The 72089-nt window shown below is 36.9% G+C and overlaps 1 protein-coding gene across 41 annotated transcripts; it reads right to left on the bottom strand.

Moving 5' to 3' along the window:
- Positions 1 to 17371: 17371 nt before the first annotated feature.
- On the bottom strand, positions 17372 to 67219 carry LOC18424299 (inactive purple acid phosphatase-like protein). Of its 41 annotated transcripts, none has more exons than XR_016040005.1 (14): positions 65853 to 67219; positions 63536 to 63627; positions 63132 to 63325; positions 59796 to 59835; positions 39950 to 40031; positions 36319 to 36396; positions 36077 to 36202; positions 35152 to 35220; positions 28759 to 28880; positions 21019 to 21058; positions 19495 to 19569; positions 19250 to 19413; positions 18797 to 19049; positions 17372 to 17843 (listed from the first exon to the last, which is right to left on the bottom strand). XR_016040005.1 is itself a non-coding variant. In XM_088845791.1 (13 exons), the coding sequence occupies exons 4-12, from the start codon at positions 63174 to 63176 to the stop codon at positions 18801 to 18803; spliced, it is 984 nt and encodes a 327-aa protein (XP_088701917.1). In that variant the 5' UTR covers positions 63177 to 63325; positions 63536 to 63627; positions 64032 to 64120; positions 65853 to 65944; the 3' UTR covers positions 17372 to 17843; positions 18797 to 18800. The 41 variants fall into 41 exon arrangements, 16 of the variants coding, with proteins under 16 accessions (XP_088701917.1, XP_088701918.1, XP_088701907.1 ...); XR_016040006.1 differs by lacking the exon at positions 35152 to 35220 and adding an exon at positions 30409 to 30453 and having other exon boundaries at positions 18797 to 19052; XR_016040003.1 differs by lacking the exon at positions 35152 to 35220 and adding an exon at positions 30409 to 30453.
- Between the last annotated feature and the right edge of the window lie 4870 nt (positions 67220 to 72089).

Below are 72089 nucleotides of genomic sequence, written 5' to 3'. Positions count from 1 at the left end.
GCCATATAGAATAAATAGTAAATTTAGTTATGCAGGTTGCCATATAGAATAAATAGTAAATTTAGTTATGCAGCAGTCTAATCTTGATCTGATGATTGATAATACATGTTACTACTTGAATTCAATGTTTTTTATATAAATCAAATTCAGCTGAAATTTTGGAGTATCTATTTGACACCATCATGCACCAGAGAAAAATATGAAACAAATATTTCCAAAAACTTAAGACGTTCAAAATACTCTTGACATATACGAGAAGTATTTTAGTTATTTTATATTTTGGAGTATATTTGTATTATTGTTTTTGTATATCATAATATTAAGAACATACATGAAAAATTTTAGATTGATCTGATTTGTGGAAAACAAATTAAAATTCAAATAGTAACATAAACTCTCAACCATCCACTCAATATCTGAAGACTAGAAGTATAACTGAAACTACTTTCATTTTAAATGACAACCTGTTAGTAGCTTTTCCCACACTTACATACTCTACTTTTCGAGAAAATCCTTAATGTATTAAAGAGAACTAAGACCAAAAAGAAAAATACCAATGAGGTTAAATAAAAATAATTTACTTTATAAGGTAGTTTTGTCTTTTTAACTAATGATGCTTTCCATGAGATCCCTCTCCTAGTGGACATTTCAAATTAAAGAAACCCTCCTCTTTCTTCACGGTTACAACAAACTCTCTCTGTATAAAACATTTTCTCTCTTGAAATAAACTCTATCTTTACATCAACATGATCTTCTTTCTTCCCACACAAATGGCATCAACATCATCTTCGTTCTTCCCACACAATTGTATCAACATCATCTTCTTTCACATGTTGATTAAGGCCCTCTCTCTCTCGCCGCACAATTACATTAACATCATCTTCTTTCTTCCCACACAAATGGCATCAACATCATCTTCGTTCTTCCCACACAATTGTATCAACATCATCTTCTTTCACATGTTGATTAAGGCCTTAAAGAGAGAAGAAATCAATATTTTTTGTCTATATAGATAAAAAAGGCCACATAGACTTTCAAAATAAAAAATAAAAAATAAAAAATAAAAAATAAATATCCATTGAGAGAAAGAAGAAAATGTCTTAATGGCATTGTACAAACTTAATCCTTTTTTTTTTAATTTAGTGAGAATGAAAATTATAACAAAATAAAAGAAAAATAAGTACGAAAAAGGAAAAAAAAGAATTACAATAATAATAAAAAAGAAAGAAACATAAAAAACAAGGAACATAAAGGGAGGACAAGGTGAAGGGAGAGCAGAATGGTTAGCAATAATTACATCACATCACTTAATCTGGCCAAAGAATTTGCTACTCCATTTCTCTCACGGTTGATATGGTTAAAAATGACTTCCCAACCGTGAAGTATTAGTAAAATTCGATCCAAAATCTGAGTCCGCTGCCATGATATTATTTCTTGGGCTTTGCACTACTTGATGACATTTAAGGAGTCACCTTTACTTGTGTTAAGTCCTCTGTGAATCTCCTCACTCCATAGTGTAATGCCCATAATTCTGCTTCATTGGTTGTACAAGGATGCAAATTACCATTATAGATCTGTAGAACCGCCTCATCACTGTCCCTGAAAAGACCCCCATAACCCATCACCTGTCTATTATTCTTAACACTCCCATCAAAGTTGAGTTTCACCCATTCTCTTGTAGGGGGAATCCATTCACCGATCTTAACTATCCTCTTGTTCTTATAAGTGTACAATTCCTTGAGATATGTGTTAAAAAGCTCCCTTTGAATTGGCATATATGCTGGATGGAATTGAGCACAAGAGATGATGGTTTTAAAAATATAGTCCATAAAACAACAGCCACACAAATTTGCCGCAAACCATGGCCAATTTTTTAGTATGGGGGTGACCATCCTTGCTAAAAAATACCTCATATGTGTCATGGCATTACTTAGTACCAATTACACGTTAAAAGATATGTGAAGCCGACTTAGCCTTTTGCTTGCACAGAATGTAGATGCTAAATACACCCCTAGTATGCAGCTGGTCAGTAGTCAAGACTTGTTCCCAATTGAGAGGCCATGTGTAAGCTCTTACCCATTGCAGACCCTTACAACTCCAAACTCTAGTGGACCACTGATTGTGAGGGATATATCTATCCTCTATAATGTATACAAGGATTTAACAGAGAAGGCATCTCCTGCCTCCAATTCCCAAACCACCATATCCACTTTAGTTAGTGCATAACAGAAGTCGTAAAACATACTCATGAGGTTAGAGTATTGGAGTTCCACTACATAATCAACCCTTCTAACATTCAACATTAAATTCTACCGCACTTGACCTGTCTGATATCCCACTATATCCTTGACTTTGGAAGTCTTGCGGAGCATCTTCCAATCCATTTCGAATTCTAGAATGATGTTTTGATCTCATCCCCACACCATAATCCTATTATGTGCCAAAAATAAAGTCCGCACCGAGTTAATACCCATCCAAACTGAGGTAGCCAGACATCCCCTCGATGCTTTCCTTTGAGATCCATCCATACTTGGCAATGATAACCTGCAACCAAAACTTGGTAGGTGAAGAAGATGCCCTCCACCACTATTTAGCAAGAAGTGCGTCATTAACTTCTCTTAGCTTCCTGATTCCTACTTCCCCTTCCTTTTTAGGAAGACATATAACATGCCAACCAACCTAATGGAATTTTCATTTCTCTTGCGACGACTCACTCCACAAAAAATCCCTCATCATGCGCTCAAAAATATTGATAACATATTGTGGTGCCTTGAACAAGGAAAAGTAATAAATAGGTAGATTGAACATAGTGGCTTTAGTCATGGTTATCCGTTCCTAAAAAGAGAGGTACATACACTTCCAACCATCCAACTTATTCTGAAATCTTTGAATGATTGGGTCCCAAGTAGCTCAAGGTAGAGGACCATCTGTGAGAGGGATTCCTAGGTATTTTGTAGGAAAACTATCAACCTAGCATTACAATTAATGAGCTCATTCCATGACTTCCTCTTATGCACAGTTAATACTTAGCAATGTTGTCTTATGCATATTAACTCTCGCCCCTGACACCACCTTGTAACATTTAAGAAACAACTAAAGGTGATGGATGTGCATGTCCCCTTCTATTACAAACAATACCAGCATATTGCAAATGGGTTATAAGTGGGCCATCAATACTAACGGGTAGACTTTTAAAGAGATTGTTCTTTTCCACCAAAAAAAAAACCGAGGTTTTTTACTTACAATTCAATCAACTTCTAAGATGGAAAAACTCCAGGGTTTTCATGGATCTACAAAGATTAGAATGGCCAAAACCCTGCATTTATTTAAAAGCTTCTATCTCTAAAAATGGGAAAATGATATATATATATATATATATATATGCATCCATAGAAACATAAAACCCAATGATCAGTGGCTTCTCACAAGGGATCGCTAGCTTGTGTTTTCATAAAAAAAAGACTATAGGTTATTTCTAACAAACCATAGTTTTTTAGTAGTTATTTTTTGTCTTATTCTAGAGAGAGTGTAATAGATTTTAATCTCTCACTAAAGAATTACAATGAGAGAGCCAAGCATATATAAATAAACCTATGTATCCTTGTATTAATGGAACACATGATACAAAAGGTAGATATTGGATATGGTGATATCCAAAATCACCTAAAATAAAAAAATCTCATATTATGTGGGATTGTGATTGATATTGAAATTGATATGTTTTCTAAAGGAAATAGAATTCTAAAAAGATTAGGATTCTTGGATATATCTATTTGTTATATATATGTGTGTGAAGTTTCCTATTTAGAGTGGATTCCTACCTTATATATATGGGATGAGAGAGCAATAATAAATGTACCATATTTGAGTCAACATATGGGAAATGTAGCTTCCTTTAGACAGAGAGGTAAGGGCCTCATATGTATGGGAGGCAAGGCCCTCCTTAGAGAGAAGATAACTTTCTAAGGAGAGAAACGTTGTGATAGTACCTCATGTAGACTGAGATACTAATTCTTTTTAGAGAAGTAATTCCTATAGAGATTTTGAGTGATTTCCCCTTTTAGTGAGAAAAAGGCTTAGTTGCTTTCAAAGTTCTCTTCCTAGACAATAGTTTACCTGTGGAATAGTGATGGGTATCTTCTTGGACAACGATTTGGTTGTAAAATAGAGATAGGAGATTGGTGGGTGATGCCGGTTAGAAGTGTGGGCCTAAAAGGGTTAATCGATTGGGTTTTGTCGATGATTAGAGAGGTAACTTTGTATCTCAAAATCTATGATGCAACTTTTATTGGTATAATAGATTTTTTCTTGTGGCGTGCATGTTTTATGCTTCATTTCTCGTATCATGGCTCATAGTCTTGCCTATTTCTTTCTAGCTGGATAAGCACATGTTCCTAGTGGGATCTAACTTTTTGGGATTCCTGTTTCCACATCTAAGCGGGCTCTTAAATCCTAACAGATAGGTGCATAGGCACTTCAAGTGCATGCGATGCACGAGTGCAAGTACATAGAGTATTTGAGAGCCAATTGAAGTATCTGACATGTTCGTGTATGGTTACAAGGGTACTTGAGACACAATTTGCACTTTGATACGTCCGCATAAGTGCATATGAGCCATTAGGCCCATGCGCAGGGTTCGTACTTCGTTTAGCTTTTAACTGCAATCTATGTTTACAACTAATAGTACTTTTTTATTTTTATTTTTATTTTATTTTTTTCTGACAAAGTGCAAATTTATTTTATTAGGAATCAACCACAAAACAAATAGCTAAACATCAGTGAGCAATACACGAGAGACAAATAGTGAAGACAACATTAGTCTCGTTTTAGCTAATCCATCAGCCTCCCCATTTGCATCTCTATACATATGAGTACATGACACATTCAAAGAACTACAACAATTCAGATTTGTATCCAAACAGATCTTAAACTCCATGGCACATCTCACTATTTCTTACACCATTTTATAACATTAAGAGATTCCCCTTCTGACAATTATAGGACATTAAGCCCCTTTCTCTTGAGCAATTACCAAGCCATTCAACAGAGATTTGAGTTCCACTTGATCGCTGAAGTTAACTCACATGGAGCCACATGACAAAAAATCATGTATTGCCAAGAGAACTACCATCAAAGTTATGTTTGAAGCTTCCTTCAATGGGTGGAATTAATCGCCCTCTTGGCTTATTTGTTTAATATGTTGGTTGATCACATACCTAAAATTCATCTTGAATTCTATTAAAGATATCCCCAAATCCTCCTTAATTATAGAAAACCAATTACATGAAGAGTATATGATTCTAACTTTATTCCTCTCCTCATCCAAGAACACTCCCTCAAAAGTCCTATTCCTCTCCTTTTAAATTTCCCAAAGTATTGCTGCTTTGAGCATGCTTCATATCAACATCCTTGTCTTGGGTAGTCCCAGCAAGTTAAACTATTGTATGATATCCCTATTGTTTCTCGAGACCACAGGGCACCCTATTTTCCCCAAAGACAAGACACAAATCTTACAAGCAAAAGCACAATGTAGGAAGAGTGATCTCCGGTTTCCTCATCTTCCTTATACATTAAACAAATATAACCACAGTTGTATCCCTATGTTTCAGATTGTCTACAGTGAGATTACATGGCAATCCAAAGAAAAGCTTGGACTTTATGCGGTTAGAGTGCAACAAGCTATTTGTGTTAGTCATTTATTTCAAATAATATTGCTTGATTGCAGATAGTGTGAATGTGATGTTTGACTATGGGGATAAGGCTAAGTCACCATACTTAATGTCCTTACTGGATATGTAATTAAGGCGCATTACATTATGTTGGCCGCTGATAGGTTAGAGTGCAATGAGCTGTTTAGATAAACGACTTAGCTCGCATAACGTTGTTCGACCGCAAATGGTACAAATGCAATGTTTGGCCACTCAGATAAGATTGTTTCATTGTGCTCAGACTTAATGCCCTATTTTTTATTTGTAGTTATATGAAGCATATCGGTTTGCATGGTGCATTTATCATAGTTCAAGAGTCTCTGTTATCTAGAAAAAGAGCCCAGGCTTAATTGATTAGCACACGACGATTTGCAACGCTACGTTCTAGGGTCAACTCCTACCAAGGGTAGGGCCTCTCTCATTCACCCAAAAAAAAAAAAAAAAAAAAAAAAAGGCCTCTTCCACCAAAAGTGATGGCCAAAAAGAAAAGTGTTTGAGAAAGGGTAGTGTTGTAAATGAACCACCCATTCATTTATGAGATAGATGCTACAACGCATTTCAAAGTTAGGGTTGGTGATGGGGCTGACGCATGTTTGGGTGAGTGGTGTTGTTGGGGTGGGTGTGGGACCTCAAGACAAAGACCACTCCCTCTCCTTGCTTTGAATTTAAATTTCAAAGGAGAAGAATGAGGGACCAACGGATTTAGGGTTTAGGGTTCTTTTACCTATTGTGGGCGCGCGCTACGCCTCTCCAACTACTTTTTAAATCCATTTATACACGTAACTTCATCTACTGTTTATTAAGTACTTTGCCTTTTATATATGCATAAAACTTTTAGGGTGTCTGTCCTTCCTTTCACCCAAATGCTGCAAATAACAACAACGTCGAGAAGAGCCCAAAAACTAAAGGACAATGGTTTTACAGGGCTGCAGCTTTATCAAAATAAGTAAAGCCACATCTCATAATTTATCGAAAATTACAATTTAAGCATTGAAAATCTTTTACATCAATTATTCCAGCTGAAAACATATTAGTTGTGAAAAAACTTAAGATTTTTAAGCTCTAAAATCCGTATGTATTGTAATAAATATATAGATTGTCCATTCACCCTTAAAAAATAGTGTTCATAGACCCGCAAGATGTGTACCATTTTTTTAGTTTCAGAATTTATTGTCTGTGTTGAAAATTGATTCAGATACATGATAGAGATTTCTATTGCCGAAAGTGCATTTTAGATGAGGATTTGAGGTGAAGATTTATTTTATTTTCATAAAGCCTAAGACTTATAAAACCTTCGTCTAAAATTAAACAATCTCCAACACCTCTCTCTCCACTTTACCCATACCCATGAGACCCCACTTTTGCCCTCTTCCTTTAATAAAGTTACCATCATAGGATCCCATGTCACCCCTATGACTCAGATTTGCATTATTTGCTCATGGGATCTGTGTAAAGACCAAGAAGGAAGATAGAGAGAGAGAGAGAAGGAAACGAGACAGAGAGTATTGCAATGTGTGGTCAGACATGCGTTATCAAGGGGAGCTCCCATGGGTGGCCATTGGTGAGTACCATGACTGACCATCCCTGCCAAAAAGGACAGACAATAGTGAGCACCACCCCCATATTCAGACCACACAGAGTGTCCCTCATGGCTCCGTAGGCCAATTATGTTTTGCATATGTGGAAAACTTATCTACTCTCTTCTTTAATCCTTTCTTTTTAGAGAAACTTTTGTGATTGGGATGATTCAATAATTGGTTTGGGAGATGACAAGACTTAAAACAGGGAAGGCATACCAAAGGAAAACATATATTCAAATTTTAAAATAACTCATATTCGGAATAGGTGGATGGGCGATCCAGGCCCACAGAATCTCAGGAATTGCTCGAGTTCAAAATTTTTTATTTTCTTTTGTGTCATTGTATCGGTTCTACTTGAGAATCGCTTGACTCGGACATGGTGAACCTAGATTGTTCATCTGGTTCTGTTTGGTCATACTACAAATGTTGTTCTTGTTTTTTTAGGTAAATCAGTAGGGGGGGGGGGGGAGAGGAGGGGGGGGAATAAGCCCTCTACCCGTTTTTCATTATTTAAAAGTGGATCACATTTTTTGGGGGGGGGGGGGAATAAGCCCTCTACCCGTTTTTCATTATTTAAGCCCTCTACCCGTTTTTCATTATTTAAAAGTGGATCACATTTTAAAAGCACAAGTGTAGGGCAATTGTGTCAAATGTTGTTGTGATATGACAATTGTGCACTCTCCCCTTACCTGATGCGAATTCCATCCTTCAAAGACTTGACGATGGGACTACGCGACTTTTAATGACACAATGAAAAGATGGGGATCCATGTTCACTTATGGAAAATATGGTCCACAATGTAATAATAACCAAAATGACTAGAAATCATCGGTGACTCATAACATTTTTTACCCAACATAGAATTTGAATTATTGGCATTACCTATCCAGATTTGTCTGGTTAGGTTGGCTGATCCATATAATGGGAGAAAACCAAACGTGAAGGCATAGGATTTGATTTCCATTTAAGGGGAATATACGGTTTCTTAGGAAAACAGGTAGGTAAGAAAGCATTGATGGGACTTGAGTAAATGGTGGGTGAGAAAACGTTGAGGGTTTGATCCACTTTCTTCTGCAATTGTGTTGCATTCATTTCTATCTGATAAGTTTATGTTTTTTTGGGGGGAGAGAGAGAGTTTCTCTGTTGTAACGGCCAATTGGCTATCGTGATGATGTAATTCGTCAAAACATGACGTATGTAATCACAAAAAAAAAAGAAGAGAGAGAAAGAGAGTTAGCACATCGATTTGTTGATGATGGAGATCTTGAGGAATGATTACCAACTAATAATTGAATTCAGGAATTTGCCAAAGTTTTTACTGTGTATAAGGGAAAGAGTAGGACCAGAGGATGTATCCGATGCTAATAAGGTCCCACACACATGTAAGGTTGAATGAATCTCCAAAATAATTTCACATGTTCCTGTTTAGAGCCTTAGACAATATGGTACTATGAATCGAACAGAATATTATTGAAAATTCTATCGACCCCACCTTTACCCCACAAGCTGTCCTTCATCAAACTTTCGCCTTTTCTTATCCAAGGGAAAACCGGAAAATCATAGATCTACCCCCCAATGCGACTTCCTAAGCATCCCCCAACCCACCTCCCAAAAAAATTACTTGTCGTGACCGGAAAATATCATTAAAGAGGATTCAATTTTTTGCCCTTACATATGAGCAATGATCTAATGCAACGGCTGTATTATAGTATAATGCAACGACACTTTTAGAAAACTATGTTTGAGGTATTTGTATGACCCCAAATTTTGTATACACACTCTCTTCATCTCAATAATCAATCCCAATAATAATAATAATAATAATCAATTTGAACCTTAGATATGGTCAAAATGAGTCCCCTACAAAAATGAATCTATACCATTCATTTTGTGAATTCCAAGATCTTAGCCTTTATAAACTCAAAATTATTTTTTTCTTTTTTAACATTGTTCATTTAATGATAATAAATCCATCCAAAAAAATTGGAAATAAAAAAAACATTCTAAGGCTTAGATTTAGGCATCTCACCAAAATGAACGGCCTATGTTAATTGGGCTAAAAAAATACTTTCTAGGTTGTGTTCAAATTTTCTTCTTTTTTTTGTGATTGTTCATTAGAATGAAAAAAATGTATATTTCAAAATTTGGATCAAACAAATGGCCATAAGATGGTTTTTTAAGGTTGTTGTTTCATATTACTATACAACGAGTTGCATGAAATGATTGCCCTTTGCATAGAGCAATGATCTATTAAAGGGGTCAAATTATCTCTATTAACATTTGAGGATATATATTTTTATTTTATTTTAATTAAATACCTCTTTAAACAGATTAAAATACCAAATTACCCTTGCTTGGTATTTAGAATGAGGAACAATGATGGCCATTTTCGTAAGAATAAAGTTTATATAAAGCAGCAACCTCAACAGTCCATCGGAAAAAGGTTGTTTTAATATTGAAAACCCTTCTAATTGATCATCTCGACATCGAGATGTATGAATATGAAAAAATAAAAGATTTTGAATCTCAGAAATAGTATATCTTGCAACACATTATCTAGGCTGTCTATTCCATATTTTCATATGTTTGTAGATCTACTTGATTTTAACTATATTTGTAGTTTAAAATTTTATAATTAGACATGAAAATAGATTTTCAGATAATCCTTCAAAAATTTTACATAAAAATTATATGTTATGTTAAAATTTGGAGGTGCACCTTAATTGGATTGTTTAAGATTGCAACCTTATAGAAACCACACATTTTTTATAATTTGACTCTTAAGAGGTCTCAACCGAATGACTAAAATACCCATAATTTTTCCACATTACAAATAAGGAACACATTGTTCAATATTAACAATGCATAAAGTTGTCAAAAGGCCAAGCCGGCCCTAGCCTTGGCCCGGCCCTGACTGGGCCAAAGAGGCCCTGGCTCTGGCCTAGCCCTAGCCCTCTCAAGGCTAGGCTTGGTTGGGCTAAAAAAAATAATAATAAAAGAAAAATAAAGAAAAATAAGGGCTGGACTGGGCCGACCTGTCATGGCCTTGGATCGGCCCGGCCCTCAAGTCACATTTTGTGGCCCAAGCCCTATTTTCTTAGGGGACTGACTGGTAGGGCCAGGTCGGGCCACCAGGCCCATTACTGCCTCAATACTATTTGCACTTAAATATTTTGTATGTATTAAATTATAAAAATACCCCTAATTGTTTTACATTATTACTACTAGACATTGTCTCCCGTATTTGTAATGAAGAATAACTTGGGATATTTTCATCATGCAGATGTGTCCTTTTAGGGGGGCTAATTACTAAAATGCGCACCATTGTTCCTCAATCCAAGCACTAAACAATGGCAATTTGAATATCTTTTAAAGTTTTTTTTTATAAGGTATCTTAGTGAAATGAAAAAGAAAATATATGCCCTCAAATGTTAATAAGGATGATTTGATCCCTTAATGATTTTTTAAGAGGCTCTTTAGTGATATTTTTTTTATTTAAACTACACTATTAACTTCAAAACTATTTTTTATAACACGTAGCACCAAATAAGAAGTTAGTTTTTTTTACTAAAATAAACCCTTTTTAACCCATGTTTCTCTCTTATATAAAGACCCCACATACACAATTTTTTTATCTAACCACTTCTGCTCCCCAAGAAACTTCTAGCCCTGAAATAGCTGGTCCGGCACAAATTGTGCCACACTTGCTTAAACTCCCAAAGAAGTCAGCCCGACACGAAAACATGTCGGACCAGGTTAGCAATACAGATCAAAATTTGCTTGCTACAAATTAATTTATTATTTTTTGTTAATTTTATTTTTAGAGATTAGGGAGACTTTTTATTTATTTTATTAGGATCAATTTTTAGAAATAGGATTTATAGGGATTTTTGGGATTAGTTTGATATGCCATTATAAATCCGTTTTAGTAACAAGTAGTTTGTTTTTGGAGTTAAAATCATTTAGATATATCTTTTAGAGATGAAGAGAGAGTTTGCTTTAATTGATAGATTTGTCTTATATTTGTTTTAATTAGTTACCATTTTGGTTATTTAGTAGGGGGATATTTTAGGAGGTTTAGAATGAGAGTCCACAAATTGAAGGAAGCTTATCCCCTATCATAGGGGTGAGAGAGGCTAGGAAATTGTATGGCAAAGTACTTATTTTTTCGTTATAGAAAGGAAATGCCTAATTTGTGAAGGGTAACGCGTGTAGGAGTTGAATTAGGTGGGAATAGGTAATAGTTTTTTTAGTTATCTTCTTTTATTAGTTATATTAAGTTTTGTAGAAGCAAAACTCTTTTAAAAGGAGCACATAAGTTGTAATGGAGGAGAGGGAATTTTGATTAATAAAGAAAGTGTTTTTTTGGAGAAAAATATACCGAGTGTTGTTTATTCTCTTGTGTTTTATGGGCCCGTGCTGGAATGCTCATATCCGTGTATTTTGTTTTTTGTTTTTGTGATTTCCTTCATGATTTTTATTTCTCTCTCTTAAACGCAGTGATTTTTATCAAGTGTAAGTCTCCGATAATTTTATATTGCGTTAGGTGGTATTAGAGCATAGCTGATTCTTTTGGATTGTGGTGTTTATCGATTAGCATCATGGCTCATAGACATGGTATATGGCCGGGCATTGCGACTCAATCCATCCAGCGAGAACGAAACCTTCGAGTTCTTCGAGAGATGGAAAACAAAAGGTTAAAAAGGCAAGTAGAACAGCTGACCTTGAGCTTAACATAAAAACTAGCCTTGACACAATATGATGACAGTAGTAAGTCAGATGTTATTTTCGAGAACTCATTCTATGCCAACGCTCTATGTCGAGAGCCTCGTGGTCGGGAGAGTAATCTATTTCCCCATGTTCAGAAGATTGATCTACCTAAGTTTTATGACGAACCAGTTGAATATGAAGAACGTGTAATTTTGGATCTTCAATTGCAATCATCATTCTTGGATGTCACATGTTACCCCATTTTTCATGAAGTTCATGTTTTGATGAAGAACTATAGGAAAGGAAAAAAGTTATCCTTGAAGCAGCAATGATATCTAATTTTCTTATCGATGGAGAGGTGAAAACTCAAGATATTGACTTAAATACAGAGGTAATTGAGCCTTTGAAGATCCATAACGAAGAAACATAAGTATACGTGATGTTTTCTAACGTGAAGTTTGAGCAATTCAGCAAGTTGATGTGGCTGAAAAATCGACCTACAACGACCCTTTCCTCGAGGGTTCCACAATTTCAGTGTACCATCATTGTGTCTTGATCAATGCAGTAACCCACAGGTTACATGATCGTTTTTTCAATATTGAGGTTGAAGAAGACAGCGGGACTACTACAAATTTTATCTTAGTGTATTTTAAAACTCGAGGACGAGCTTACTCCAACCAGAGGAGAATGATGCATATCAAATTTTTGTGGCTACAAATTTAAATTTTATTTTTTATTAAATTTATTTTTAGAGATTGAGGAGACTTTTTATTTATTTTATTATGATCAACTTTTAGAAATAAGATTAATAGGGATTTTTGGGCTTAGTTTGATAAGTTTTTTCTATAAGTCTGTTTTTATGTATGAGTAATGATCCTATATGACCCTCCCCTACCCATGTGTGTAGGACCCTAAATTATCACCATTAAAGTTGATACGGATCTCTAGAAAAGTTATCACATGGTTGTGAGACTTGATTTTTCTAGATCCGTGCCAAATTTAATGATAATCCGTTGGGGTCCTACACACATGAGTGAGAAACGGTCCTATAGGATCATTTCTCTTCATGTATATATTGGATTTAGGTATGGTTGTCTTCTAGATAAGACCCATACTTTTAAGATCAACGTCAAAAAAAGGTTTTAGTAAGAAGTGTTTTGTTTTTTGGAGGCAAAATCATTTAGATATTTCTTTTAGAGATGAAGAGAGAGTTTGCTTTAATAAATAGATTTGTCTTATATTTGTTTTAACTAGTTATCATTTTGGTTATTTAGTAAGGGATATTTTAGGATATTTTATGACAAAGTTGTTATTTTTTAGTTATAAAAAGGAAATGCCGCATTTGTGAAGGGTAACGTGGGTAGGAGTTGAATTAGGTGGGAATAGGTAATAGTTGTTTGTAGTTATCTTCTTTTATTAGGTATCTTTAGTTTTGTAGAATCAAAACTCCTTTAAAAAGAGAATGTAAGTTGTAATGGAGGAGAGGGAATTTTGATTGATAAAGAAAGTGTTTTTTTTTGGAGAGAGAGATACCTTTTGTGGGTGTTGTTTTTCTCTTGTGTTTTATGGGATCGTGATGTGATATCGTATCCGCCATTGCTGCTGAAAGGCCCGACGTCCGCCCTTTGCTGCTGAAAATCGACCTCACTATTATGCATGAGAAAGCCTCGGCCTCCGCCTCCGCCATTTGCTGTTGAAAATCAACGTTGCCATTGATGCTGAAAATGATTGACCTCGCCATTGCTGCTAAAAATCGGCCTCGCCATTGCTGCCGAAAATCATTGACCTCGCAATTGCTAATCAAAATCATTGACCTCGCCAATGCTGTTAAAAATCGACCTCCCCAATGCTCTCTTACCTCTTTCTCTCTAGAGCTTGTGCATGTGAGTGTATAGAAACCAATTCTCTTGATTTAGATTACAATGTAGGAATAAACAAGCCAATTCACCTTGAAAATTTTCAATATACTTTGAAAGTATAATATATAAAACAAATTACACCAAGGTCACTGTAACCATAGTGAGCTATTAACGTTCAAATATACTCATTTGAGAGGATACAACTCAATTGCGGTCCCTTGCATATAAACAAGATAAGTAAAAAAGGATACCATCAAACTAAACATGTATAATATAAATTTGAAAAATTACACTACTCAAACTTACAAAGCAAAATATATATCAATGAACTAATAAAAACTCATCACAACATGATCTCCATTATATTAATATACATATTCTTAAGTGTGCGAAGCAACATGACCAAGGGAAGCCAATCGGAGCTCTCGGGTGCTCGGTTTATGGCCTTGGGTCTTATCTATGTGCTATTTATTGGGCGACATGCGATGATATATCTCAAAATCGGATGAATTCATCATCTAATTAAGTGAGAAGCCAAACATCCACTGATACACACTTAGACATGAAAGGATTTGTAGAGATCTAGATATCAAATCGAGTGGAGAAATCATGGGAGAAAATCTGGATCTTAAAACACAAAACCGGTTCAATTGAGTTCACAATCTGGCATATAAAAATTCGGCATAGTCTCTCTTTGTAAAATCATCAATTCAAGGGATCAAGAAGAATGTTCAAGTGGCTGATATGTTCATAAAAATCTCAAAGAAATATCAATCGAAATATTCCAAAATCTAAGTAGGAAATTTCATAGAATACTATGTCAAAATGTGCATGGATGAAGCCTTTAACTCTATGGATAAAGAGGTATCAATAATCAATCAAGGGATCAATAATCTAATAATCAAGAGATAAAGAAATGCTGCTGTAATTGAGAATTTACAACATGAACAAAGGAAATCAATGAAAATACAATTGATCTTTTACTTAATTGTTGAAGACTTGGAGACTAGATCATCCATAGCTTGAATTTTGAGCTTTGGATCACTATTAATAGAGTGGAATGAAACCTTCAATTGATTTCTTTTCTCACCACAAGATCTTATATCTGCTTGATTTGAACCAGTTTTGGGGTTTAGGATTTTATATTTAGAGCTGAAAATAGATTTTCAAGCCATCCTAAGAATTCTTTATATCAAAATTATATTTATAATAAAATTTGGAGGTGCATATTAATTTGATTGTTTAAAGGTCGCAATCTTATACAAAACACACTCTTCGTATAAAGAGGGATTTTGGGCACCGGGCATGGAACATTTATTTGGTCCCATTACAAGTTATTCCGAAAGAAATAATGTAAAGTTCGACTTTTTTTATTCTGGTGCAGCAGAATTTGGAAACATAATAAAGTTTGAGATGAACTCGTCATGGAAAGCTTAATGTATGCATTGATGAAAACCCCTTTTGCTGACCGTCTCTCTTGTCATCCATTTCATCCCTCATCTGTCCATCTCATTACCAAAGCGACCTTTTTCTTTTTCCTTAACATAAATATATAATTTCATTGATGAATCCAAAAAGATCCCTATACTTGATTGGGGTGCAAATCACAAGACAACAAATTTCGGTTTCAAAAAGTTTGCTGCATTTTACTAGAAAAGTTACCTCGACTTCATTTCACTAGCAAAGTTACTTCATTTCTACTTGGCTGAGTTACTCGTGCTCGGGCCCTTTCTGAGCCCGAGTTGTCTTGAGTTTGACGTCCAACTTGAGAATCTTAAAAAAAAGAATTACAAAAATTATCAAAAATCCAGAAAAACCAAGAAATATAATTTTAACATCTTTATATATGTTTTCTATCATTTTTGGCAAAGATTGGAACTATTTTAGTGATGAAGACTTATTTTTGCTTTCCCATTGAAAATTTTTAAAAAATACCCCTGGTCACAACTCATTTTTTAAAATCTATTTTTTTGCTACCTTTTAACGTCATTTTTTAAAATCTATTTTTTTGCTACTTTTTAACCATAATTATTTGTGTTATGTTAAATTTTATTTTCAATATATTTTTTCTATTTTTTGGAATTTTTTATATATATTTTTAATAATTTTCAGGTGCTACGGTGCTCGGCCCTATTCAGGTGGAGTTACTCGGACTCGGGTGACTACTCGACTGGGGGTATGGACAAAATAGTTGGCTGGGGGTGTTATTCCAATGACTTATCATGTTGAAACCAAAGTCTAATCATGCATGTGACTCCATGTAAGTGCCAAAGGCATGCAAAATAAGTAGGAAATTGTGTGATTATGACTTAAAAATGGTACAAGTTATTTTTAAAAATCTTTTTGGAATGGTGATTATGTTATTATTAGAAAATCTTTTTAGAATGGTGTGATGACGACTTTAATTCTGCATTTCAATAGAATTTTGTAACAAAAAAAAAAGAAATGATAGTTTATAAGCAAGTGCTGGTAAAATGTTGGTAATACATTTCCCATATTTCTTCTAGACATAGCCAACTAGTAGCAATGTATTTCCCAGATTGCATCTAAATACTACCCAAGCAGTAACAATTCATTTGCAGTTAATGTATTACACAGTAATGTATTACACCAGTAATATATTTTACTGGCAACATATTTTCAAGTACCCAAACAACCCTTTAAGGTAGTATTTAATCTAATGTTAAAAAAAAAATATTAATGTTCAAATAAAAGGGTAGTGTTGAATCTCGTCATACCCGAAATCAAAGCTCACCGGATTTTATGATTTCCAATGCACCAATCGATCACATTGGCAACACCACCCCTTATAATTACTGTGTTTTGGGAGGGAACCATTGCTGTCCTTGTTTGATGTTACTAAATATTAACTCAGCCTTGGGAAGGACAAGAGAGCGATCCCATGCTCGTCACAAATTAAACATCCGATACTCACATGGTTAGGATTGCCCCTAGAACTTCTATCAAAGTTTAACTAATACTCACATGGTTAGGATTACCTCTAGAACTTCTATCAAAGTTTAACTGTTCAAAACTGTGGGGAGAGCGAAGCTGGAGTAAAATCTTGGCACAAAGATGAGCTACATGTTTGACTTCTACAAGCCTTTTCCTTGGGTACTCCTTTAGAATGGGCGCCAAAAGTATAACACCTTCAAGTGCCTTACCATTCCTTTTCTTCCAGAGAGAGAGTCCTAGGGCTGTGGCTACTTTATCTTCTCTTAAATCAAATAGAATGGATGCTGTTTGGACAGCACCACCTGCTAATGCATACAAACTGAATTTTGATGGAAGCACTTTTGAAAACCCAGAGCAACTGGTTTTGGTGGACTAATAAGAGAACATATGAGGCATGCTATTTGATCATATTTTGGCCCTTGTGGTCTTAATACAGTTTATAAAGCTGAAGCTAGAGGCATTTTGGAAGGCATTAAGCTCTTGTCAAGATTTGCAAGAGTAGAGATTATGGAAGGGGATTCAGCAAACATTATAGCTTGAAGTATAGGCAAAGCTAATGTTCTATGGAGGCTGACTATAACATTTCATGAGATATGAAATATTCTTAAAACAATAATCGTTGAAATCCACCATTGCCACCGGGAGGCTAATGCCGAAGCAGATTGTCTTGCTAAAGAAGAAATACACCAATCTTCGTTGGTGATTATTTCCTTCCAATGAGTCTGTATCTTGTAACTTATTTTCTTTTAATGAAAATTCTTTGGTAATGTTCAAAGAGAGAGAGAGAGAGAGAGAGAGATCCCGTGCCCCGCTGTTCCTTACCATCTCGAGCTGGAATGGGAGTAACAAGTCGATGTCGAAAGGCCAACACAATAAATAATGGAAAGGGATGGGAAAAGACCAAGATTAACATCTGTTTCCTCTCTTGATTTTCTTCACACTGCTGAGTATCACGGTTCGTAAGTATTCATGCACTGTTGAGCAAAGATTGGGATTGTGCTATTTCCAAGAGTATCAGTTGAGGGTTCGCACTGATTCAAAAAAAATGATTATCAGATGAAGGCAAAATGGCCCTTCTAGAAAAATGGATTGAATAGATGTTTGACGATATTTAAGAATGGGAGAGAGATTATATAAGGTTGACACCTTAAAATCTACAATTAAGGTGCACCTAAAAAATCAATAAAAGCAGTGTCCAGTAAAGACTTTGAAACAAATGAATTCCTACAGCCACATCAACATATCGTCAGACTTCTCACTGAAGTTAAAATATGAGAAGTTGATTTTGGTATGCTTTTCAACTTAATTTTGTTCTTTCCTTGGAGACTACAAGATCATCATCCCAATTTCGATGTTTGCAATGTCCAGCAGTGGAGCAATCACAACATATTGCCAAACTCCATGACTAGTATGCGACCAAAACAAGAAAAAAAGGTCATGATTAGTAGTTCATCTAAACTCACCTTCTATTTTTAAGTTCTCAACTTGAGAGCTCTAGAGATTTTTTTTATATTTATTTTTTGGGCACATGTACTATGCTCTTGCAAAAGCAAATTTTATGTGTTCCCTCCAGGAAAAGACCTACGCAGACGGTTTTTGATGACATGAAATTTTAGGATCCCCGTTAAAATCATCAGATGAGTAATTATAAAAAAAAAAAGGTTCAACAACAAGATATGAGACCATCCAAAAAACATTATATGTGTTCAATCTTATGGTGTGATTCTTTTTAAGCACTTCTATAGTGTGCAATCTGCCTGTATTTGTTCCATATTGGTTGCTAGGTTGAATAGGTTGCAGCCTCAAAATTTAGGGTCCTAGAACTACTCCTAGCTAGGGTTTTGGCAGAGGATGCCTATGTACAATTTGCTCTTACAATAACATATAATCTATTCGCTAAATGAATACATCCCTTGTGCACAAAACATGCAACATGAAAATAAATGTTCAGATATCCATATGTTCAAAGTTTGGAAGGTATTACCTTCCTATCCTTGAACTCCCATGTCTAAATTCTCAATATATGTTCCTGTAGTACCAACATGTTTTTGCCGTGTCAATAAGTGTGCCGAGTCATCATGGTTCCTGTAGTTAACATGGCTACCAACATGTTTTTGGCGCGTCAACAAGTGTGCCCAAGTCATCATGGTGCCGATACATGCACAAAAAATGGGTTTGGCAATGCCCCGATAGTAACATACGTATCCGATGTGTTTTGGGTGTGTCGACAAGAATGTCTGCTACCAAAACAAAAAAATAAAATGTGTGTCCAAGTTACATAACCAATAACCACTGGGGAAGTGCACATAGAAAAAATGAATTAATTGAAAGAGTAACATGGTTCGCAGTTCACAACAAATTGAATTTTACCAGAACGAAGCTCATTGTCCAATAGAATAAATAAATGTTTTCAGATACTCAAAATGGAAAAAAGAACCATATCATGTAGGTGGATGAGGGTTTTCTGGTGGCTGCTGTTCTTGGGGAGTTGATCCAAAGTCCATAGTTGGGTAAACACCAGGGGGTCTTTCACGGGGCTGGATGGACAACAATTGGGTCGAATCACCCACAGCATCAGCCCATCCATAATGAGGCTCAGCCCTTGCATCACATATTCAGAAGATATATCAGTATGACATAAAAGTACGACAACTCAAATTTCACCAATTTCTTAAGGCTTACTCGTAGTGGGTTTCTTCATCAACAACGATATCCCAGCTTTCTCCTGTCGTGCTTCTCCCATACTTATGGACTTTCCTAAATAAAATATATTAAATAGTGGTAAGACAGGCATTGCAGCAAAGTAGAGAATTACAAATAAACTTTAGTCCAATAAGAAGAAAAAAGGAGCAGCCAGAAAAAAGAAGCAACAAGTAGGGATTCAAAAACATACTATCAAAGGTAAATAAAAGCTATCAAAAGTAAGGTCAGAGATAGCAGGTTCACAATAAAGTGATGCAGCTTAAGAAGCCATAGACATTTATAATAGGTTGGTTTGAAAGGAGGAAGAACCAGACCTCCAGCAGAGCATGATCTTACAAGGTAAATGTGATTAATTCCAGGGCGATATTAAGAGATGACTACAGAATTTGACAAGAATCAGTAATTTCTTAAAAAGTGGCCAGAGCATTGGAAGCATCACTAAGGTGCTTATTGAAAGCATCCATTTTTGGTCATGATATAGATTCAGCAAAAGACAATCAATATCTGCGTTGGAGCATGCACATTTAGTCGATGTTGTGAATAATGGACCTAAAGGAGAGAGAGAGAGAGAGAGAGAGAGAGAGAGAGAGAGAGAAGCAGCTTAGACAAGTGCTTACCAGGTGTGTACCCAAGTTTGTTGCACTGCAATACTAGACACAGCAAAAGAGCTGATTACCTATGTTGTTGGTTCACAACACTCTGCATCATCTAAGTTCTACTCAAAATGTTTGAGGCAGATATTGATTCAGCACTGTGATAGAGTGATAAGTTTACCAAATCCATCTGTATATTGATTCCTATTCCAATTTATTGTATTAAATTAAAGGGCTATGTTATGGTGCTCACACTATGGAATAATTTATCATTGTACTCGACAAAATTTGGATACATATATACCCTTGTTTTGTATACGGAGCTTAAGTAATGAAGTTTTGGTAATTAGGAGGGGTGTGACGTTATCTACATGGGGGTGACATCACCTATATGGAGCATTAAATGCTACTAGTGTGCTCTATGTGGGTGATGTCACACCCCATGTGGATGATGTCACACCCCTCCTAATGACCAAAAATGCCCTTATTAAAAAAATACGCTACATACAAAAACAAGGGTATAGAAGTATCCAAGATTGCCGAGTACAATGCTAAATTACTCCATAGTGAGAGCACCCTAACATAACCCTAAATTAAATTACTATTCTTAATAACGACTGACAATGTTCATTAACAAAATGGAATTACAGTCTTCAGAAAATGCAAATATTGAATAAATTAAAGTCATGTTCCCCAATATGGCTTGTAAACTAGATGAAAACATTCAAATAAGCTTAATAGTGTTACATAATTGATTTAATAATGCATTTTAAACACTGCCTCAAACAATAATATTCATATATACATAAGCCCAAAGAGAAGTACAGGGTAAGCTAAATTTGATATTTCAAACAAGCACCACATATTGATATTGACAAATAACAAGTGCAGCATAATCCCACTTACGTACCCATTTCCAAAATGTTCTTCACCCCAAGTCCTCGACCAACCTATCAAAGCGGAAAACAAGTTAACAAATAGAAAGACTCTTAGGTTATGTCTAATTTGTCGAGTCAAAATGCTATGTGTATGCTAATAGAAAAAATGAAGCCTTTTCCACTCCAAGCTTCTCTTAAGAAATCAACCGAAGAAAACACCATATATCATGAAGAAATATGCCAAAGTTTTACTTTTAAAGTGTTCACTTTTGCATTGCTAAAGAAAGAGAGGAGTGCAAAAAATGTGCCACCCGCCATGCTGGTGAATGTATATGAAAACCCACTACACGGTCACCCAAAAAATGCTCTACAAGCAAAATTACAAATAGGCATTTAGAGCTCAAAAAGTTGCTCGAGATGAGGCGCCTTCCTTAGCAAGGGCGTCGGCTGTGTTGTTGGCCTCCCTCCAAATATGCCGAAATACTATGGAGATAGCTCTGCAGAGGTGAGAGATTTCGTCAAAGATGGAATAAGTCTCCAGGGAGGTGAAGAAGATCCAGAAGCCTAGGCTAAGGCGTTATGGGAGTTGCCTCGATAATTAAAGAGTTGCTCCACAAAGGGTCAAATCTGCGGAGGCCCACAAGAAGGGAAAGAGCTTTTGCAACAGTAGAGTTGCTAAGGTGGGGATAAGAAGAAGAAGAGGATGGTATTGCCGTTGGAGTCTTTGAAGATTCCTCCAATGCCGATTAGGCCAGGGTTTTCGAGAGAGCAGTCATAGAAGTTGAGCTTCACTAGACCCAGCTCGGGTGGTCTCCATAAGGATGACTAAGAGACCCTTGCTGGTTTAAGAGTCAACAGAGCTTTCCAGTTAAGGTGGAAGTCCAAAGGGGAAAGGTGCCAAAAAAGCTTGTGGTTTTTTGCCTAAAAGATGACCAGGGATGTCGCCTTGTGAAACAGTGCCTAGACAGTAGAAGATTCACTTATGAAAATCCAGCTATTTCGCTCCAGCCAAATCACCCAGAGAGTTGCTACTACCAAGGCAGCCAAAGGTAGATGCTCTGCTTGGTCCAGGGAGGTATAGAGGAGATGCGGAATGGAAGAAGGGTTCACCCTCACCCATCCAAAAATTTGGAGCAACAAACCCCAGAGGGCATGTGCAACTCAGCAATGCAGGAAAAGATGTGAATTGGTTTCCTCCTCCTCCAAGCATAAGGAGCATCTACTGGGTAGTTGGTGGCCCCTTCTTTGTTGCTAGTCAACTGTGAGGGCTCGTTCCGAGAAGAATATCCAACAAAAAAATTGGATTTTAGGGGGGGATGAGAGGGAACCACATGCTGGATACAAGAGAAGTGTTGTGCAGAAGCGACGAAGGTGGTTGGAGGGTTTTGTAGAAGGAGGCTCCCGAAAAAACTGCCTGAGGCATCAGGAGACCATATGGGTAGCCCAAAACCTTGAGGAAAAAGGAAGAAAGAATGAAGCATAAAGGAGAGAGCAAAGAAATTGGGGATCTCGGGGATCCAAGAGAGGCCTCTTAAAACAGGGATTCCAAACACTTTTGTCACCCAAAAGTTGGAAACTATTAGCCAATGAGCCCATAAGCAATGAAGTCCCTCAAAAAAGGTGGGGAAATCTATCTTTGAGAGGGGTATGGCCTATCCATGGGTGGAATTAAAAAGGATCCGAAGGACAAGGCTGGGGTGAAAGCAAAGGTTAAGGAGAAAGCAGGAAGGCAGCTAAGCATAAAGCGCCAAGCCCCTGAAAGGTGAGGGCCAGCTCTCACAGTGGGGAACCAATCATTATCAGCAACACGATACTTGAGGTGCATGACTGCCAACCAGAGATACTTGTCTTGGGTAGCAAAGTGCCACCGCCACTTGCTTAGGAGGGTTTGGTTGTTGAGCTTCAAGTTGCGTATGCCCAAGCCTCAAAGGGATTTGGGGGTGAAAATTTTGGCCCAAGAAATGAGGTGGTATTTGTTGTCCCCTTCACTAGACCATAGAAACTTACGCATGAGTTGCTCAAGGTGGTGAGCGACTAAGGTTGGCATTTGGAATAAGGACATATGTATGCTAGGGATGGTGGCAAGAGATGTTTTAATAAGGGTGAGGTGGCCAGTTAGGGAGAGTTATCTACCCTTCCACCCTGCAAGGCGAGGATCAAATTTATCGAGGATGCGACTCAACTGAGCGGCTTTGGGTTTGCCTATACAAAGGGGTAGGCCATGGTAGGTAGAGGGCAAGGCTTCGATCTTACACCCTAGATATCTGCAAGGGCAAGAAGGGTCTAGGGTTGGTGAGCAATCCCCATAAGCTTGGTTTTGTCCAAGTTTGCCCCGAAGCCAGTGCCAAATTCAAAACATTTAAGAGCTTCAGGTTATGGATTTGAGAGGGGCCCGCGTCACAAAACAGTAGGGGTGTCAACTGCGTATTGGAGGTGGAAAACTACCGGTCCACCCCTCTCCACCTCAAAACCTTTAAGAAGGCCAACACTATATAAACCCGAGAACGACTGGCTGAAAACTTCTATGGTGATGGAAAAAAGGCAAGGCACCAAAGGAGAGCCATTAATAAAAACAGATAAGTGAATATTTGAAATGCACCTGAAGATCCACCTCCTCCACCATAGGCCAAAACCCATCCTTTACATGGCTTGGTCAAGGATGGGCCAATCGACATGATCATAGGTGTTTTCCTAGTCGATTTTAGTTATGATCCCCGAACCTTGGAAAGGTGATGCGAATGGATGCATTCGTGCGCCACAAGGGCTCCATCTAGTATTTGTCGGTCCTTCACAAAGGCCCCTTGGGATGTGGATATGACCCAATCAAAGGTGGCTCTCAGCCTAGTCGCCAGGACCTTAGATAACAGTTTATAGGAGCTGTTGATGAAGCTTATGGGGCAAAAGTCCTTGAGTTCTTCCATGCCTTCGATCTTGAGGATCAAGGCCATGAAAGTTGCATTCATGGCCCAACAATCCCCCTGTCATGGAATTCGTTGAACAAGTCAAGGCTGTCGAGACGAAAGATATCCAAGAAGTGTTTGAAAAAAATCGCCGAGTAGTTATCTGGGCCTAGCTCCAGGTCCTGGGCTAGGTCCTTAAGGGACGTGAGGATTTCGTCTTACGAAAAGGGTAGATCAAGCCAGGTGACCAGGTTGCAAAGGGGGTGGGTGGGTGGGTGGGGTGGGGTGGGGTGGTTTGAAGGGAAGAGAGGACATGGGGGGTCTAAGTCCTGCTGGGGAGGAGAAAAGGTTCTTGAAGAAACCAGTAATGGTATCCTCGATTTGGGAGCGTTGGTCAAGAATGAAGTTATCGACTTTAATTTGGGAGATGAAGTCATAACGCCTTCTGCAATTGGCAATAATATGAAAGAAAGCGGTGTTAGAGTCTCCCAACTTAAGCAATTTGATTCTAGATCTATGCTACTAGTACATTTCTTCCTTGCAAAGGATGCCTTGGTACTCGAGCTTAGCTTGGCTACTCTGAACTACTTCTGCAAAATTGAGGGGGCGAAGTTCTTCCTGAGAATCTAGGGAGTGAATGGTATGCAAGAAGGAAGCTTTTTGTGTCCTGAAGTTACCAAGGTTTTGGTGAGCCCAATCCTTGAGAAGGGGTTTGAAGAGTTGGAGCTTTCTTTGTAGGTGGAAACCCACTCAACCCTGGATTTGGAGAGGTTGCGACTGTTTATTTAGATAGGACAAAGGAGTTGAAAGATGATTCTTCCAACTAGACCATCTCGAACCTAAATGGCTTGGGCTGCTAGAGGGCGGCTAGGGTGTCAAGGAGGATGGGGCATTGACCTGAAATGGGTTTGGGAAGAGCAAGGGAATGAAACCCCAGGAAAGAAGTGCCTCAATCAGCCGAGATGAGAAAGCGGTCAAGTTTGGAAAGGGTTGGGGAGGCCAAGTGGTCAGAACAAGGGAGATTGACCCCATGAAGAGGTAGGTAGAGCAGATAATGACATTGAAGTCACTTTCGATGCACCAAGCAGGAGTAAGGAGAGAGGCCATGTGGTCTAGTTCAGACCAAAAGTTCTCTCGAAGAGGGGAAGTTGGGGCCATATACATCTGAGAATTTCCACAGGTGCCCATCTGAGACTCTAGAAAGGATATCGGTTACAGAGTATACTCCTATATGGAAGAGGGAGAGAGAGTAGACCGAAGGGTCCCACACTATCCAAATCCCACCCAAGGCTCTGTGCGCCTCGAGAGAGGCCCACTGTTAAGGCCAGCAACCCCAAACTTGCATGATCAAAGCGAGGTCTGGGGAGGGAAGTTTGGTTTCCATAAGTGCTAAAAGGGTGGGTGAGTGTTTCCTTGTAGAGGTCAAGGACTGAGGAGCATTTGAAACCCTCGACGAGTCCCCTAATGTTCTAGGCCATGAGCATCAGTTGGAATGAGTGGATGGGGGGTGGGTCCTTCTCGATGAATGTCGAGAGGACTCAGGAGCAACAGTGTCCCTGGTTGGGGGGGGGGGGGGGGGGGTAGTTCGGTCATAGTTGATAGATCTCAACAAGTTTTGAAGTGGTGACCTTTGGAACTTACTCTCATTTTAGTATCAGCATCGGCCTTCAAGAAGGCACGGAGAGCGCCATGAAATCAGTAGAAGTTGAACCCCATGACTTTGAGAACCTGGTGAAGATTTCCTTGTGCTCTATCAAAGACTTCCACAAAAGAAGAGTCCACCAAGGTAGGGATGGAGCTCGATTGGTCAAAGAGAAGGGAGAAAGGGGAGGAGAGATTGTTTATGGAGAGGGGAGTGGCTAGAAAGCCCAAGGGCTAGGAGACAGACCAGGGATATAGGACCCAAGGGGAGAACGAGGAAGAAGGGGGGAAAGGGGCCATGTCGAAAAAGAGGGGGATGGGAAAAGAGGGTCTGAGCTGTGCAGGGGCACAAAGGAAAGCGAGGAGGTAACAATATCTCCCGAGAGAGGCCATTGGGTAGCAGGTGGCCCAGTAGGGGAAAAGGTTTTTTTTGGGGGGGGGGGGGGTTGGATGGGGCAGGAGAGAGGGGTGGAAGGGGGTGAGAAGGAAATGAGAGGTAGAGGGCTAGTAGAGGCTATAGAAAAGGGTGAGAAAGTAATGAGGGGAGATAGAGGGGTAGCAAAGGAGGGGTCGCTTTGAGAGGAAGAAAGGAATTGAACGAGTGGAGAGAGAGGAGATGAGGTCAGGGAAGCTAGTGAGCAGGGGAAGGGGGAATTTGCCTAGGCAAATGGACGGTGAAACGAAGACATGGGGCCACATGGAGGGACAGTGGAGGAGAGATCGAGAAGTCAGAGGAGCGAGAGGAAGGGAAGAAAAGATGGAGAGGTCCACCAGAAGGACTTGCACGTCATTATGAGGGAGGGGGGAGATGCCAGGTGTCCAAAGAGGGGGGCCTGATCCATGTGAATGAGGGGGTGTGTTTTGGGTACGAGTTGAGGTATTGGGAACGGTTAGGGGGTTTGAATTTGGCATGCGAATGGGGGAGGCACATGTCAAGGAGGAGTCCTAAGGATGGGGCGTGTCTCGTTTCACATCATTGTCGAGGACATCGAATGGGTAGGAGGACCAAACCACAAGAAGAGGGTGGGCATGCAGATCACAAGGATGACAATGCGTCGGGACCAATGTGGTCGAGTGAGCCTCCATCGATGGCAAGAAACCCTGGTCTAGAGGTTTGCAGCTTGGGCAGAAGGAGACGGGGAGGAGGGTGAAGGATGCACCAAGGAAGGCGAGAAGAACCGAGTTGATGGAGGAGAAGCTGGGGTCCATGCCAATTTGACGAGGAAGAAAAGGTTGTTGGTATCTAGCCACAAGGACGAGGGGATGCGAAGGTGATTAATTGTCTCGATGAGTAGCCGGGTAAAACCCAGAGGAAGAGAGTAAGTGGAGAGCCAGTGGACAGAGATCAACCCCCACAGAAATTCCCCAGGAGCTTGAAGACTTCCATACGACAAGCATGTAAAGGGATGTTGAAGACTCTCAGCCCGACGCATTGTTTAGAGAAGGCCCCTAGGTCTCTGCTCCATTTGGACAAAGAGAGGGTGGCCCCTTTGAAGGAGTGTTGGGTATGAAGGAGGCTGAGGAAGCCGCTTGAGCCGAAGAGAAGAGAAAAGAAGGGAGCCATTAGATAACTTGCGTCAGCTGACGTTGGTGTTGTCCCATAGTTCTTGTCCCCATTTCTCTATACCCTTGAGGTCGTCCCGAGGAAGGGAAAAGGAATCTACCAAAGAGCACTCCAGCGAGGTTTGGCAAAGGGAGAGAACAGTGAGAGAGGTGGCTGAGGTGGGGCTCAAGAGAGGGTTCGGATTGGCTGGCCAAGGAGTATGGAAAATAGGAGGAGAGGAGGGAAGGGAGGAGGAAGGAAGGGAAGCGGAAGAGGGTGGGGTTGGGAAGGAGGGAGGCAGCACAGGTGAATGTAGTTCTGGTAGATAGGAGGTAGAGGGGGAACGCTGGGTTGAGGGCCTCTAGGCTGAGAGACTCTCATAGTCATAGGGAAGGATATGATATAGACCTCAAAAACCTTTTTATCCAAAGAAATATGCAAAAGTTCGAGATGTAGTTTGGCATTTAACGCTTCCATTATAAATTAAAACTACAATACTTGGTTTGGTCATAGCTAGTGATTGCAATAGTGTGTTTTTGCATGCGCACAACAATTCTAGAGATACAAGTAATGTCTTCAGCCTTGGGCCTAAGATCACAAGGATCATGATGCTAGGGACCGAGGATACAGTGCTTGTTTTACATAGAACCAAAAACAGGTATCAGTTTTAATACATGCAGGCATCAAGTACTTCAGGACCAAAACTCACTTTGGCTAGACATGTATGTACAGGTACTTTTTAGAAAATTAATAAACATATATTATATAAAAGTTCCAAAAGACGATGAAAAGAGAACAATGGAAAATGTAGCAAATAACAATGACAACAAAAGTTGTGCTAAATAAAACTAGTATGTAGTTATATTTTGTTCTTTTTTTTATTTTTAAAATAATGCTTTTTAAGAGACACCATTAACCAAAAAAAAATAAAAAATTCAACGATAGTTTAGAAATAACACTTTATATATAGTGGCAGACCCTTCACTCTGTCCGTGAGAAGTTGGGGAATTCAAATCCCACAAGGGATACTCTTTATTATATAAAAAAATATGTTACTATGCATTTAAATAGTCAACCCATCCGGAGATGTCTCAAAAGAACTCCAAAACAGTTAAGACACATAAACATCATGTGTCGGTACTGGCAACATAGTCCTCACTTCTAGAGTGTGGCACACAAAGTGTAATTGCAATATAGCAACTACGCAACAAACTTAGTTCAAATGAGCTGTGAGTTATCATATAATTTGAGCCCATATAAACTTCTGCACTGCTGCCAGTTTGTAGAAAGAAAAGGCTACTAGTCCGGAATTCATGTAAGAGTGCATGGGAGGATGATTATTTTAGACAACCTTTTGCGAATAACCTAGTCAGCATTTATTGGAAGTTAAAAGGAGAAAATAACATCAATTTTATACTAGTTTTCCTACTTTCATGTTAGGAATTTACCCATTTAGCCCCAACACTGTCCACCTATGAATGATTAATGAATTAGTGTAACCAATTTTGTTACTATAAACATTCCATATTTGGAAAAAACTAGGTATTCCACCAGTTAATGATAGAATCCACACCAATGGAGTGCAATATTATCAATCTTACATAATATAATATAAGCACCTTAGAAAAATGCGAGTATTAGTTAATTTAAAAACTCAAGGATCCGAATGATAAAAGAGATTAACTTACGATCGCCACTGGGAGATACATGCCATGTCTCCCCTTGTCGGGCACCAATTCCAGAGAAGAACTTCTCTTCCCACTTGTCACCCCACTTGGTCCCAAGTTCTGTTTCAGCCCATTTATCAGTCCTACAAAACAAATGAGCATCATAGAAACCTTCAAACTGAGTAAGAATAAGTAGAAAATCAACAGAGAACAAATGCAAAAAAAAAAAAAGGAAAAAAATGATCCACAAAGATTATTGCACGTGCATCATATTATGGACACATGAACACACTGAAACAGCATGAGAAAGGTACAAAGAATTTTGATGAATTTGAGATATTGGCTTCATTTGTTTATATATGGAAATGTATAAGATGCCAATGTACAAGTTGATCATATATCTTTTGGGCATTTTTTCATAATAGAAGATAATTTATTAATTCCCTATGAAAAAAAAAAATGCACATTACAATCATTCCAAAACATCAGAGATGACTCAATTACTTTTGAAAAATCAAGCCTTGATCATTTTTGTGATAGAGGCTATCTATTATGTCCAAAACTTCAACAGGATTGCAACGAATGTTCATGGAAGGGCTCCTAGAGATATAAAGAATTCCAGAGGGAACTACAGAAAATTATGTTCTGTGGTGATCCGGAGGTTGCAGAGGAACTTAAATCTCACCAAGAGGTTTCCAGATCCTAGTAGATTCTCCAAGTCACTAACAGGTCTTGGGAAGTCATGCAACTGAAACTCGCGTCATAGGTTGCAAGAATGCTAGTTCAATGTTTTCAATATTTTTATTTAAGCTTGTGGGATGTTATTGGAACTTCATAGGAATTGGCACTGCTTAATGTGTCAACTGCTGCTCAAAAGGTCTCACAATATCATCCAAGACCACTAGATAGTCTCTAGGTAATTACTGCAAAATACAACTATGTAGAAATAGCAGTGCCTAACGTTATAGGGGAGACTTACGACACTGGTCTTGTACTTCTTGCCCTTCAAAATCAAGTTGTCACTAATGTAGGCTTGTCCTGTATGTTATCTCACTTTTACTACAAAGAGGATCATGGTGAATCCATTGACAACCAACACCACTAAAAATTCCTTTTTTCACCAATCTAGTAAATCTGCCCCTCACTCATAAAAATGCTTACATCATTCTACCCTTGCTCCAGTAAAGCAGATACTATTCAACATTGGACAGCATTAAGACATCCTTGCTCTCATTACCTTATAAGAATTCTATAAGGAAAACATATCGAGAATTGCTTTGAGAGCCAAATTTTTGGCCTGGCCATCCATGAGACCACATGTTCCGATTGAGATTAAAAATGCTCAGGCTGACATATACTTTTTATCTTGTTTGTCACTGTTCGTGCAATTCTTTAGATCCAACATAGAAGCAGATCTTTATAATTTGATTAAAGAGGCGCACAACGACATGAAAAAGAATGATTAAAATGGATCTATGGATTCTTCTAACTGAAAAGACTGTTTACAACTCCATGAATATTACTGGAAGGTCAGGAGTTCTAACAAGACTCTTGGACAATAAGAATATAAGCAATAGAACAGGTATAGGCACATGCCACACGAATGAAATATTACATGCATGAAACCTCTCCCTAAAGCACATAAGCAGTTATCTAGAGTCAATGACTTGCCTAAAAAAAATTGTATCTCCTTTCCAATGGTCTTAGTCAAAATATCTGCAATAAAAAATTAAAATGAGAGGGTTTCATGGAAAATATCGCTTCATTTATTTCTTACTTAAGTTTACCAACTAAAACATGCATTCCTCTCATAGAAAACTTTATGCATTATGGGTGATCTGACATTATAGTTATCATTCTGGTACAATACTTGAGTTGTAGATTACACTCGTACAGGAGGGCTTGCAACGGAATTAGTTCAGTCAGCATGGCATCCATAGCAGATAATTAACTTTGGAGCTTCATATGATAATATGTTCTTTTCAATGAGATAGTTTTCCACTTATAACTGTTTGTGAGCCTTGACTTTGTTATGTGCATGTAGATCATCACAGTCACCCTTTAGCAAAATAGCTATTTAATAAATTCTAGGTGCCAGGCTTATTCACTAACAGGAATTCCATTCTCCAAGTTAGGGATTTAAACTTGTTAAAAAGGTATCCAAGATATCTAGTGTTATTCAAACTCATCATGAGGCTCCAGTTTTAAAAAACCGAGCATCATTCTAAAGGTTTGGGTGAAGCTCAGAATAATGAGCATCTTATTTCTGATAACATACATGGTAGAACCTTGTTACAAAACTTGCAAGTAATTACAAACTTAGATATAGAAAAAAGCAATAAGCATCAAGGATGGTTGGCCTGCCTAAAACTTGTACAGAGGCTCAATGTAATGAAAGCTTATAGGAAAGTGAATTTTGCAGATCCCCGTAAAAGTGCTTGTTGAAGATGGGGAAAAATTTTGAGGTGCACAATTAACTTGTTAATATGTTTGACATTTGGGAGGGGATCTTTTGTTACAATAGAACCAGAAGTGATGTGGATTATTCAAGAATCAAATTTTGGTCTAAAACTTCTATAGAGGCTCAATGTAATGAAAGCTTAGAGGAAAATGCATTTTGCAGATCCCCGTAAAAGTGCTAGTTCAAGATGGGAAAAAACTTTGAGGTGCACCATTAACTTGTTAATATGTTTGACATTTGGGAGATTCAGCAATGCACCACATTCATATTGCTGCAGTACATGATAAACACCTAAAATCACAAAGAAGGAATCAAACCCATAAAATAGTTGCAATGATATCATACGCATAATAACTAATGTTGTCACTGGGTCAAGTAATTCCATGGTGAACTGAGCAAGGGCATTCAATCTAAAATACATACAAAATCCAGCATAAACAATCAGACATTAAGAAGACCAGTAGACTCGGTATCGCAAAGAGATAGTAATAAGTACTGGATGTCAAACATAATAAAACCTATGAAAATATATTTGTCACAATTTAAAATTGGCAGGACAATACATGAAATGAGCACATTTTACTCGCAGTCAGATTCTCTCTATCGGTAGAAGTCAAATATTGTAGTTCACCAACTATTTGCTATATCAGTAGAATTGAATAGAAAACCTAGTGTCTTTCTAAGCAAAATACGTAAAATGATTGCTCTCTTTCCATTTATATTGGTAAAACCTGAATGCTTGCACTCTAACTTATGATATACGACAGCCAAAGAAAGGTTATCTTTTTGTAGGAACAGTCATATTTGATAGAGAAAGCAATTACAATACCAAGAAAGTCAATGGTAGGACCCTAATGGTGTTTCACAGTGCTTTTAATAAGGGATTTCACCTATGGATGCTCACTAGGAATTAAGGATCGCTAATTGTGAAGATCATATCCAAAAAATCTCAGGTCATGTTGAAATAGTAGCCATGTGGCTCAAGTATGAAGCTAAAAGAATCAAATAATGCTAGACACCAAATATAGCTTTAAAGGGGGTCAAAACACGCAAGCGGGACATATGGAGTCATGAATCGTTCTAGCTGCAGAGCCAGACTTGTTTAGCTTGATAACAATATTAAATTTTTGTTGACACTTTTTTAATGGGTATTCACAAATCACAAGCATGCCGACAATTCACATAACATGGTAGAGTAATGCAATCTTCATTAGATATTTTGTACGTGGATAACTATGAGCGGAGAGGTTTATAATTCCCTCTCAATAACAATAGTTTGGAGGACTCAAGTTCTCAACCCATGGAGATGGGGTCCATTCAAAAGTGGCTATGGCAGCACAAGGACCTGAAGGGAAATAAAAAACTTAGTGGTAGGATTACACCTAGCATTACGAAGAAGTTTCTTGAAGACCAAGCAAATCAAAGTCGAGGAATGTTTTCTAAGTAGGGTACAAATATGTTTCCTTCACCTCAGAAGAATAACTTTTCCCAAATATGTCACTTTTCACCTCAGGACTTTTCATTTGATGGATTCTAATTGTGTATCGAAGATCCTTCAATCATCTACAAAGGCTATCTCTAGCGATTTTTGACAATTCATCAAACATTGGTATAGTCATACAAATTCTGATGAACTTCAGGAGTAACTAGGGTTACTAGCATTATTGCTTACTCGGTTCTCAAGTTAAGGCTCAAGGTTTAGTTTGTCTATAAACATATCACTAATTGTGATTGAGGATAGAATTTTTCATTAAAATTAATAGATCCTTTGAGTTTTAGACTAATAAAGCCCCATTAATGATTGTTGCACTCTCCCCCTTTTGAGAATAATTTCTTTCCCTATCCGACACTCACTGCATCACTTCTATTGAGAGTGGGAGCACAAACATTAGCTTTTGGCATACAGAGGAAGAGACAGAAATTGTGCATGGTACAATGCTGCCTCCTAAAAGTCCCTTATATTATGCTATTGTGTGGGTTAAACCAACATGCAAAGCCAGGCAACTGTTCCCATCTTAGAACATGTAAAGAAACTTCTAAATAGAGGCAACGGCTAAATTTGGTATTAAAAAAACAGGAGATTTCTTTTTAACAATGATTCCTTTTAACGATGATAAAGAAGATTACACCAAGGCGCTCTAAACGAAACATACCACTAAGATGTGGATAGTAGAGAGAGAGAGAGAATGAGAGAGAGAGAGAGGGAGAGAGAGCGAGAGCGAGAGAGAGAGAGAGAGAGAGAGAGAGAGAGAGGGTGGGGATAGAGATAAGTGCGCCGGGAGCTCCAAGTGAGCAAGGGCAAGTAAGGTCTCTCTTTTGTTTCTAGTCCGGTAATTCATTTGCTGCTCTGTATATGTGCCTAAAACAGATGATCTCACTCATACTTCCCGGATCTTCCAAATAGGTAGCAATCACACTCCCATGCTCAAAGAAAGGGATCTCGATTTCAAAATTTTGGAATCTCGATCCCTACTTTTGGGGACCCCCATTCCCACTGCTAGGGATCTCGATCCCAACCTTAAAGACTAAGAAACCAACTAACATGATGATTATCTTTATTTATAGCCAATTAACAATACACCTATAATTTTAATATAGGTGGATTGCTTATTGGCTATAAAAAAGAGATGCCTACTTTAAAAAGTATATATAATCCTAGACCCCAAAAGGTTGAGATTAAGATCCCAAAAGATCCCTAACAAGCTAAGATCTTGATCCCTAACATTTGGGGATCTTCACCCTTAACATATGCATTGTACAGACAATGTTCCCAACCATAGTGATCTTCCAGCATTCATGATCCTAGCTCCCAATCTAGATTCGCTCCCAGTCCTGCTCTCAAACCCAACAACTATGGTTTCACCCTCATAAAGGTCATGAATATCTTCAAACACATCGACCGGCCTCAATGGGAGATGTCCCTCATGCCCTGCCCCATCAAATGATATTCTATGAGCCTCCTTCTACCATAACAAGATCCTAAACTATGAAAAGATTATGATCCTAAAAAGGGGGATTGAGAAAAACTAGGAGAAGATCATGATCCTAGTAAGAAGAGCATTTGCCTCCATAGTATTAGCATCATATATTGCAACATGTAAGAAGTTGGGCCAGTATATGCAACATGTATTGCATCTGAACAGTTTCTAATGTGACCAACACTCCAGAGGGGCCCAAATAGCCCCAAAAACACTTCCGATGGAACTTAGCTTAAGGCATCCTTCTGGAGGCTCTACACATGATATGTGGATGTTGCAAATTGTCATCGAACTAAGCAACATGACCTCGCACTATCAGGCAGGAGCAAATGATATGATGCTATAGGTAAGGAAGTCTAAGAAAGAAATTGAGAAGAACTTTGTTCAAGTAATCCCATTAGAAATTATGCTTTCTAACCCCTTCTTTTTTGTTTTTCTCAAAAAAAGAATGAGTTTTTTGGTCCTTTTAAATTCTTAAAAACTAACTTTTAAGGCTTTTATTTAAAAAAGATTAAGAGAGAGAAAGAGGGTATATTCGATTCCCCCCCCTCTCTCTCTCTCTCTCTCTCTCTCTCTCCTCCACCACTGAGTTTAGGACAAGATTTTCTGCCAGATTCCAACGAGATTCAGGTCAGGAGACAACACCAGCTCAATTTTTCTTTATTTACTTCAATGTTTATTATGGAGTAAAAATAAATAAATGAAAAGAGATTTGTTTTTGCCTTGTTAGTTTAAGAAATCAGGGTTACAATTTTTTATTGTTTTTCCCTTTTGGGATTTATTTTTGGGTTGTTTTGAAGTGCTTTTTTGGTTTATTTTATGATTTTCTTTGAATTGCAGTGTTTTGTAATTCAGTTCATTTACTAATAACTCAATATTGCACTATTTATTTTTTTTGGGTATTTTCGGATATTAAGATACATCATTATGAATTTTACGCGATAAAAACACATGAAGCATGTAGGCTAGTCTTACTTGCAATTACAGTGTCGTATGCCATAAAGAGAAACACATACAGACAAAGAGAGAAGCATGGCCATTAATCTGAGCACACAAACAGAAAACAAGTTAATCAAGAAAGAGTAAAACTAATTGCCCAACCAAAAATCAGAGCAAAACAAAAATGGAAAAACATATACCTGTACATGAAGAGTATCTACAATAGTTATTTGAGTTATTGTATTGTTAATGAATATTCAGTTATTGTTTGATGAGTTATTTGGTTTCTAAACTTAAAAAAAAAAAAAAAAAATCTTATTTTTTATATTTTCTCTCAATTTTCCTTATTTTAATATTTTCTTTAATTATTTAATTTCTCAAACCAGTCCAACTGGCAAGGTCCAGTTCCACCATTCCAACCGAACTGGTGCCCTCACTGCTTCAGTCACCGGTATAGTCCTAACAACATTGAAAATGATAAAACGTTTAAATCACAAACGATAGAGATAAGAAAGAAAAAATAAATGCAAAAGCCTTTAATTAGTGGGGCAAGTTTTTTCAGATTTTGAATGCCATAATTTTGGAGTCCAGCACTTCAACCAAAACAAAGAAACATGATATCTACCCTTCTAAAAACAAGAAAATGTCACTGTATATTGTCAGAGAGCCACACTCAAATGGAAAGCAAGGAACTCTTTGGAGTGATGAAAGTACTATGAAAATGATAAAATAAAGTTCAACATATACAATTTATAAAATAATGTTACATCATGGATCACTTTGAAAAGCATAAAAAAAAAGAAATATATCATTCATAATGTCAGTACCACATATAGGCTTGATTTATTCTCAAACAACTTTTGCTTCAATGAGAAAACTGGAGTACAACCAAGGAAATATACTGTCATAGAAGTAATTCATAAAAGAGATATTCGAGATATCAAGAGAAATAAGAGCAAACCATTTGAGGACAGAGCCACTCCCATCATATTGCTCTCCCCACTTCTCCCACCAAGATTGCTCATTTAATCTACCATACTTGTGAGCTCCTTTCTCTGTCCAACCTTTTGCATTATATTTCTCCCACCTGCCAAGAATGGCATCAGAGGAACAGAAAAATTATTAACGTAAAACGAATATGTTTACTTTTGTTCGCAAGTTATCAATGCATAGATACAAGTGCTATCAGAAAGAGTATTTTACCATTTTTCATACCATCCAGCATTTCCAGTGCCTGATTTGGCTTGCTTTTGAGCACTTCTCTCTATCCTTGCCAAGTTACTAAAACATATAATAAATGACATTTTTGTCATACACAAGGCCTTATTTAAGATGAAATATAGAATCTCAACCAAATTCTTACCTTTCCAAAAACAAATTAGTAATGAGAATAAAAATTGAATCAGCAACAGAAAATTACATAACAAAAAGCTGCATAATACGAAAATCATTGCAATATAATAAAATAAAATAAAAACAAAAAGAATGGGATATTAACAAAAAGCTTGAATGCCATACCAAAACCGACAATATATACTAGACTACAAATGCATCATAGAAAACTGGAAAGTTTGGATCAACCAATGGTCGAGCCATAAGACGAACTCAATATTCTATTCATAGATTTCAAGAATGGACTTTAGATATCAAGATCTTCACATGGGAGAGTTGTAACCGAGTATAAGGTTGCCCAAATTCTTGGTGAAAGAGTACAATAGATTCTGAACAATGTTAGAGATACTTATGTTGACTTCAATGCAAGATTGCCAACTTCTAATGGAGATCTAGATCCCATACCATAGAGATACTTAGTCAGTGGCCTACGTTACTGTACTATGACCAGACCAAATATTTCAAATGCAGCAGTTCATCATGTCGTCAGATATGTTTGTGCCACACCTTGGCAGTGTTGGGCTTTTGTGGCCATTTAAAGGCCTTATGTGAGCATGTAATGAATTTTATGATATTGCAATAATGAACTACAGTGAGGTCCAGAGGGGCCGAAGTTGACAATACCGATGTCAAGACTCAAACTAGGCTTGACAAGCAAGGCCAAGTTGAGTTCTAAAATTCTATGATACATGGGCATATACCACAACCGAGAAGGTTTGTAGGGTTACCCCTTGATGAGATCAGACAGATGCCTAGGGTAGTTGGCCAAGGGACTTTGTGACCCATGTGTGTGATTGGTAAGCTTAAAGAAACAACAGCCAAATCCTTATCATGACCATCATACGGCATATACATATGATAGTCGTACTGAGAAGTAGATACTATTGAGGGTGTTGCATATACATGTGCAAGAGATAGCCCCATGCTCCAATTGTGATGAATATGCACAAGTCTGTGTGACCTAGGCTCGTCCATATGGGGGAAACTGTAATCTATACACTGAGATTCTCTCATCACCTATTGGCTGGCTTTGGTAGTACAATAATGAACCACTGTGATTGACTGTGGGTCATGGGAACTATTGGGTCAGTTTGAGAAAGTGAGTATGGGACACAGTCACTAGTAGAGATGGAGTGCCTCAGTATTTTCGCGTTTTTTTTTAACAAACTTAAATTTGATTCCCATCAAATTAATTTAGAAATAATTGATTTTGTTTTAAATGATTTTTTAGAATATTAAAAAAAAATTAGAAGGCTATAGATATTCTATTTTAAATAAGCTAAAATAGAATTTTCATGTATTTAAATGTTCAGAGAGAAAAAAATATTAATGATTTTCTAAAAATCATTTTATAAGTTTTAAATTACTTAATAAATATGGGGGCCCATAATACATAATGATGGCCCACCATTTCAAGACCACCTTGATATAAGTATGGGGCCCACTATGCAACAATAGGTGGGAAGCCCCACATTTCTCACCTACCTTAATGTAATGGCTTGTGTAATAAGCCATGCAACTTGATTTGAAAGAGAAATAAGAAGATTTTGTAATCTCATAAGGATGGCCAAACCGTAAGAACCCTAAGCCTAGCCTCATTTCTATATAATATCTCAATTGGGGGTCATCTCAACCTACCTAAGACTTGAGCTCTCTCTCTCTCTTACTCAAAGTTGGCACGCTACCCTCTCTCTCCCTCTTCTCTCTCTCTCTCTCTCTCTCTCTCTCTCTCTCTCAAAGCACCCAAAGAAAAGAAAAGAAGGGCACACCCTTAGGGTTTGACACATAGAAGGGGGGCAAGGCCCACATAGAATGGGAAGAACAAAAATCCCATGTTTTGTGTGCATGCTCTCTGGTATTGAGTAAAGGGTTTGGCAATACTTCCCATTTGCTGAGATTCAAGAAACACCTAAATACCGTGCGTCATCGGTAGAGGAGACTTGGTGTGGGGTGTGCGGTGTGCGGTGTGTGGTGTGCAAAGTCCTTATAAGGTAATCTTTAGGGACATTGTCTTGTTCTTTGTTTTCTTATATTTTCTTGATCCCAATCTCATTTGTTGTAATCTTTAATTCTGTAATGAAGAGTTTTAAATGAGAATCCATAATTTGTTTTCTTGTCATTTGTTTGAGTTTTAATTGCAATATTTGGACATATATAAGTGTTCTAGCTAGTATCGCAAAAGAAAAATATTAAACTATATAGAGCGTGCTAGTTCACATCTTTCACTTTCAGGCAGAAGATTCGTTTTGTCGCCCATGAGCTTTTAGTTGGTGGCATATGCAGACTCCAAACTAGCTGCCAAGGGATTTGGCGCTCGACATCTGGATATTATATTTTCTTGCGATGCTCATTTCTTGGTGTAGAAAGAAAATTATTCTCAAAAGCCAGAAATAAATAGTACTATCTAAGCCCAGTGAATAATGTCCTTTGCCTCCTCTTAAGTTTTGTGGTTGTGTATGTTATTAGTTGACATCAAGGTGGACAACTCTTGACCGACAATTCTTTATAGTGACAACATCAGTACTATCAATATTGTAAAAATCCCAGAATTCAGGACAGATTCGTTGATGGCTTCTTTCTTTACCATCTATATCTACAAAGAAGTAGGTTGCAGAGTTGATTTAGGTTAGTTAACGAATTGCAACGTGACAATGTAGAACTCATCTGCCATAGTAAATGAGGGGGTGTTTATGTATGTATAAATAAAGAACCTCAGGTTTACTGTATATGAGAAAAACCCTTATATTGTATTTGATTCATTCAATTAAAGAACAGTTTCATTTTCTGATTTTCTGCTGCAACTCTCATGTAATGACATAATACCAAGATAAGAGTATTTCGCTAGAGGAAAAATTAGATCTCATTTGTGTCTAATTGTCTTCCAATAAGTTTCTCAGCACGTTAACAAGACCACTTGACGACTTCTATGTGCCCATTGGTCTGAGGATAGTAAACCTACTATAATGAGGTTGAGTTTCCAACCTTCTTCTGAATAGTGCATGTGATGTCATAAAATTTTTGTCTCAAACAAAAGTAAGTCCTATGAACCTTAACTGCACCTACAGCATGTATCACCAAAGATATATCAGTATTCAGTTATTTGGTTTTGTTTGTCTAAGCATTAGGTCTGGATCCCAAACCCCTTTAAAACGAAAAATCCTAGTCCTCTATCTACTCTACCCCTGTCCTCATCCTAAGGCGTGGTGCTCACAACCACATTCCTCCCCTTTCCACCCTTAGAATGACGCTTCCCACAATTCCTTACCCACTGTCAAACCTTGAAATGATTGGGATATATACTTTGCCAAATCTTGGACAAAGCATGGCAAAGTTAGCAGGATTCCTAATCCAAAAGTAACAGTGCTAAACGAAGGAAACTTTCGTAAAGATGGCTAGCAACACAATTTTCAAATATATAAAATACATTAGTCATACTTCTCACCTCCATTCGTCTTGGTGAAGAACTTCTTGCCACGTTTCCCACCATGAATCACCTTCAACATTTTTTCCCGATTTTTCAACACCTTTAAGGAGAAGAGAAATAGAATAGATTAATAAAAGAATGAAGCCAGAACAAAAAACAAATTGAAATGCTTGCATAAGAAACCTCTTGCAATATCCAATCAACATCAAATAATCTACATCAAGAAACAAGGCATGATAAAAACATGAATGAGACGTCTCTCTAGACTTTAAAGAGCAACACCACTATGAAATCTAAGGTAAGAATGTGCTCATGTGCATCACATAATTTCCTCACCTATAAACACAAAGGAATAATCAAAATCAATTTTTCCTTTATGTTCTAGTTTCAAAACTATTAGTAGCTTTAGTACTAGATGCACAAGTACCCCCAATCATGTTAAAAAATGCAAAAAGTACCAAAAAAATACAACCATAAGATCTTTTTCTCACCAGGTCCATATTTCCATGTCATGCGGAATCAGACATCGCATACATGTCTAACAACCATACAGTTAAACCCACACTTATGTCCAGACAACATAGATTTTTGAGGCATAGTTGTGAGCAAGAGAGGGAACAAGAGCAGGAAATCATTGCTTGCTAGAAGCTCCCCAATCCCTCGTCGGGACACTCGTAAAATAAATATTAAAAAAAAAAAATCTTGAAACTCAGAATTTATTTCATAGAGTTTATTAGCTGGTCATGTCGTTCCCAAGCTTGGATAAAGGAGGAGGGTTGTGTTAGGTAGGGGATCTAGTATAAAACTTTACAACATCTTTTCACAAATCGTGAACCCGAATGGTGGAACAGGATTCGTATAGCCAACTCCAACTAATTGGGATAAGGCTGGGATGATGATGATGACGACGATGTATTTTTTTAGGTTCTGAAACAAAAGGAGAGATTAGGCTCTCCCTTAACAACTTTAGTAAAAAGAGCTCCAAAGAAAATACGAAAGGCATTCCCTAAAGAATGGGAACAAGTTCGGGATCCTAAATCATGTAATTGTATTCCTTAGCTAGAGCGCCACCACCATATATATAAATTTGCTTTAACCGTGTTTTGAGGACCAAGATGATGGAGTAGCACTAAAGGTTCCACTGAGTCTTGCCTCAAGTTAAACCCATCAAACATCTCCAACACTTTCAACTTGACCAGCCCTAAATTTTCGTAGAATAAGGTGAGATAAAACGATCAAGTAGGGGTGTCTATTCCTATCAAATCACATATTTCTCATATATAAGGCAGTATGTTCAGACACCCAAGGCATTGAATATGGTGTGAAATGCTTATTGACTCAATATGTATAGTATATTGTTCACGTAATTTGCCTGCCCATCTTTTAGAACTAGACCAATTAGTTTGTTTGGAAACAGATTGGGCAAGCTGTCCAGACATATATGTTGAAAGTGTAGTAGTAAGTTACCAACATAAATGAAATATCTTGTTTTAATAGGAATATAGGATTATATGTGAGTTACTTACTTAAACGAGGGCATTCTTGCAATTTTTTCATATCAATACAATAAATATATGTGTTGTTTGATCACTTAGGGGCCACTTGGGTACCTGGAAATCTATTATGTGACAATAGATTACAAGGAAATATGGCATTTCCACTGTTTAGGTATACTTAGGAAATGGAAAGAGATTACGCGAGATTTCCCCAAAAATCAGGAAATCCATTACGCACGGTGATAGGTGAAAAATCTATTACGAGAGTGACGGGTAATTTTGGGAAATCTTTCACGTGCATTTTTGCCTACCCTATCCCTAATTAAAAAAATCTTCTAAGCCCTCTCTCTTCATCTCTTCATAATACCCTATCCCTAATTAAAAAAAATTTCTAAGCCCTCTCTCTTCATCTCTTCATAATAACTAGGTGATCCCTCCCTTTCTAAGCTTGTCCCCTTATTTGAAGGCATCCCTATCCCTAATTAAAAAAATCTTCTAAGCCCTCTCTCTTCATCTCTTCTCTTCTCTTCATAATAACTAGGTGATCCCTCCCTTTTTAAGCTTGTCCCCTTATCTGAAGGCATCAGTTGTCATATAAAAACAAAAATAATAAAAATAAAAATCAGTAATCAATGATAAATTACACAACACAATCATAATAAAAAAATTTACACAACATAATGTGATCCCTCCCTTTTTAAGCTCGTCCCCTCATTTGAGGGCATCAGCGTCATATAAAAACAAAAATAATAAAAATAAAAATCAATAATCAATAATCAATGATAAATTACACAACACAATCATAATAAAAATTTTCACACAACATAATCCTCATAAGAGACTACTAAAATCTCAATTGAAATAACATACCTCTTTAGTCTCCTCCAATACCTCAAAATTTTATACTGCAATTACCAAACCTTTTAGTTTACTAATCAAACTTCTTTCCATTTTTTAACTTGTACCCTACAGATTTTGAATTTAGTATCATAAATTTATTGTTTATTTGAAATTATATAGAGAGACATTTGAAAGACTTCTATAAAAAAATAAATAAAACTAAGCCTTATCATAATAAAATCATGTTATTCCAATCATATTGTTCCAATGACTTATCATGTTGAGACCAATGTCATGTTAGAAAGCATGTGATTGCATATAAGTGCCAAAGGCACTTAAAATAAGTAGGAAATAGCGTCATGGCTGTAAAATGGTACAAGTTATTATTAGAAAATCTTTTTGGAATGGTGATAATGTTATTATTAAAAATCTTTTTGGAATGGTGTGATGATGCTATTAATTCAGTATTTTAGTGGAATTTTGTGTCAAAAAAGAAAGAAATGATAATTCTGCATTTTAGTGGAATTTTGTGACGAAAAAGAAAGAAAGGATAGTTTATAGGCACATGCTGGTAAAATGTTAGTAATACATTTCCTATATTTCTTCCAGACATAGCCAAACAACAACAATGTATTTCCCAGGTGACATCTAAATACTACCCAAACAGTAACAATCCATTTACAAGTAATGTATTACGCCAGTAATATAATTCACATACAATATATTTCAAGGTATCCAAACAGCCCCTTAGGGGAATCAAACAACTATTTTCTCTTCTTTTCCTCTCATACACCTCTCCTCTCGTGCACCTTTGTCCTTCCTTTCTCTCTACATCTTCTTTCTCCTCTCTCATATACTCATCTCGTACTTGCTCACTGACATAAAAGGAAATTGAAATTTTCTAGGATTCACTCCATTTGATTTTTCAGGAAAGGTGCCATTTTTTTAGAGTTTGTCCCAAAACATAGGGTTCTTCTTGATCCATTGGTGGGTGATCTGATGATTGACCAGGTCACATAAATTTTCTCTTCTTATGAGAAATCTTAAACAGATCTATCAAGTCTTATTTTGTGCGGATTGATAACAACTATTTGATGTGTATCAGATGGTCAAACCTGGAGTCACTTTGTGCCTGATGTTTTTGCTAGTTGTTTGATGTGTATCGAATAGCTTTACAGCCACTTTACCTCTGAAACTTGCAGCCACAATTGTATCATCAATTGGATAATGCACTGTGCAGTGCTTTTGGTGTTTACAATGAGTACTTAGAGGTAAATGTGAGGGTGTATTCAAATTTCAGCAGTAATGGCTACCTGTTTATTGCATTGAACTAGTAACAATATCGCAGCAAACATTAAGTACACAATACTCTTAATCACTGCTGTTAGATTTGATTGCTCAAACTGACTGGACTGGCCCCGAAGTGTAAGGTTATCCTTAACAGTAGAAAAATGTTGGGTTGTATTCATGGTTGTATAGTGAAACTAGACAGAACGGACCCATCTTATGCAGATTGACGAGCCAATGATATTATTGTTATGAATTGGATTTTAAGTTCTACGCAACCAAACTTGAGTAGAACATTTATTAATTGTAGCACTTCTAGAAATTAGGGAACAAAGATGGTTGAAGGCTACCCACAAAAGAAAAAATATCATAAAAATTCTGTGAGTTGGAGCAACAATCAGTGAATGAAACAAAATGATTTATCAGTTGGTTACTATTACGCTGCCGTACAGGTTTTTGGAATGAACCGGATCACTACCCACCTATAAGTTGCTCTCATTGTGCAAAAAAAGCACAGAAAAGGGTGGAAGAAAAGAAGATATTGAAGTTTTAGCGGGGGCTTAATCCTGAATATGAGAATATCAGAAATAATATTCTAAGTGGCAAAACTCTACCATCACTTGGAATGGCATTTCCTCTTCTCCAACAGGAAGAAACTCTCCAAAAACCTATGGATGTATCCATTGGTGAATCTAGAAGATCTGCCCTAATATCCAATTCTTTTAATAATTGAAGTGGTGGTCCTCCTAGTCATTGAGGTGGCAATTGTATTGGTGATCACAGGAGCCTCACATCTAATGAAAAGGATAAGCCAAAATGTACCCAAATAGAAAATTCCGACTCAAAAAGGAAACATGTTAGGATGTCATTAGAAGCCTTAAGTACATTATAACTAGAGCTTATGCACCTGCGCTTGTCATATTGTGTCAACAAGATGTCTGACTATACATCTTCTGTACCTGAAGATGAATTGGAGACAGTTTCCAAGTGAGAGCTTCTTGATCTTAAGCAGCGGGCCTTCACCCGTGATGAGCCATCTTCTTCGCTAAGCCAAATATTGCCCAATCAGACACATCAGCATTTGCAGACCATGTTTGCATGACTCCTCGAGCTCCTTGATCATTGATTCAGGAGCCATGAACATGTGACTAGTATGTCCAATCTCTTTTCTACTTATGTTGCTTGTTTTTTTTTTGAGAAAGGTTGACATTGTATTACTGAGTAAGAAGTGTACAATAGAGAGGAAGCCAAGTTCACCCCCTAAGGGGTGGACTGGAAAAATACAGTCAGTGTATCATATACATAAAGGGCTTATCAGACCGCCCAATGTAATTGTTATACATGAAGCTTTCAAAAAATACAAAAAATGAGGAGGCCTAGAGGGGCCAGGTGATGTGCTATGGAAGCGAGCTGAGCCATAGGTCGTGCAAGAAAGGAGACGACCCCTGCTTGATCTTGTAATTGCCTATTAGTTCCCTCTTTCGCCAAGTGATCCGCGTAGCTTGTTCTAACCAAAAGTCTGAGAAGATTACCAATTAAAGGAAAGGTGACTATTCCAGTAATTTCCTCCTTGGATCTATTGTATGCTATGCATGTTCCGAAGGTGTCTAATAATTTTGTATCTGGCAGTAATCTTACAAAAACTTTGAATTGTTGTGTGAACTTTTCATGTCTTATTGTGTCTTTTAGGACTTGACAACAAAGAAGACATTTAGGCGTGGTCGTGAGCATGGAGGTTTGCTCCTTCTAGCGGAACCACAACCAGCTCCAACAAAAACTCAAACCACTGTCATATCCTACATTCTTAATAAAGAAAGAATGAACTCAAACCAATGTCATGTCCTTAATTTCCAAAAAGTACGTCTATTCGTCATACACCCATCGTGGACATGCTCCTCTTTCCATATTGCACTTTTTGTTCCCTAAGAATTTTTCATCGTTGGGTCAAGATCAATTACAATGCGAGATTTGTCGGTCATCAAAACATTGTAGAAGTCCATTTCCTATTAATAAAAAAATATTGTGACAGTCCCTTCTCAGTTATGCATTCTGAAGTATAAGGACCCTCCCCAATTGTTTCAATTTTTTCATATAGTTGTTGCTTTTGTAGATGATGCACTAGTTTGACCACACTTTATCTAATGAAACATAAGTATGAAATTGCAAATCTCTTTCAAGTCTACCATAACATGGTCAGAACACAATACAGTGCAATATCAAAGTTCTCCGTTTTGATCATTGTGGCGAATATGTTTCTAATCATCTCAGAGATAATTTGAGGGATCAAGGTAAAGAATTCCAAACAACATGTCCTCATAGTCAGCACAACAGAAAAAACAAACTCGTTGCAAGTTACCCGATCCCTCTTGCTCGGAATGAAAGTTCCAAACAAAATTGGTTTGCAGTTGTCCTTATTGTTGCCTTCTAGAATAATCGTATGCCAAGACAAGTCTCCTGTCCAAACTCTTCTCCCTATCCAAACCATTCTCCCTAATTCCCCTTCATTTCCCATACCTCAAAGTTTTTGGTTGGGTATGCTTTGTTCATGTTTTAGGTCCTAAAAGAGACAAACTTGATATGTAGCCATTGAGTGTGTTTTCTTAAGATATGCAGCCCATTAACAGGGTTTCAAATGCTATGATCCCCTTCATAAAGCTCACTATGCCTCAATAGATATTGCCTTCTTTGAGTCCATTACATATTTCTCCTCTAGTGGACAGCAATGTTCACATGAGGGAAGTCAACAGTCTTAGAGAAAAAAAAAAATCCTCACTTGAGGGGGGAGAACATTAGACATGAAGAAAACAATCCAGCACCATTGACCCTACCAATTTCAACCACCATCATTTTTGAAATTTCCCAAAATGAAGATTGGAAATGCTCCAATAGCACCCAAGGAAAGGGGTTGAATATGCACTTCAAAGAAAGAAGTTAGTATGACCTTAAGTCAGACGATCATTAGTCGCTTGTCAACTTAGAACTAGGTCCTAACCTTAACTCAGAAAATCCTACTATTTCCTCAAAACCTCGCAGTTCAACTTTGGTGTTTGACCTTGACTTACCTATTGCAGTATTGCTAAAGTAAGTGTACCTACACTCAATATCCTATAGGAAACGTTGTTTCTTATAATGCCTTGTCACCTTCTTATCGTGCTCCCTATCATCTCTGTCTATTGTTAACATTCCATCCTATGTGGGAGAAGCAATATCACAACCGCAATGGAAGGCTAAGATGTGGGACAAAACGCAAGCTCAGGAAAAAAAAATACTTAGGAACTCTTCAAACTTCCTAAAAGAAAGAAGGTGGTAGGATGCAAATGGGTGTTTACAGTGACTGATGGCACTATTGAAAGATACTAGGCCAGATATGTTGCAAAATACTTTATAGTGTTAGAATCATTCTCAAATCTTAGTATGTACATCAGCTAGATGTGAAAAAATGTCTTTTCTCGGCGGAAATCTTCATAAGGAAGTGTATATGGCCATGTTTCCCAGTTTTCAGCCTCAAGGGAGATAAAAGACATGTGCAAATTGGAAAGGGCAATATATGGACTTAAACAAGCGCCAAGAGCCTCCTTTGAAAAATTCAATGAACCCTTGCTTAAAGTTGGTATCAAAAGTACTCAAACTGATGAGAAAACACAAGAGCTGGAACTACAGCACTCATAATGCATGTCTATGATACTATAGTAACAGGGGACAGCTTAGCAAACATTAAAGATCTCAAATGACATCCGAGTAAAGTGTTTGACATGGAAGATTTGAGTCATCTCAGTCAATTTCTAGGTATTGAAGTGGCAAACTCAAACAAGATCATTATTTCTTGGTGGAAGTATGTGTTAGACCTGTTACAACAAACCCAAAATGTTGGGAGCAAAACCGATGAATACTCCTATGGAAACCAATCATAGACTTCATGCACAATTCGAGTTACCAAAGGACCCTTGTCAATATCATATGTTAGATATAACTCATGAAGTTAGTGTAGAGTTAGTCAGTTCATGCATGCCCCACAAAAACCACATTAGATGTTGCCTTGCATATCCTAAAGTATCTCAAGTCATCTCCAAGGAGAGGTTTTTGTTCACTAATCATGGTCATATGAGTGATGCGATCTACAATGATGCCAGTTGGGCTAGTTCACAAACTTATAGAAGGCCAACTGTAGGTTATTGAACCTTTGTTGGAGGTAATCTGGTTTCATAGAATTAAAATTTGCAATTGGGTGGTCTGGCCAAGCTCTGAAAAAATAGGGCTTGGGCTAGAAAATGTGGCTGAGGGCTAGGCCAAGGCTGCGTCAGGCCTAGCCAGAGCGACGATAGGGCTGACACAGCCAAGGTCCTTTTTCCCCTTATTTTCTATCTTTTCTCTTTAGGTTCGTTTGGCCTGACCTAGCCTAGAGAACCCAGGGCCAGCCTACGACTAGGGATTCGTCGGCCTGGTCAGGACGAGGACAGGCTTATGCACGTAGTGAGAGTGCTTATTGAAGGTTTAGTCATCATTATATTGTATCTAAGTCTCTAAGGACATTTTTGTCCTTTTTCTTCTAAAAGGATATTCTTGTACAAGTAAATTTTTTATAAGTAATATGAATATATGAGAGGTGTTGGTGGTCAAAATGACCTAATGTCACCTTCTCTCTTTCTTCCTCTCCCAACATTCTTACTTCGTCACTCTCTCTTCTCATTGAGTACTTATTATCTCTTCATCTTTTTTCTCCCTTTCCTCCTCCTTTCATTAGTTAATGCTATATTTTTAACTTGGTATCAAACCTAGAAGCTTTGTAGGTTTTTTGAAACCCTAAAGATCTGATTTGGCCGTGCAAAGGTCTCCTAAAGTTCTACGGCTAGAAAACCTAAATCGAAAGAAGAAAAGGGGGTATGAAACCCTAGATTTGAGGAAAGGTATAGAATTAGAAAAAAAAAAAAGTTTCACGGTTGTTTCCTCAAATTTTTGATGTTATAAACCCTAGATATGGTTGTCATGGATCTATGATATTAAAGTTTGTTGTAGGACCACTTATATGGATCAAATCATCGTCTATGAGTTGTGAAACTAAGTGTTTTTTTAGATCACTTGTATGGATGATCTCGGTTCCCTATTCACAATATTTTTGAGTGGCTGGTTGTGTTGATTAGTGCATATTGTTTTTGTCTTTCTGGCTGCATTGTGGCCAATATGTCTAGTTTGAGTGATTCAAGTCACTCTTCCACCTTCACTAGTACTCCTGGTGTTCCTCCCATAGGATATCCATGGAGATAACCCTGGAATGCAGATTTCTAATGTCAAACTCGATGAAAATAACTATTTAGAGTGGTCACAATATACTAAAATGCTCATCAGTGGAAGGGGAAAGTTGGAGTATATCAGTACTAAAGATTACTGAGCCCGAAGAAACAGATCCAATACATAAGACGTGGGAAATTGAAAACCGTACTGTTATGTCTTGCTTGTTACACTCCATGCAGTTAATGATTAGTAGGAATTCTTTGTTTCTTCAAACTGCAAAAGAGATTTGGGACTCTTTGTATCAAACTTAATCTCAAAGCAGCAAGGTACTAAGGCAGGATATTGGTAATCTTTGAGAAAGGGAGAAGTCTCTCGCTGAATATTTTTCCTTACTCCATAGTATGTGGGAGGAGCTAGACCACTATCAGATTTTTAAACCATCCAGTAAGGAAAATGGTAAAAAATGCAAAGAGGTTGTGGAACAAAATTGTATTTTTGAGTTTTTGGCAAGTTTGAACCCAGAGTTTGAATTAGCCATGGTTCATATACTCAGTAGGGATACCCTTCTGTCACTTAACCAGGTTTGTTCGTTTGTTCAAAGTGAAGAGTATAGAGAAATGTCATATTGCCTAGCCAAGGAGTTGATCGATCTGCTCTTACTCCAGCCTCCTTTCCTCCTAGAAAAAATAAAGGGGATGGGAATAAAAAATTTGGAAAAAGAGGGCATAACAAGGTGATAAAAGTAATCTGAAATGTGACCATTGGGTAGAACTAGTTATCTCGAAATTGGGATCTAGTTGGGTGTCCTACTAAATTCAATTATCAAGGTCAGTTTAATGCTCATAATGCTTCAACCACTAGGATTTCAGCTGCTGATAGTACAGATCAGCCATCACAATCCCCACTGTCTACTTCGAAGGAGATGTTACCAATCCCTAAAGAAGAAATTAAAAGCCTTTGCAGGTTGTTTGCACCATTCGAAGACCCATCTACAGCCTCTAATTCATCCTTTGCACACTAAGGTACTCATGCTTCTGCGAATCATGTCTCACTTCATCTGGACAATCCTAGATTATTGATTCAGAAGCATCAGACCACATGACCGATATGTCTCCCTTATGTTCTTTTTATTCCCTTTGTCCTAGTAGAGACCAGTGGTTTAAAAAACGGATCGGTGCCCGGATCGGACATCCCAAAAACCCATCCAGATCGGTGAATTGGCGAATCGGATCAAGAATCAGCCAAATCGGTCAGATTCGACAATAAAAAATCAAAAACAAATTATTAAAAATCATTATAAATGTCGATTTTTAGGAATCCAATAAGAAATGGGGGTACTACATTATTAACTTTCATTTTTTTTCATCAATATGCGAATATTGAGATGTTCTTTCCCTGTATGAACTTATATTAAACATTAAATTTACATCATACAAAAGAAGAATCATAGAATTATCATGGATGAAGTATATAATCATACAAGGACTACAATAAAGAACGGATTAAATCGATAAAAAAATGACTACCAAAATCTCAAATCGGCTGAAAACCCTAATTCGCTAAATAAAACCCAAATTATTACAACCTCACTAACTATAATCCAAAATTATTACAACTTAACTAACTATAATATTATACACTGAAATTGAAATTGTTGGTTTACATTTTATAATTATTTTACTATACAAATAATAACAAATCCAAAATATCTACAATATCATCTAATTTAAAATATATTATTGACAAAATATCTTATAATATCATCTAATTTAAAATATATTATTGACAACTGTAAGAAAAAATAGTATATTACATAATTTATAATGCAAATAAAATTAATAAATAAAATATAAGATTTCGTTATCAATGTAGAAATTATTAGAATGCGTACCAATTTTCAAAATAATACTTTAATTTTTCAAAAATCTAATATTTTAGGTTTCTAGAATAAATTTAGTGGAAGAGATTGTTAGTAGAGAGAGAGAGATTTCAAATGGCCTCATTGTATGAACCATATCTTTACATTAATATTCCCAAATTCATGTTAAAGACCACCATGTTATAAAAATAAAAAATATAATTAGATCATTTATTCATAGGTAAAAAAAAATCTAACAATAGGCATTCATAGATGAGAGAGAGAAAAAGAGCTAACATGCTCCAAACCTATATTGTATTATCTTTACATATCTAATTTAAGCTTACAATAATCGTAGCTCAAATGCATTTATTTTTTTTGACAAGAAAACTAAGAACATGGTGATAACCAACAACAACACAGACCCACAATAAAAGCTTATAAGCCTATATTGTATTACTTTTTAATCACAATAAGTACCATGCTCAACTCCCACATGGAAAAAATGAAAGAAGTTTGACGTGAATAAAACCTTCCTTAGTACCACACACGTTTGCGTGCTTGAAAAGCATGATGAAGCATGAGGCAGTGTGCTTAAGGACACGTGGCGCTAGGGACCCATGGCTGATGGAGGCACACGTGGCCATGTGATTGTTTTCATTTTTAAAGAAAATGACAAAAATGCCCTCGACACGGCCGGATCCCGTTTAATAGCTGGATCCGAAACGGCCCAGCCGATACCCGATCCGGATCGCCCTGTTCTAGATCGGATCGGTGTTTTTTTGAACTGGTAGAGACAAAATCAAGATTGCTGATGAGTTTTTTTCAACAATTTCTGGAAAAGGAATTGTGAATGTTTCTCCCAATATGACATTGCCGGCACTACTCCATGTTCCCCGCTTTACTCCAAACTTAATGTTTGTTAGTAATATTACCAAAAGTTTGGATTGTAATGTGACTTTCTTTCCTTCCCATTGTGTCTTTCAGGGTTTGAATACAAGAAAGACAATTGGCAGTGGTCATGAAGCAGGTGATCTTTACATTATTGACTCGGCAACAACTATCCCTCAAGCCCTACAGTCCAGTTCAAGTGTTAATAAAAATTGGATTTGGCAATGGCATCTCCGACTTGGTGATTTGTCTTTTCAGCCTTTAAAAGATGTCTCCTGAGTTGTTTACAATGTGACGTCTGTCAACTGTCCAAAGAGTTGTAGAAACTCCTATTTACCTAGTAATAATAAAAGCAAAGTACCTTTTGCTATTGTTCATTCTAATGTTTAGGGTCCTTCTCTTGTTACATCTTTTCTTGGTTATCAGTTTGTGAATGCTTACTCTCTATGTACCTAGATCTACCTTATGAAAGCAAAAGACAAAGTTCCAAATATCTTCAAAGTCTTCCATAAAATAATTATCATGTAATTTGATACTAAAATTAAGGTACTTCAATCTAGGAAATATTGTAATGGAGAGTTACAGTGCTACTTGGAAAAGTATGGGATAGAACATCAAAATTCCTTCACCTATGCACCACAACAACATGGTGTGACCGAAAGAAAGAATACACATTTTAGAAGTGGCCCGCGCTCTTCTCTTGAGTATAAATGTATTCTTTGGGTGTGTTTGCTTTGCTCATGTTCTACGTCTATACCTTACACAATCGGATCACAAATCAAGTGGAGAATAGTGTGAAAGAGAAGTTCTTTGTTCCTCTTCCTATCTCTATTGTTTCTGAATCTGGAACCTAGGATGACAATGGGGGGCATCTTCATGGTGCTGAAAAGAAGGAACTTAAATTCTATACTTGATAGTAACAGAAGAACTTCGAGATCACTACAGCTAACAGCCCTTCATGCCAATTGTATTCCTCCAATCCAGGTAACACTCCCAATCCCTAATGTGATGATTCCAATCTACCTATTGTTGTCCATAAAAGTAAAAGAAGTTGCACAACACACCCAATTAGCAACTTTGGTTCCTATGAGCCCTTATCTCCTTCTTATTGTGCCTTTGTCATCTATGCCTCATATTTCTATTCTTTCTAATGTTACAGAAGCCTTGGCTCACCTCTAGTGGAAAGAGGCAATGTGCGAAGAGATGAAGCTCGTAATGAAGAATTGTGCTTAGGACCTGGTAGATCATCCTAATGAGAAGAAAATGGTTGGTTACAAATGGGTTTATACCAATGGTTTATAAAGCGGATCGATGACCAGGATCGAGCACCTCAAAAACCAATCCGGATCGGCGAATCGGCGATCCGATCGGCGAATCGGCGATCCGGATCGAGAATCGGCTGAATCGGTCGGATTAAAGCTTCAAAAAAATCCAAAAAAATTATTAAAATTCATTATAAATATTGTTTTTTAAGAATCCAACAAGAAATGAGGGTACTACATTATTAACTTCATTGTTTTCATCAATTTATGAATATTGAGATGTTCTTTCCCTGTATGAACTTATGTTGACCATTAAAATTTACATCACACAAAATAAATCATAGAATTATCATGGATTAAGTATATAATCATATATGGACTATAATAAAGAGTTGACTAAATCGATGAAAAACTGGCCACTAAAATCTCGAATTGGCAGAAAACCTTAATCCGCTAAAAAAACCCAAATTATTACAACCTAACTAACTATAATATTATATACCAACAATATTTTATAATTATTTTATTATATAAATAATAACAAATCCAAAATATTTTATAATATCATCTAATTTAAAATGTATTATTGACAACAGTAAGAAAAATAGTACACTACATGATTTATAATACAAAAATTAATAAATAAAATAAAAGATTTGGTCATCAATGTAGAAATTATTAGAATGCGTATCAATTTTCTTTAATTTTTTAGGTTTCTAGAATAAATTAGTGGAAGAGATTGTTAGTAGAAAGAAAGAGATTGCAAATGGCGTCATTGTATGAATCCTCTCTTTAAATTAATATTACTAAATTTATGTTAAAGACCATCATGTTATAAAAATAAAAAATATAATTAGACCATTTATTCCTAGGTTGTATTAAGAAATACCTTTTATTTTTTTGACAAGAAATACTTATTGTGTTATCTTTTTTTTTTTTTTTAACAAGAAAAATATGATACTTGTTGATTATCTTCTTTTTTTTTGACAAAAGAAGAAGATGTTGTACTACATTTTTTTTGCTTGTTGTATTACTTTATTTTTTTTATCCTATGAACTAGTACTAATTTTTTAATCCTAATTAACTAATTAATTAATTATTACTCATATAATGAAATAATACCATGATATAGTAGCTTAATAGAGTTTTTATGTTTTTTTGGTGAAAGATAGGGGTGATGGGCACCTAATTATTATTTTTAATAAATTTTTTCTTTTTTTATCATCAAATTTCATTGCCATAATCGGACATACAACTTTCTTATTCATGACAGGCATACACCGTCGTGCGTACACCATCGAGCGTACACTATCTCACTGCAATTTATCCCAAGCTAATAATATTTGCCAGTGTTTTTTCAACTCACAGATATATCCCACATCGAAGCGATGTGAGAAGAGTGAATAATATAAAAAAACCCAACGAGCTGGTTTGTTGTATGTTGTCTTGGCCATGTGAAGCGTGCGTATTGTACGTTGAGACTTTTTAAGCTGGCCAAAATTTGTCAATCACGTGCAATCACGTGGGGGGAGCAAGGTGGCAAAAATTTGCCAATCACGTGGGGGGAGTAAAGTGGAGTGCCAGTTGGCATAAATCACATTTCAAAAAAACCAAGGTGGGTTCATAAAAAGAAAACCGGATTGAAAAATAAAAAAGTAAGAACCGCCCGGTTTTACCGATACTGCATTTGGATCGGTTATAACCGATACCCGATCCGGATCGCCCGATTCTGGATCGGATCGACGATTTTTGAAACACTGGTTTATACTATAAAGCACAAGGTTGATGGTACCATTGACAAATACGAGGCAAGGTTAGGTGCTGAGGGTTTTATTCAAACTTGTTGAATAGACTATCAAGAAACCTTCTCTCATGTGACCAAGATGAATTCTATTCGGGTCCTTTTATCTCTAACAACTAATATGAAGTGGCCTTTGCACCAACTAGATGTCCAGAATGAGTTCCTTCACGGGGATTTGCAGGAAGAAGCATACATGTTACCTCCACCTGGATTTAAGGCTCCTTGAACAGAGGGAAAAGTGTTTAGATTGCAAAAAGCCATTTATAAACTAAAGCAATCTCCCTGAGCATGATTTTAAAGGTTTAGTAATGTTGTCCAAAGAGTTGGATACACTCAAAGTCATGCTGACCATGTTTTATTTGTGAAACATACTAACGTCAGTACCATTGCCCTCATTGTGTATGTAGATGACATTGTTGTAACAAAAAATTGTCTCAAAGAAATTCAACAGCTTAAGAGCTTTCTGGCGAGGGAATTTGAGATTATAGATCTTTGCCCATTGAAGTATTTTCTTGGGATAGAAGTTGCCAGGTCTAAGAGAGGAATCTTTATCTCTCAAAGGAAGTTTGCATTGGATCTCCTTAGGGAAACATGGAAGCTTGGGGCAAAACCTGCTAATAATCCTATAGAACAAAATCACAAGCTTGATGACAAAAAGAGTGAAGGACTTACAGATGTAGGTATGTTCTAGAGTTGGTGGGTAGATTGATATATCTTTCACTAACGCGTCCAGATATTGCGCGTGTTGTAGGATGATCAGACAGTTCATGCATGCTCCTGGAGCTGTTCATCTTGAAGTTGCTTACGGAGTTCTTAAATCTTTAAAATCATCACCAGGTAGAGGATTGTTATTTGCGAATCATGGGCAGCTACAAGTTGTGCTTATAAAGATGCAGATTGGGCTGGTTGTATTATGGATCAGGCTATTGCACTCTAATTGGGGGCAACCTTGATACTTGTAGGAGTTAAAAACAATCAGTTGTAGCCCGGTCAACTGCAAAAGCCGGGTATCATTCCATGGCTCATAGAGCATGTGATTTGTTGTGGTTAAAAAGCTTGTTATGGGAACTTGGTTGTCCTATGAAAGGATCAATATCCTTATGTTGCGATAACAAAGCAGCCATTAGTATAACTCACAATCCTGTTCAGCATGATCAGACCAAGCATATCAAGGTAGATCGACACTTTATTCGCGAAAGAGTTGCTGCCAGAGAAATTAGTCTTCCCTATGTGAAGACAAAAGATCAGCTAGTAGATATTCTAACAAAGGTTGTTGATAAACATCAACTACAAGTTATCTTAAGCAAGTTGGGCATGATTAATATCCATGCACAATCTTGAGGGGGAGTGTTGTGAGAATGAGTATTGAAGGTTTAGTCATCATTATTTTGTATTTAACTCCGCCTTGGTCAGTCCCCTGCCGTTCCCAAGCCAAGGTAAAGGAGGAGGGTTGTGTTAGGTAGGTAGTCAGTGTAAAACTTTACCCCAATTTTCCATGAATCCTGAATCTATGTTACTAATCTTACTGATGGTATGGCTCTTGATAGAGCAGAGTGGAGGAACAAGATTTGTGTAACCAACCGTAAATAGCTGGGATAAAGCTCTGATAATGATGATGAAGTCTCTAAGGACTTATTTGACCCTTTTCCAGAAGGATGTTCTTGTACAGCAAACAAATCTTTTATAACTAATATAAATATATGAGAGGTGTTGGACGTCAAAATGGCCTAACGTTATCTTCTCTCTTTCAACCTCTCTCAATGTTCTCTTCCTTCCTCACTCTCTCTCTTTCATTAAGCACTTGATCTCTTCATCGTTTTTCTCCCTTTTCCTCTTTCTTTCATTATTTATTGCTGTATTTTAAACTAGGATGGCCATATAGGGACCAAGGTCGGCCTAGGGCCAGGACTGGCCTAGCCCTAGCCAGGCTCAAACTCAGCAGGTTGCCAACTCTGCATAGAAGAGTAAATAACATAATATAGTGGCCAGATCAAGTGCAAAAGCTGAATATAGGGTTGTGGCAGATGAGGCATGTGAAGTTAAGTGGGTTAAAACTATATTGGCTGATATAGGAGTTAATTTTTAGTTACCTATGCCTCTTTATCTTGATAAGAAGCACCTATCCATACTATTGAGAACACTGTATTTCGTGAGAGAACAATGCATACTGAGGTAGAATCTCATTTCATAAGGGAAAGGGTTGCAGTTAGAATTATTTGTACTCTATAGGTGAAATCGGGAAATCAACTAACAGATACCTTCACCAAAGTTGTTGCTCGTGATAGAATACAAGATATAGTTGTCAAGCTGGGCATGATTGACATCCATTCTCCAGCTTGAGGACAAGCATTGAAAGTACAGTAGTAAGATAAGGATATAAATGGAATATCTTATTCAATAGGGTTATGTGTGAGTTATTTACTTATACAGGGGCGTCTCTTGTAATTCTTTCATATCAATATAATAGATCCATGTAACCTATCCCATGAGGGATCACACTACTCGTTTCTCTTGCCTCTCATGCACCTCTATACTTTCTCTTTCAACATATTCTTCTTCCTCTTTCTCTCCGCATCGCCTTTCTCATCTCTCATATGCTCATCTACTGCTTGCTAATTGACACAAAATGTAGGCTATATCTTTCAACTATATGGAGGTCCATGTCTGCATAATTAGTGTTTCAAGTACACTTTACTGCTTCTTGGTAGAATAATGACAATAGAAAACAAAATGAAGCATTTATGTCGAATGCATAACTACAGAATCATGTCAACACTTTCAAAGGACATTCAATTGGCTCAAATGTTTTAACTGATCTTGGCATGCCAGTTGCATTGCCTACTCTTCATTATGATTGCAACATCAATCTGGTAAAGGTAGCCACAGGAACAATGTTTCAAAGCAAGACCAAACGCATAGAGGTGGATTGTTGCTCTCCACAAGATAGAGTAACATGTCAATTTATCACTTTTCCTCATGTCCCAATAAAATATCAAATAGCATTTTGTAGCTACTCAATTAAAATTATAGACATGACTTCTTATCAAAAGACTTATCAGTTTAGAAGCCATATTCCATAGTATGCATGACGACCAAACTAACCTAGACTCACTGTGGTTGACCAAGACAGGTTTTACAATGGGTCAAATCAGGGTTTGATCTAGTGTTCCTTAACCTGCCAAGTGAAGTCGTGCCTCATTTGACCATGCCAGGTCTCCCCAGGTCGAATGAGTTAGGTTGTGGTTGGTTGTCTTAAAAATTACAACTTTCGTAAGTGGTTATGAATTTTGAATAATTTAATTTTTCAATTAGTTAAGCTTTATGACTTAACTAACAAATGTGTCAATAGAATAAAATTAAAATTAAAACAGTAAAAAATCCCGAATCCAAAGATCAAATCCCATGCCAACCTAACTAAAAGAAAGAAAGAAATTCAAAGAATACAAAACATAATATAGGATTTTATTGGCATATTTATGTAAATAACATCTTATTTTGGTGAAAAAATATTCACAAAATTTAAGTTCTAGTTATAGCATTGGATTTGCATTAGAATTCATGTTTTAGTGCATATTGAATTATGGTCATGAATTTTTATTAAATCAGATGAACCTTCTAGTTGTTGTTTTTTAAATTCAATCATTTGAATTATTGTCTGCAATATAAATTCCTCTTAAATATTAAAAAAATCTATGTTTGACCAATTGGGTTGACTTGCTAAGTCCAACGTCCACCAACCTGGTGACAAACCAAGACCAAGTTTGGGCCTAGGTTTGAGAACTATGGTAGAACCGTTAATTTGAGTTTTTTTTTTTTTATTGTTAATTGTACTTCATTAATCATGGTATAATTTAAAAATTTACAAAAAAAACTCTCCATCCAAGGACTTTCTGATCAATACAAATCCCTAACTTCCTTATGATATTATCACAGGAACTAGTTTTGAAAAACCATCTCTAGACCAATGTTCTCAGATTCGCTTCGCAGTTTTCTACGGTTTGGTGAGAAAAATGAAGCAATTCAATGCTTTGGCCAATTTGGGAGAAGACTTCGGATTTAAAAAAAAAAAAGTATAAATAAATTAGATATTTATATATAAAATATATACAAATGATGGAAAAAATTAAAAATTAAAAAAATAAACAAATTAAACAAATAAAAAAAATGCATTTATATAGATAATTCTTTGTTGGCCAAAGAGACCCGAAGCATGCCCGAACAAACCCGAAGCGGTCCAAATTTGACCGAAGCAGCCCGAAGCAGACCGAATCTGACCGAAGCGGCAACACCAAGCTTCGCTTCTCTTCGGTTTATGCCTAAAATCCGAAGGCTTCAGCCGAAGCGAAGCGAATTTGAAAACATTGCTCTTGACAATGAATCCACGACCATATTGGGTTCTCTCCGTAAATGACATATCAGTACGATGCAATTTGTGTTGCATGTTATCTATAAATGCATTATGCATAGGTGTCCAAATGTATACTTATCGTGACGAACTCTGACCATTGGAACCCGTGATTACTGCATAAGAGATTACCCCTGACACCCCAAGCCTGACAACTCCCCATTCGAATGGATAGAATAAGCTTTCTAGGTTTTTAAATCTTCATTACATCCAGGGATTAATAACCATGGACTCTCTTGTGAATGGTCCAAACTAGTAAATATTTGAAAGATGTAAAAATGAACAGCATGCAGATAGAAGGGGGCCCTTCTTCAATGAGCTGAAAGCCCACAAAAATGTCTTAGAATGCAAATTAGTACTATGCACAACCCATGTTTGCAGAATAAACAGCCAGTAGGTCCCAAATAGCAAGAGTCCATATATTTAGATAATCATCCAATCCAATCAATTTTTGTGAAGAATCAGCTTTTTGACTAATGGCACTAACACTAGAAAGAACAGGAAAATGAGCGAAGAAAGAAAATTAGTAAGCATTATCACAAGCCTTATTTTGCTTGCATGAAATCACAATCAGAGATTAAGTCAGCCACGATCCTTGGATTTGAAAGCAAATTAATTTGTCAATGTAACAAATAACACATGTTAATTCATTCTCTGATTATTGGTAGGGCCAGTCATATACATGAATGTTCAGCCAAAAGAAAGCATTCTCTAATGCCTAGGTCATATTTACCAATAAAGCATATAAATTTAAAAGAATAAAAAAATCCATTATCAACCATATCAATAATGTACCAAGCTCCTTGTAGCCTGTCCAATCACTCTTCTCCCACCACTGTAAATAAAAACGATCAAAAGAGTTAGTCAAATGAAGTGTTGTAATCCTGATCCTAAAAAGACTCATCAAATACTAAAAAAACAAAAAATAATCACTAGAGTTTCCTAAAACAATTTGACAACAACTAAGAAAGCATCATAAGTAAAGAAAAATAAAGTTTTTCATTTCGAATTTGATACCCCTAAGTTTATGTACATCATCATTACTGATATGAATAAATAACACCCAATCCATCATTCACAGCATTTAGAGACTTAATGATTCGAATTTGATACCCCTAAGTTTATGTATACGTGCATAGGTTTGTAATGTTATCTTCACCTTGATGGACACATAAAGAGTGAGTATGGAAGAGAAAGAGAGGAAGGCAGGGTTGAAAGAATGAAGTCTGATTTTGCCAGTTTGCTGGAAAAACGGATGAAATTAGGAGAGAGAGACGGAAGCTTCAAGAGCGAGAATGGAATAACAAAAAGAGTACAACTTTTAAAAAGAAAAATCTTTTTTCAAAAGCAGAAATAACCCGTGCTTTAGGTTCCCCGGTTGTTCTTGTTGACTTCAACTAAATATTGTGTCGCTCAAATCTAATGGCGTAGAGGCCGCAGCCCTATGAAAACATTTTCCAAGCATAAAATAATATAATACCATAATATCATCTCCAAAACTAGAACTTTCAAAAATGCAGGAAAAGTTCAATGTAAAATCACTGTAATTTAAAACAGAAGGAAACAACGAGATAATGTTGTTTACTCCATACTATCTAATAAAGAAACAATAACATAATGTTGTTTCGGCCATACTATCTAATAACAATCCCTATACATGCAAATGTGCTGATCGCAGAACTGACCATCTTTGGTTTGATGTTTAAGGGCATAATTACTTGTACTGGAAAGTAATGTTCTTTATCTAATTAGTAGATAGCAAATTTGTCCTCGCTGAAACATACTCCTTAGGTCACAAGCATCTCATCATTCATGAACACTAGAGAGAGAATAAGGAGTTTGATCTCTGAGGTAAAGATTTTCTAATAATGATCTAGCTCAAACGGATCAATGCAACTCATATATACAGAGAAGACACTACAGTTCTTCCTCATCTTTATTTCTAAATAACATAGACTCACATGTTAATGTCTTTTTTGTGCGTGTTGACACACTAAGGTCACGACAATGCGTCTGACATTTTAGACCTAGATATTTCTTCTTAACTTTTCTACTTGAAGTCCCACTTTAAAAGCATTTAATGTCACCTAAATTACACAACATTTTTGTAAATGGACTATAGATGTGTCATGTTTGAAAGCCCAATTTTGAAGTTGGTGATATTGATATTCGTAGCCATGTCAAACGCTGACAAATGTATATGTATATTTGTAAGGTTTTTAAAACCCTTGGGGTGGATCTGCAAATAATAAACCCAAGGTTTTTCTCTTTAAACAAGAAACAAGACAAGAAAAATTTAAGTTTGACTTAACAAGGACCATATGCATCGTGCTACATGTGGCCTCTTAATCTCTCTATCCGAACATTCTTAGGGATCAAAACCGCCATCATTAAACCAATTCTAACAAGAAGCCAACTGGAGTTGCATTTACAAAATAAGAAGTCCATACGGCCATAGTTTGTTATTGTTAAAATGCATCATGAAAGAAATAAACATCAACAGCAACAAACTCTTGAGCTATGGAAGCCTGACACACTCTATGGAACAGTCATATATCCAGAAGATTAACCTCCTTTATATACATACAAGGATGAGAAACTCTATTAACTGTGACTCAACCTGGAAAAATTCAGAACACAAGACCTAACAATAATAGAAAAGATACCACATGGAAAGCTTTTATCCTGAGACTGTTAACATTTGTATTGAGAAGGGACTTAAGTTTTGTTTTTCCACACTTTGTCAAACTAACATCTTAAGCATGAAATTGCGCATGTATGAAGAGGTATGGACGTCTTATGGAGGCATACTTGGAGGACGTCAAACAAGCTCGCGGACCTGTTAACAAAAGACGGAGCTAGGACGACACCTTAGCACGGCCGGCAGCTACCTCACCATCCCGTTTTTGGACCTCAGCTCTAACTTTTATAGAACCCTAGCTCCAACAACCCTTTGTAATCTTGTTTCTTTTCTACCTTTGTGGTACGCTCCCCAGTTAAGGGGTACATGTAAGGGCCATTTTTATAAGCCCGTTTTGCTGTCTCACCCAGAGACACTCATTCTCAGGGTCCTCTCATCCTTTATCTCTCTCTTGTACTACCTTGTAATCTTACTTCAGTTACATAAATGTTAACACTTCTCAAAAAAAAAACATCTTAAGCATGATTGGCCTTCTTGAGTCTTCTGGTCTTCAATACCTCCAGATGTTACTTCACCAACTTCAGCTTCAAGTGCATAATAGAATATGATCCTTTTGAAACAATCAAAATTTATGAGGGACAATTACTGGTTGGAATGATGTTCAAGGAAGTTGTGATGACTAATTTCTAGAGTAAATTTTTGTTTCTTTCTTATTTCCCTTTTCTTTGAGCAAGTTCTCATTGGAAACAAATAAAATGATGTCTAAGACTATGAGAGAATTGCTTGGTATGATTCTTAGAGTAGATTTTCCATGACAAAAAATTGACTCTCCTTTGGGCAAAGTTATTAACAATGACCATGCTATAGAACAATCCAAGAAAGATAAGAAATTTGAGGACAAAAAATAGTCATAGAATATTTTGGTAAGTTTCAATTTCAGTGTCATTAAAGAGTACAACTACCAGCTTTATTGAGATAGTCTAACTGTGCTTAATACTCTAATTAAGAAGCAACATGACAATCTTGTTGCAAATAAAAGCTCTTTTTCTACCTTGCATAAGTTTAAGGGAGGTATAAGATATAGGTTTATCTTCTATATTTATCGTGTAAGTGTATATATATCTTTCCTCATGTGGTTAAGGACATGGGGGTAAACATGCCACCTGACTTGTATCTTTCCTCATGTGTATAAGGACATGGGGGTAACCATGCCATCTGACTCCATATACAGATGCACATAAACCATTTACAGTTCCACTTTAATGCTAGTGCGAATTCTTTGCATATCCATCTTCATTCTCACTTCAACAACCCTCCCACCCCCCTCCAGACATTCGATATTTTTGTAAAGGCATCCACTATTATTCTAATTAACAAAGACTTTTATGATGATAAAGTCAGCACTTTATAATACAAGCAGTATACCAATGCTTATGAAGTCAAAAAAAAAAGGAGCATGAAGCCATGAAGCATGTAAGAGAAAGTTATACCGTTTCTCTCCATTCTGAAGAACCATCATGACTACGACCACCCATTATAGCCCAGCGACATCTATAACCATTTTCTCCAAGGTCTTCCCCACTTTGACGATACCATGTACTGCCATCTTCATTAATACCCGTCTCATTGACATTTCCATTCAACAAATTGATTCCCCAATCCTTCTCACTAGCGATTCCAGTGTCTGAAAGAGGAAATTAAAGAATTTATCAAAAAGAAAAAAGAAAGGGAAAACAAAAGGATGATTAAATATTTTAAGCACGACTAGAGGAGAAATGTATGTCAGTCATTCAATTGATGTTATAGGAGAGAATGGAAGAAATTCATGGACGTATTGTGGCATTGCCATAGTATTTTGAATGGGAATGCCTAAACTATCAAGTAAGGATGTAACCTCTTTTGGGAGGAGTATCACGAGACTGTGGAGCAGAGTTCTTCGGACTACAGCGGGGACAAAACTCTTCTTGCTTTGGGGCACCCCTCGGCCTGCATCAACAGCATGGACGGGAAAAGAGTTACAAAACACACAACAAAAATATCATCACCTCTCGCAAGCAAATGAAGATATAAAAGAATTGTGAAGCTGCTTCAGAAATTACACCACTAGAACACGTTCCAGGCTTACAAACTATGCACTTGGAATAACCAAATAAGTTATTTATGCCTTAGTTGGACAACAGGATAAGCAAAGGAATTCATATGAGCTCATTCACAAGAACACATATTTTACAACCCAAGAAAATCCAATCTTCATGAAATTGAGTACCAAATAACACTGACACCGCAAGTTTCTTTTGACAGAATACTTATTGCACTTTACATGGAGGAATAAAATCTGCTTTAACAGCATAATGATCTTATAATAAAGAGTGAGAGGGCTATTTACTTACGTGCATACAGAACTGATGAAGAGAGAGCAACCTTAAGGCTCTCTGCCTTTTCTTATAAGGTTATTGTGCTTGGAATAGTGAATAACAACCTATGCAGAAAGTAAATCATGAAGAAATCAAATATTTTAGAGAACCGATATTAACACCCTAAATTTGATTGGCAATGGCAGTGTGAATAGTTGGCCGGCCAAATAATAGTGAAATTCAATTTCTTTAGACTTACTATTCCAAAAGAGTTACTCTTAGCCATAACAATAGATTTATCATAAAGTGCCGGAGCAGCATGTACTTTCATTTTGTACAGGAGAAGCCTTACAGTTAAATACCACAAATACAAACCAAATGAATGAACAAGGCATCCCCTTTTGACAACACAATGTAGGACCACTAAAATAATAAAGAAAGTAAAATTTTGAGTGTATATACCTCAGATACCCTAATTTTGACTGGCAATAAAACAGTGAAACACTATTGCCTGAACTGGCAAAAGAAAATATTTCAAATTTACTTCTTCTCAGAAGTATCTTGGACATCCTTGTCAGCTAATAACATTCATTTCAGGAATTCCTATATCAAAGTTAACATGGTATTAGATGCAATGGCACCCTAGATTACGAAGCCCCAAGTCTTCGATATGCAGTAAAGAGTCTTAAAAAAAATCACATGGATTTACTGTCCATAGTACACGAAGATGTTGAATTCCTCATTTCTGAGGTTCGTATATGCAGCACTACTCGGGGGTAACAAAGCATAGAATCATCATAAGGTTTGATTAGTTCAGATAAAATAAAACCTAGGTGGAGTTTCATTGCAATTTTATCAGGCGTTTGGATTTGGCTCTTCATCAGACCTTTGATGTAATTTCTTGATCAAATTTATACTTTTGGTGATATGAAGTGGTCATGTTTGGATCTCATTGTTGAACCATATTTGGCTTTCTAAAGATTTCACATGTGGGTGTTGGATGGAATAAAAAATTACCCAACTTATTCTCCTAGATCATAAGCATCTTAAGCCACAATTCATGTTCAACGGTTTAGAGCATAAAGGTTTTCTCGGAAATGTTTAGAAAAAACTTGTTGTCAAAGGTTCTATTATCTGGAAATATGTTCTGCTCTGTACTTTTTTCTTTTATGTTGATGGAATCAGAGCAACAAAAAATTTTCTTTTTATCATAGAGCAACAAATTTCCATCAAGTTGACAAGAAGAAACTACACAGCAGGAATTCAATGAAACAAGTTTCATTTATGGAGATATTCAGGACCATATTGATATATAGTGGAACCCAAGTTGGAAATAAAAACACCAGAACATCTTAAACTAAAAACCTCGTTGAGTTAGAGACAATTTGAACAACCATATCTTGGATTGTTTACTTAATAAAATGGTTAAGAACAATGGGTTCACAATATTTTGACTCACCATATATTCTTCAGCATTAAGTACTTCAGAGTACAGCACACCATAGTATTTCTTCAAAAAAATAACTGTTTGGAATAATTCATTTTATATTTATGCATAAGTACACAAAAGATCTCATGCTGCGTGAGTTTGATGCTCCTTCAAAAAATTACAAAACCTTCCAAATTTACCAATAGAGGAATTACAAGCCTATAACTCATAAAACGACACAACTGCATTGCAGGAAGAGTACATAAGGCATCTACCCAACAGACTAAGTGCAATCTACAATAAGAAATGCGCACTTGTAATACACAAAGGGTTTCCGAGAATCTCAAGAAAACAGTGGTACTCCAAATCTGCATCATTACTCCCTCTAAACAAAATCATGGCAATGAGGAAATGGAAGCGACGTATACCTTGCAGAAGTGAAGGGCTGGGCCGGCATAGCGTGGATTCTCACACTTCGAGGGCTCTTCGAGTTCTTCGAAGAAGCTTCGAAGCCCCTCTCCTCTCCTGTCTCACCATGGCTGGAGAGCTTTGGATACTTAGCTTCCAATGAAGAGCAAATGATAACGCCACACAGATCCAGGCGAGCCCTCTTTCTGAACCCAATGTTGATAGGAAGAGGAACAGAAAACCTCTTAAACCTAAGATGAATGCTTCCCGCTAACCCTCTGCAACTCCCCTCCATTCTCTTCACAAACTAATAGGTTTCACTCTCTAACATTTGCATTAGCATGTAAGCTCTCTAAGGATAAAATAAGCAAGGGGAGAGAAGAGGAACCTATTCTAACTTCTCTTCCTCCTAATATATCTCCTCTTTCAGTTCAAAACAAAAAACCTAATCTCCCTCTCTTAGTGTTTCTCTCTCTACAAATCGCTCTCTGTGTTGCAGTCAAGCAGCGGGGGGTGCTGCTCTCGGGGATCTATAAAAACTTCAAAACTTGGGTTCCCCCCAAACCCTCGCTAAAGTCGCGAGGAAATCTGGGCCGTCGGATCCCATTCGAACGAGCAAAGCTGCGCGCTGGTTAACGTCTGGGAGGGCATTTAGCCCAAATTAACCATACACGTTAGCAGGTGTGGGCCCCATCCTTTTGGACACTCCTCCTTCGCTTGGCATCTCCACCGTCAGCGGGCCCCACATCCACGTGGCACTCTTCAGGACCGTCAGCTCGCGTGGGCCCACCTTTGCCTCTGGGGGTTTGTTGGTAGGTACTCCGGAAACTTGGCGCCATCCCCGGAGAATAACGATCCCCGATAGTTCGGCCGAACGCTCCACCGGACTGCAGCAGACTCCCTCAAATCTGAGCCGTCCATTCGGGATAAAACAAGCGCAGGACATCCGATGAAAGGTTCCACATCTGCCGTACATCGCCACTCGTTCCGATGAACGAGCCCCGATATCATCATCGAAGAAGCATCTTTCTAGCTGACTTTTTGGATACTGACTCATCCCCAGATATATCCACGTGTCCCATTTCTACGACCAATGGGGATTGCACTTAATGGATAAGAGTGAAATTGTGAATGGGGGCCGATGTGGCGGATGACTACGCAAATAGCTACGCGGCCCATAACGGAGCACGTGGGCCCATTCCCATACAACACCTCACTTTCTCTCTCTACGTCATCAAGAGAGGCACCACACGCCTGATGCATATCATTTTAGAGAGAGGCTTGGAAGAGATTTTGGGGGTCCACACCGTCCACCAAATGAATGGGTTTTCTAGAGAGAGAGAGGATTTTTTCTAGGGAGTGAAGTCCAAAGTATAGATTGGAGCACGACTTTTGTTGTTGATTGGGCCTAAGACTAGGAACCCCAGTCGGGACGCGTGGCCCGACCACTTTATAATCAATCCACCTCATGAATGGATAAGATCATTCAGTCTCCAAAATTCTTTGCCAAGGTAAACGTGGACAAATCTTAAGATAATGTTTGTATGAAATGGTTCAAGTTATTGCTATGTACTCCTGCGATTTGTGTGGTTTAAAATCTTGCTACCAACCATTTGCAATGCTAAATTTTTTTTCGTATTTTTTTTTGAGCAATTTAGTGGAGAAGACATGTTCCTAATCGTTTTTTCAATAGATCGAAGAGTTATGTTTTAAATGTGTTAATTGAGGGTGTCATCCGTAAGAATAGATACAGTGTTGTGGTAACTAGATACGGAAATGCTACCACTACGACCCAGCCCTTTTCAATGCTAAATATTAAACAACACATTTGGTACCAATCCAATCCAATCCAATCCATAAGTATTACAGCCCTCTTTTTTAAAAGGTTCAATGTTTATGTAAGTTTTAGTGGTTTTGTTGTCAATTTGTACAAGGGATGTACTTTGTATTTAATTCTTCTTCTTTTTTCTACAAATCTTAAAGACTTTATCGATCAAAGAAATTACATCAAGTAAGTTACAAAAGAAGGTCCAAATCCTTAGCACCAGATAATCCTGGCGGCGACACCCCCATCTTAGCTAATGCATCAACCACCTCATTGGCTACTCTATAGACATGTCTAGGTCTAGAAGAAATCTCTTGAGAACCATTGGCATCGAAGATGTGCAACCCAATTGATCTCAAACTCCAAGGCAATCCATGTTCCTTAATGCACCACTTAATTACGTTTAGTGAATCCCCTCTACAACGAAATAGCCGTCTATTTACCTATCCCATAAAATCTTATATCCTTGTAAATGAGAGGATATTTCTGCCTAATTAGCCGTTGTATTTCCAAAAGGCCCAGCACAACAAAATGCCACATTACCATTCTAATCCCTAAGCAAATCCCCTACTCCAGCAGGACTTGGATTCTCGAGTGAGCTCCCATCGAATTTTTTGGTTTATAACATCTCAACATAGGAGTTGCCCATCTATCTAGTTTCTGCACTCCATTGGTTAACTAAATTCCCAAATTCAATAGGATATCTGGTTCCTATACATCCCAGTCTTCTTTTGTAACAGAGAGAACTTCATAAAGTATGTTGGATTTTACTTTTAATTATATTCTTAGTCGATGCAACCCAATCAAAGGTTCTTATGTTCCTCTCTTTCCAAATCTCCTATAATACGGCCCCATGATAAATTTCCCATATTGTTTTTACCAATTTTTAGCAAACCAGACATATTAAATTGTTTGATAATATCCTCATGGCTCCTAATAGCATCAAAGAGAAACCTAATCTCTAAAAACACCATTTCCAAATATGAGATACAACAAGGAATGCAAGAATAGGTGATCCCCTATTTCTTTCTCTTTCTTGACAATGTTACACAGAAATGGAAAGTTGAGACGTTGGGATGAAAACCTAGCTTGTACCATCTTGACCCAATATGTTTTCTTAGGTGATCCCCTATTTCCTCATCTTATTTACACATCAAACAAATATTATCCATAATCTTGCCTTCCTTTTTCAAATTATCTATAGTAAGAAGTTTCCATTTGCATCGCAATCAATACACAAACAAAAAAAAAAAGCTTTTTATGGGGAACTGGCCACTTCCACATTGTATTAAGCACACGTTGTGCCCGCCTCATTCAATTATAAAAGAATAGGCGATATGCATACCTAATAGTAAACATTCTATTATTATTTATCTCATGTGTAACCTCATTTTCAGCATTAAGAGTAAGGTAGACTCCTTCAACAATTCAGCGAGTCGAGTAATCACGACATCTGGAACTATGTTATACGAGAAATCAATAACTACAACCCCAACAATGTGATGGCTGATTCTCTCACCAAGGGGGGCATCTCTTTAACAGAGGCACTTGTCTTTGATACTGTAATTTCCTTCTTTTGATACTATAATTTCCTTCTTGTTTCCTTCTAATAAAGGTTTAAAATTCCTATAAAATAAAATTCCTTCCATATGCGTGATTGGTTGATCTCCTCATCCACAGAGTCCCAAAGGATGTTCCTCATCATACGTTCAAATATTTTTGGCAATAGAGGTAGGCATAAGCATGATAGATATTTTGTAGATGATGGGGTAAATTTGCCAAATATAATTTTATTTTACTAAAGTGATCCGACCCCCTAAAGACGAAAATTTTGATTTCTAGAAGTTAAACTTCACCAGAAATCTCTAAATAATTGAACCCATCCTACTCTTGATAACCTTGCATTTGAAATAGGCAACCAAGATAATAAGGATTTGATCCACCTTAGAACCAAAAGAGATTGCTAAGTTGATCATCAAATTTCATTGACAAGTAAACCCTGCCAATGTTGTCTTCTTAAAATTAACCTTCAAGCCCAATGCCATTTTGCAGTATTTTAGAAATATGCTAATATTAAACATCATATGAAACATTTCATATCATTGTTTAGTATGCAAATCGGTGTTTTAAAACCCGGATTAGTAGGGTGGTTTGTTTACTCATAAATCCGTGTAGGATCATTGGATCGATGATTTCGGATCGAGCCTGAATCGACGACCAAAAAATATTAAAAAATAAATAAAAATAACATATAGATTTATAGGGTGGAGATTTAACAGACCTAAAAAAAATTAGACAAGCTTACAAAAAGAAAAAAGAAAATATTTTTTTTAGTGGGGGTGAGGGAATGCCATCCCAGAAGCAGTTCGGTCCCGGCAGATTTCCATGCAGATCGCAAATCTAGATTGAAAATTGCTGTATTTTAAAACATTGATCAAGCCCTTTTCAAATTTCCTTGAGGCACAAAATTGTATTGATTAGCCCCTATATCCACATAAAGATATGTTAAATTCGTATTGATGGAGGCTATGGAGTCCGAGTAAAAGCGTATTGTTATATCCTAGCTTGTTTCGCTTTTTGCAAATATTATATCACACAAAACGCTGCAAATAATTCTTTATTTTCCTTTTAATTGGATCAAGCTAACTATTTAAGGAAGAATGTGATGATAAGCACTCACATATTAAAGACGGTGTCTTGTGCCCCTCCACCATAACAGACCACCACTTTACATCCATCTCTAAGATGGACGTTTGATGCATCAGGGTACAAAAATGTAAGATTGCTCCTTTTATATCAAAATCTGGTTGCCACAAATTTTAATTTTAATTTTTATTATTTTTATTTTTAGAGATGTAGATAAACTTTTTATTTTTTTATTTAGAGTTTAGAAATAAATTTAGTCCACGTTTTTAGTTTAGTGTTTTTAAACTCCTTAATGTGAGTTGGTTTTCGATAATCCTAAGATTAATGTTGAAATTCATCTTTTATTTGAAAGAAGTCCATAGAAAAAGTTCCATCTTTTGAAATGGACGTGAGATAGGAAGTATCTACGAGGAAAATAAGGAAAGTTGTGGTTTTGAGGGAAATCACTTAGAATAGGGAAGTGGGTATAATAATTATGCAAATCAAAATCTGATTACTACAAAATTTAAATTTTATTTTTATTAATTGCAATTTTTAGAGATATGGGTGAACTGTTTACTTTTATATTTAAGGTTAATTTTTAGAAAATATTAGTCCATATTTTTAGTTTAGTTTGATAAGCCCATTTTTGCTTCCTTTCTTTTCGTGTGAGCTGCTTTAGGTAGGTCTATCAATATCCTAAGATTAACGTTGAAGTTCATCTTTATTTGGAATAAGTCCTTAGAAAAGGTTCCATCTTTAGAAATGGACATCAGACAGGGAATATTTATGAGGAAAATAAGGAAAAGCTGTGGTTTTAATCATTTAGAAAAGTGAAGCGGGTATAATAAGTAAGGGATTGTTTGTTTTTTTGGCAAGCGAAGCTTTAAGGATGATAAGAAGTGTATTTTTCTAGCAAGTCTACCTTTAGAAATATAGAACCCTTTATAAAAGGGATTCACCTAAATCGTATAGGGGTGATTGATTTTGTACAAAAAATAACAATAAAAAATCTACCCATATTTCTAAAAATAAAATTAACATGGATAAAATTATCAGATCTTGATATGCAACATTAATGATACAAATCAAGATTTGCATGCTAAAAAAACAACCTCTTACTTATTTGATACAAATCAAGATCCAGATGCTACAAAAATTTTATTTTAATTTTATTTTTTGAGATGATGATAGATCATTATTTTTATTTTATTTAGGGTTAATTGTTTGAAATAAATTTATTCCGTGTTTTTAGTTTAGCTTGATAAATCTGTTTTTGCTATATTTCTTTTCATGTGAGTGGGTTTTAGGTAGGTTTAACTATATCCTAAAATTAACGTTGAAAAAGACTACAGAAAAGGTTCCATCTTTTGAGATGGACGTCAGGTTACATCTTTTGACATGGACGGGAGACAGGGAGTATCTATGAGGAAAATGAGGAAACTTGTGGTTTTGAGGGAAAACATTTAAAAAAGGGAAGTGTGTATTATAATAATGATGCAGATCAATATTAGATTGCTATAAACATATAATTTTGTTTTTATTAATTTTATTTTCAGATATATGGGTAGATTTTTTAAGTTTTATTTTGTTTAGGGTTATTTATTAGAAATAAGTTTAGTCCATGTTTTTAGTTTAATTTGGTAAGTCCATTTTTGCTTCCTTTCTTTTATGTCAGTTGGTTTTAAGTAAGTACATCTATATACTAAGATTAAGATTAAGATTAATGTTGAAGTTCATTTTTTATTTGGGAGAAGTCTTTAAAAAAGGTGTCATCGTTTGACATGGACGTGTGATAGGGAAGGAA

Source organism: Amborella trichopoda, chromosome 9 (assembly GCF_054954075.1).
Source record: "Amborella trichopoda isolate Santa Cruz 75 chromosome 9, AtrichopodaSantaCruz75HAP2 v2.0, whole genome shotgun sequence".
NCBI lineage: Eukaryota > Viridiplantae > Streptophyta > Magnoliopsida > Amborellales > Amborellaceae > Amborella > Amborella trichopoda.
Note: the sequence above shows the minus strand (reverse complement) of the source record. Positions and strands in the feature narration are given on the sequence as shown.

Bases quoted from the DNA above. Each gene is read 5' to 3' on its own strand.
- LOC18424299 (XM_088845781.1), bottom strand. From the start codon at position 66,127: ATGGAGGGGAGTTGCAGAGGGTTAGCGGGAAGCATTCATCTTAGGTTT. The intron at 36,203-36,318 runs GTAAAATACTCT...CATTCTTGGCAG, and splicing joins GCTGGATGGTATGAAAAATG to GTGGGAGAAATATAATGCAA. The intron at 19,053-19,249 runs GTTCTTTTTTCC...TTGTTTTGGTAG, and splicing joins TCATCCACCTACATGATATG to CAGACATTCTTGTCGACACA.